General features: G+C 38.4%; 1 protein-coding gene across 1 annotated transcript; it reads right to left on the bottom strand.

Annotated features, from left to right (window-relative positions):
• Window positions 1-41570: 41570 nt before the first annotated feature.
• UBQLN2 (ubiquilin 2) lies at window positions 41571-44828 on the bottom strand. Its single transcript, XM_049767237.1, has one exon. It carries the CDS (start codon window positions 44543-44545, stop codon window positions 42668-42670), a length of 1878 nt encoding a protein of 625 aa, XP_049623194.1. The 5' UTR covers window positions 44546-44828; the 3' UTR covers window positions 41571-42667.
• Window positions 44829-64018: the final 19190 nt, after the last annotated feature.

Raw genomic sequence — 64018 nt, 5'->3', positions numbered from 1 at the left:
AAAGACGAAAGAAATAATCTATAACCTATAGGAATACAAAAAAGAAAGGAAAATGGGAAAGGGGAAGAACAAGTAATGAGGGAAATAATAGCAAAGAATTTTCCCACTGTCTGGAAAGAGGAACCTGTACAAATCCAAGAGGAAAAAAGAGTTCCAAATAAAATAGGCCCTAATAGAACAAAACCAAGACAATAATAATCCAAATGGCAAAATCAAAGAGAGAAATGAACTCTTTAATTCACTAGTGGGGAAAAAACCTCAAGTACAAAGGAAGGAACATAAGAGTCAAACCAGATCTCCCATTCGAAACAATTCAGGCAAGAAGACAGTGGAATGAAATATTTAAACTACTGAATGAAAGAAACTTCCAACCTAGAGTCCACTACCTGGCTAAACTCTCATTTACATAGGAGGGAGGACTAAAAACATTCTCAGACAAAAAAGAACTTGCAATATTTACGCTAACCAAACAAACTCTAAATGATCTACTTAAAGACAACCTACATAACCCAAACACTCAATAGTAATAACAACAACAATAAACAATATAACAGCACAACAACCCTCTCTGTCAATATTCTCCGTCAATGTCAACAGACTAAACTCTCCATAAAAAGACACATAGTAGAAGGTTGGATCAGAAAACAAAAACCGGATATCTACTGCCTTAAGGAAACACACTAAAAATTAGTATAGACACATGATTAGAATAAAAAGATGGAAATAAATTTTTCAAGCTACTGGAAAACAAAGTCTGGGAGAGCCATAATTATATCAGACCAAATTTCATTCAACCTTAAGAAAGTACTCATAGTCAAGGAAGATCACTATTTACTATTCAGGGGAACACTAGACCAAGAAGTACTGACTGATCAACATTTATGCACCAAATGTAGAGCCAGCAAATATGTGAAGTGCTTGCTCACAAACCTAGAGAAACACATGGACAAAAATGTGATAGTAGTGGGCGACTTTATCACACCAATATTATCACTAGACAGATCCACTAAGCAAAAAATTAGCACAGAAATTAGAGACCTAAATGAGAAACTAGAAAAACTATGACTAATAAACCTGTACAGGGACATACATCCTCAGAAAGCAGAATACATATTCTTCTTAAGTGCACATAGAACCTTCTCAAGAATAAGCCATGCCTTAGGATATAAATCTAGCTTGCATAAAGTCACAAATATAAGAATTATAAGAAAGATCAAAGAGGTAACCAGAAAAAAATGAACGATTTCTTGAGATAAATGACAATGGGGAAACAAACTGCCAAAATCTAGGGAACACAACAAAAGCAATAATTAGGGGGAAACTCATAGTAATACATTAAGAAAAAAGAAAAATGACAAAATCAACAGCTTAAATGATCTGGAAAAACAGCAGCAATGAAACCCAAACATAGGTTGAAGACCAGAAATAGTAGAAAACAAAGCAGAAATAAACAACATAGAAACAAAGAAAGAAATTTAAAGAATCAATGAGACCAGGAGCTGCTTTTTCTAAAGAATAAAAAAGGATATAAAAACCACTGGCAAGACTCACAAAGAAAAATAAATGAATACGCCTAAATAAATCAGGTCACAAATGAAAAGGAAGAGATTACAACAGAACCGCAAGAAATCCAAGACATCATATGGGCTTATTTTGAACAACTGTAATCAATCAATTAGAGAATCTAGAAGAAATTGACAGATTCCTGGAAAAACATCATCTCCTGAGACTTAAGAAGGAGGTAATAGAAAGCTTAAACAGGCCAATTAAAGCTGTGAAAATTGAAGTAGTAATTCAGAAACTCTCCATGAATAAAAGTCCAAAATGAGATAGTTTTACATGTGGATTCTATCAAACATTCAGAGAAGAATTACACCACTGATTCTTGGGCTCTTCAAAAACATTTAAAAGACCAGAATCCTCCCTAACTCCTTTCATGAGGCTAATATCATGCACAATAATCAAGCTGACAAGGATGCCACCAAGAAAGAAAACTGCAAGACCAATCTAATTTATGAAAATGAATGCAAAGATCCTCAAAAAAATCTTAGTAAACTGAATCCAATAATACATCAAGAAGATTATAAACCATGACCAAGTGGGTTTCATCCCAGTGATGCACGGATGGTCCAACATATGCAAATCAATGAACATCAAAACACCATATCAACAAAAAGGATAAAAACCACATGATCATATCAATCAATGCAGAGAAGGCATTCAACAAAATCAAAAATCCATTCATGATGAAAACACTCAGCAAAATAGGGCTGGAAGTAACCTTCCTCAAGATGGTTACAGTTATTTACAAAAGGATCATTTCTAACATTATCTTTAAAGGTGAAAATTTAAAAGGATTTCCACTAGTGTCAGGTACTAGGCAAGGCTGCCCACTGTCTACAATTTTCTTCAACATAGTTTTAGAAATTGTGGCAACAGCAATCAGATAAGAGAAAGGAATCAAAGAAATCCAAATAGGCAAAGAGGAAGTCAAACTATTTGCAGACAATAGGATGATAGAAAACATTAAAGAGTCCACAAAAAAGCTTCTAGAAACAATAAACCAGTATGGCAAATTGGCTGTCTACTAAGTCAATACACAAAAGACAGTAGCATTACTTTAATTAAATAATGAAGGAGACGAGAAAACGATAAAGAAGTCCATCCCATTAAAATAGTATCTAAAAATATCAATTACCTAGGAATCAACCTAAAGAGAAAGGTTAAAGTCCTATACATGAAAACTTCAAAAGTTTCAGAAAGTAATTGATGAGGACCTAAGGAATTGGAAGAATATCCTATGATCATGGGTAGGAAGAATCAACATCATCAAAATGACCATTTTATCTAAACTACTATATAGAGAAATGTGATCCCTATCCAAATTCAGACATCAATTTTAAGGAATTAGAACAATCAATTACAAAGTTTGTGTATAAAGAAAAAGATCTACGTTATCAAAATCCATATTAATGAACAAGAAACCTGAAGTTTTACTATAAAGCTATAGTGATCAAAACAGCTTGGTACTGGAAATAAAGACAGAATCTCAGACCAATGAATCAGAATGAACATCCAGTGACATATCCCAAAATATAAGGCCAACTAATATTTGACAAATAGCCAAGAAATTAAAATGGAACAAAGACAGTCTCTTCAACAAAATGGTGTTGGAACAACTGAATAACCACCTTTAAGAAGTTAAATATTGATCGATCCTTCACACCTTACACAAAAGTCAACTCAAAATGGGTTAAAGACCTTGAAATCAGATCTATAGCTATTAATTTCACTGAGAAAAACATAGGAAGAACACTCCAAGACTTATATCTCAAAGAAATCTTTGGTGATAAAATGCCAAGGGCAAGAGCTATAACATCAAACCTAAATAAATGGAACTACATCAAACGAAAAGGTTTCTGTATGTCAAGAGAAATATGGAATAAAACTAGAAGGCAGCAACTGGAATGAGAAAAAATTGCACTCAACGCATCAGATAAAGAACTCACTAATATCAGCTCCACAAAATGTAAAAAATAAAACATTAAAAATATGGGGAGAAGAAATGAACAGACACTTCTCTGAGGAAGATCAACAGATGGTCAATAGACACATGAAAATATGTTCACCATCACTCATTATTAGGGAAATTCAAATCAAAACAGCAGTGAGGCACAACTTTACACCATTATTGTGAGTGACACTCATAAAAAATAATGAGACCAATCTCTGTTTGTGGGGATGTGGTAAGAAAGGAACTCTCATCCACTGCTGGTGGGAATGCTGCCTGGTCCAATCCCTATGGAAAACAGTATGGAGGGTCCTCAGTAAACTCAGAATTGAGCTGCCACATGACCCAGCAATCAATCGTGCTTGTGGATGTCTGTCCCTAAGATAGAAGGACATTAATCCAAAAAATATGTATGTATACCACTATTCATTGCAGCCCTAAGCACCAATAGCCAAGATTTGGAACCAACCTAGATGTCCAATAACAGATGAATGGATCGTGAAATGTGATATATATATGTATGTATGTATGTATATATACATACATACAATGGAATACTACATAGCAGTAAGAAATAATACAATCATGCAATTTGAAGCAACATGGATGGAACTAGAAAATATTATGTTAAATGAAGTAAGCCAGAAGAAGGAGGATAAATACAGAATGATATCACTAATATGTGGCATCTAGAATAACCCCATAAAAAACACAATTGTCTAAATGGTAGGTACTCTGAACACCACAGATGCCAGGGTGTAATGAGGAGAAGTGATCAAATCAATCATAAGAGAAGAAAAACAAAGCTTTTATTCTTTTTTATACAAAAGAAACCTGCAACAACAGAAATAGCCTTTTAGAATAAACATGTACCCAATCAACTCCATACTACAAAGGCCTACCATAAAGTTCCAATAACTTTATTCACAGAATTATGAGCAAAACATGATTGGAAGCAACTCCTGCTGCAGTGTTTACTATTTTAAAGCCTTAATTTTACTATGAATTAAATAAATACGCAACTTCTTTATCCACAGAGGTTCTTGAATATATCAGATGGACACCCTAATTTTGAAATTCGGTGCTCTATTGTATTAGACTCCCTATACAGTGCTCATTATAACAATACCTTAAAAAACACTTTAATTTACCCAATTCATTGTGATTATGTCTTCTACTATGACCTGAAGCCTATGATCATTGAGACTACTGAAATGAAAACCTCACACTGGCCCCTGCTGCGTGATTAACAATTGGGAGAGACTGTGAGTGTCGCCTGTGTGTGTTGCTCTACTGTTCTGTGTCCGGAACCTCTCCTGAGTGGGCCGAGAAGGGTCCAGCAAAATCGCTCTCCTAGAGTTGTCCAAGCAGGCCAGAAGCCCAAGGAAGACTATGTCCTAGAGTGAAAACTGGCTATCAGTGGTAAATTTCAGAAAGGCAGGCCCTCTGTGACGTCACGCTAGAGCAGGGGTGGCAAACAGGATTTTTACCCTCATTCAAAATGGCAAAATGCAATATGTGTTTAATATATTATTGTTAAAATTATATGCTTTTGTGTGTGTTTGTCTGTTTTGGCAGGTCTCAGCATGGTGTGGCTCTCTGACTCTGTTTAACATTTTGGCTCTTTGTTCAAACTTGTTCGTCCTAATTGGGAGAGACTGTGAGTGTTGCCTCTGTTTGTTGCTCTACTGTCTTGTGTCCCGAACCTCTCTTGAGTGGGCTGAGAAGGGCCCAGCAAAATTGTTCTCCTAGAGACTCCAGAAGAGCATGGTCACTCCGATTCACTTCACAGCTGTGTGCTGTTTCTAATGAATGAACCCCACTGCAACATGCAGATAAAACACACTACAAGTTTGAAAATGGGGAAACCTCACAGGCAAACACCATGCACAGAGAATGAAGATAATAGCTCTGATGACATAAAAAATACCAACCATCTGATTAACGTCTCAGATAAGGAGTTTAGAATAGAAATATGGAGGATCCTCATGGAAGTCAAAGAAAACATAGCTCTCGCTGAACAGAACACAAAGACAGAAATCAGAAACTCCAAACTGAAATAACAAATCTGAAAAACACGGTATTCAACAGAAAAACTCACTGGACAGTTTCTCCAGCAAGGTAAAAAGAGTCGAGGACAGAACCAGTGAACTGGAAGATGAAATGCAGAACAACTCCATACAGCAGGAGAGACTAGAAAAGAACCTTAAGGCAAACGATCATACAATGGAAAAAGTACTCAAATAATGTGAACAGATGAAAATAGAAGACTTTGATTAATTCAACAGAAAAAAATATAACAATCATTGGAGTCTCAGAGACCCACAAAGGGGATCCACAGGAAGTATCAAGAGTTAAGACGCTTTTGCAAAAGCTGGCTCCCTGTGTGTGACACCAGGCGGGGAAAATCCGCGAAAGTACACCGGCCCAGTGGGGCTCAGCTGTGAAAAACTGTGAGTGTGACCTGTCTATGTCTGTCTACTGTCCTCTTGCGTGAAACTCTTGCGAGTGGGGCAAAAAGAGCCTCCAGAAACCTCGCTCGCCCAGACGCCATTTTCAGGGAGGGACTTCAGAGCATAAAAACCGGCTAACCTTTGCAAAAGCTGGCTCCCTGTGTGTGAGTGACACCAGGCGGGGAAAATCCGCAAAAGTACACCGGCCCAGTGGGGCTCAGCTGTGAAAGACTGTGAGTGTGACCTGTCTATGTCTGTCTACTGTCCTCTTGCGTGAAACTCTTGCGAGTGGGGCAAAAAGAGGCTCAGAGGAGCACGGCCGCTCCGCTTCGCTACGCGGCCGTGCACTCTTTCTAAGGAAAGAACTCCATTGCAACGAAGGAAAAATCACACTAAGAACGGCGCTATATCACAGAAGCAAACATTTCTCTCTGGACTGTCTTCTCTGTTGCATGCTCGGGCCTAAGATTTGACCCAGTGTGAGGCTTCATCCACGGAGGACTCCCCTCCCTTAGAGGCAAGTCAGCCCATCCAGAAAGGGAGGAGCCAGAGGAGTGTGCTGCCTACATCATATAGACAATGAATACCACTACAACACGTAGAAAAACCAACAATACAAGTGTGACAATGGGGAAACAACGCAGGCCAGCATCAGACATAGAGAATGAAGATGACAATTCTGAGGACCAGATAATGACTGAACAACTAATCAACCTCTCAGATAAGGACTTTAGACTAGCAATATGGAAGGTGCTCAACAGACTCCAAGAAACCATGGATCGAGTTGAACAGAACACTAATAAGAACCAAGAAAATATGAAGGCAGAAATGACAAAACTCCAAACTGAAATAACATGTCAACTAACAGGACTGAAAAAGTCAGTAAACGAAGTGAATGACAAAATGGATAAGCTCTGGGACAGGGTATCAGAAGCTGAGAATAGACTTGGTGCTGTGGAAGATGAGATACATAACAATTCCATACAGCAGGAGAGATTGGACAAAAAACTTAAAGCAAATGAGCAGACAATGGAAAAATTAGTCAAAGAATGGGAACAGATGAAAATAGAAGTCTATGATAAGATCAACAGAAACAACTTAAGAATCATTGGAGTCCCAGAGACCCAGGAAGAAAATTTCCAGGAAGAATCAATGGTCAAGAACATCATTAAAGAGAAACTCCCAGAGCTAAAGAATATATGTGATCAAATCCTGCATGCCCGAAGAGTACCAACCAAAAGAGACCCCAGAAAAACCACCCCAAGACACATCCTAGTCACAATGACAAATCCCACAGATAGAGACAGAATTCTGAAAACCGCAAGATCAAAAGGGGAAATCATGTTCAAGCAAGTTTCCCTGAGATTTACAGCAGACCTGTCACCAGAAACGCTCAATGCCAGAAAGCAGTGGTGGGATATTGTGACAAGACTGAATGAAATGAATGCTTCACCCAGAATACTATACCCAGCAAAACTCACTTTCCGGTTTGATGGAAGAATACATGGTTTCACAGACAAAAAACAGCTCAGAAACTTCACAGACACAAAACCAGTCTTAAGAGAAAAACTGAAAGACCTAATCTAAGACAAGACTACCCAAAAGACACACCAAATTTTTGAAATAAAGATGGCGTTAAATCCCAGGACAATTCTTTCTCTCAACGTCAATGGACTAAATGCACCAGTTAAGAGACACAGAGTGGCTAAATGGATCAAAAAACTCAATCCAACCTTCTGCTGCCTACAAGAAACGCACCTGAATAGTCAGAACAAACATAGACTCAAAATAAAAGGCTGGAGAAAAATTATCCAAGCAAACAACACCCATAAAAAAGCTGGAGTGGCCATACTAATATCAGATAATGCAAACTTTATACTCATGAAGGTTGTAAGGGACAAAGACGGACATTTTATATTAATCAAGGGGTACATAGAGCAGGAAGAATTCACTCTCCTAAACATATATGCACCGAATGAGGGGCCAGCAAAATATTTAATACAACTGTTGACAAATCTGAAAAATAATATCAACAACAACACAATAATTGTGGGGGACCTTAACACGGCTTTGTCAACACTGGACAGGTCAACCAGACTGAAACCCAACAAGAATATACTAGACCTGAGGAGAGAAATGGAAGAAAGAGGCCTAGTGGATATATATAGGACACTCCATCCCCAGAAACCTGGATACACATTCTTTTCCAATGTACATGGGACATTCTCCAGGATAGACTACATGCTGGCACATAAAACATACCTCCATAAGATCAAGAGGATAGAAATTTTGCAGACTACCTTCGCTGACCACAAGGCTCTGAAATTATTTGTGAACTCCAAAGGGACTCAGAAGAAACACTTTAACACCTGGAAGTTAAACAGCCTCATGCTCAATAACCAGTGGGTCCGAGATGAAATCAAGGAGGAAATAAAAAGGTTCCTGGAAACAAATGACAATAAAGACACAAACTATCAGAACTTATGGGACACAGCAAAAGCAGTACTGAGAGGAAAATTTATAGCTTTGCAAGCACACATCAGGAAGGAAGAAGGAGCTTACCTGAGTAGCTTAATGACACAGCTAATAGAACTAGAAAATGCTCAACAAAAGGACCCAAAAATAGGAAGACAGAAGGAAATAACAAAGCTGAGAGCAGAAATCAACGAAGTGGAAACTCAAAAAACAATCCGAAAGATCAACGAAAGCAGAAGTTGGTTCTTTGAAAAAATAAACAAGATTGATAGACCACTGGCAAACCTAACAAAGAGAGAGAGAGAAACTTGAGAACTCGTATCAGGAATGAAAAAGGAGAGATCACTACTGATATGACAGAGATTCAAAGGGTAATCAGAAACTACTTTGAAAAACTCTACGCCACTAAAAATGAGAACCTGGAAGAAATGGATAAATTCTTGGACTCTTATAATCTTCCACGGTTGAAGGAAGAGGATGTAGCATATCTAAACACCCCCATCACCATTGATGAAATTAAAACAGTAATCAAATGTCTGCCGAAAAACAAAAGCCCAGGTCCAGATGGATTCACTAATGAATTCTATCAAACTTTCCAAGAGGAACTACTGCCAATCTTGGCAAGACTCTTTCATGAAATTGAACAAACAGAAACACTTCCAAATAGCTTTATGAAGCCAACATCACCTTGATACCTAAACCAGACAGAGACGCTACCAAAAAAGAAAATTACAGACCAATATCACTGATGAATGCAGATGCAAAGATCCTCAACAAAATCCTGGCAAATAGGATTCAATGCCTCGTTAAGAAGATCATCCACTACGATCAAGTAGGTTTCATCCCAGGAATGCAAGGCTGGTTTAACATCCGTAAATCTATCAACATAATACACAACATCAATAACAAGAAAAATAAAAACCACATGATCATATCAATAGATGCAGAGAAAGCATTTGATAAGGTCCAACACCCATTCTTGATCAAAACTCTCAGCAAGATGGGAATGGAGGGAACCTTTCTCAATATAGTGAAGGCCATCTACCACAAGCCAGTGGCAAATATTATCCTCAATGGAGAAAAACTGAAAGCCTTCCCTCTAAATTCTGGCACAAGACAAGGCTGTCCTCTCTCACCACTCCTATTCAACATAGCACTGGAAGTACTTGCTATAGCGATTAGGCAAGAAAAGGATATCAAGGGAATCCAGATAGGAAAGGAAGAAGTCAAGGTCTCACTGTTTGCAGATGACATGATACTCTACTTAGAAAACCCTAAAGACTCTATCAAAAAGTTTCTAGAAACAATAGACTCATATAGCAAGGTGGCAGGCTACAAAATTAACACACAAAAATCAATGGCCTTTCTATATACCAATAGTAATAAGGATGAAATGGACATTAAGAAAACAACCCCATTCACAATAGTACCACACAAACTCAAATATCTTGGAATCAACTTGACTAAATATGTGAAGGACCTATACAAAGAAAACTATAAAACTCTGCTCCAAGAAATAAGAGAGGACACACGGAAATGGAAACACCCTGCTCATGGATTGGCAGGATTAACATAATCAAAATGGCAATACTCCCCAAGGCATTATACAGATTTAATGCCATCCCTCTAAAGATACCCATGACATTCTTCAAAGAAGTGGATCAGACACTTTTGAAATTCATTTGGAACAATAAACACCCTCGAATAGCTAAAGCAATCATTGGGAAAATGAATATGGGAGGAATTACTTTTCCCAACTTTAAACTGTACTACAAAGCAACAGTTATCAAAACAGCATGGTATTGGAATAAGGATAGGTCCTCAGATCAGTGGAATAGGCTTGAATACTCAGAAAATGTTCCCCAGAGATACAACCATCTAATTTTTGATAAAGGAGCAGGAAATCCTAAATGGAGCAGGGAAAGCCTCTTCAACAAGTGGTGTTGGCACAATTGGATAGCCACTTGCAAAAAATTAAACTTAGACCCCCAGCTAACATCATGTACAAAGGTAAAATCCAAATGGATTAAAGACCTCGATATCAGCCCCAAAACCATAAGATATATAGAACAGCACATAGGCAAAACACTACAGGACATTACAGGCATCTTCAAGGAGGAAACTGCACTCTCCAAGCAAGTGAAAGCAGAGATTAACAGATGGGAATATACTAAGCTGAGAAGCTTCTGCACCTCAAAGGAAATAGTGCCCAGGATACAAGAGCCACCCACTGAGTGGGAGAAACTATTCACCCAATACCCATCAGATAAGGGGCTAATCTCCAAAATATACAAGGCACTGACAGAACTTTACAAGAAAAAAACATCTAACCCCATCAAAAAATGGGGAGAAGAAATGAACAGACACTTTGACAAAGAAGAAATACACATGGCCAAAAGACACATGAAAAAATGTTCCACATCACTAATCATCAGGGAGATGCAAATCAAAACAACGATGAGATACCACCTCACACCCCAGAGAATGGCACACATCACAAAGAATGAGAATAAACAGTGTTGGCGGGGATGTGGAGAGAAAGGAACTCTTATCCACTGCTGGTGGGAATGCTGTCTAGTTCAACCTTTATGGAAAGCGATATGGAGATTCCTCCAAAAACTGGAAATCGAGCTCCCATACGATCCAGCTATACCACTCCTAGGAATATACCCTAGGAACACAAAAATACAATACAAAAACCCCTTCCTTACACCTATATTCATTGCAGCTCTATTTACCATAGCAAGACTCTGGAAACAACCAAGATGCCCTTCAGCAGACGAATGGCTAAAGAAACTGTGGTACATATACACAATGGAATATTATGCAGCTGTCAGGAGAGATGAAGTCATGAAATTTTCCTATACATGGATGTACATGGAATCTATTATGCTGAGTGAAATAAGTCAGAGAGAGAGAGAAAAACGCAGAATGGTCTCACTCATCTATGGGTTTTAAGAAAAATGAAAGACACCCTTGTAATAATAATTTTCAGACACAAAAGAGAAAAGAGCTGGAAGTTCCAGCTCACCTCAGGAAGCTCACCACAAAGAGTGATGAGTTTAGTTAGAGAAATAACTACATTTTGAACTGTCCTAATATTGAGAATGTATGAGGGAAATGTAGAGCCTGTTTAGGGTACAGGCGGGGGTTGGGTGGGGAGGAGGGAGATTTGGGACTTGGGTGATGGGAATGTTGCACTGGTGATGGGTGGTGTTCCTTTTACGACTGAAACCCAAACACAATCATGTATGTAATCAAGGTGTTTAAATAAAAAAAATTATGCATTAAAAAAAAAAAGTTAAGACATCATCACAGACAAACTCGTAGAGGTAAAGACTGCATGCAATCAAATCCTGCATGCCCAAAGAGTACCAGCTAAAAGAGACCAAAAGAAAAACACCCCAAGACACGTCCTAATCACAATGATGAATCTTACAGATAGAGATAGAATACTGAAAGCAGCAAGATCAAAAAGAAAAATTACATTTAAAGAACCATATATAAGATTTACAGCAGAGTAAGACATGGCTGACTGTGGGGATTGCCAGGTGGAGTGCTGATTGCTCTACCTGCGGAGTCTCCACCCTGCTGTGATACTTCTGAGGAAACAGAGGACCTCAAGGGAGCCCTGTCCTGTGCTTCTCTGTCTTTTCTGAATACTTGAAGCTCACCTCAGAGCCCTGGGAAGCGAACCCAAAAAACTGCATTCTGAAGCTGCCCAGCGAGTAAGTGAGTGAGTGAGTAAGAAATGGCTGACTATATAAGCCCAGAAAGGGGAAGCCGCTGAACTCTGCTGGAACTCAGATGACAGCACCCTTATCTGCCTGTCTTCTGTGCTGTGCACCATTTTTGGCCTGATTTCATCCTGTGTGTGGCTCATCTGCGAACGACTTGCCTTCCCTGGAGCCTTCCCTGGAGGTAAGCTTACATGCCCAGAAAGGGGAAGCCTCTGAACTCTGCTGGAACTCAGATGCCAGCACCCCTATCTGCCTTTCTTCTGGGCTGTGCTCCATTTTCAACCTGATTTCATCCTGTGTGTGGCTCATCTGCGAACGACTCGCCTTCCCTGGAGCCTTCCCTGGAGGTCAGATTACAAGACCAGAAATAATGGAGCCAGAGGAGCAAGGCCACTCCCCTTTGCTTCCTGGCCGTGCACATCATTTAGCCAATGAATACAACAACAATAAAAGTGTGACAATGGGGAAACAATGCAGGCCACCGCGAGACATAGAGAATGATGATGGCAACTCTGATGACTTGAACATGACCAACCAACTAGTCAGTCTCTCAGATAAGGAGTTTAGAGTCGCGCCAGACGCCATTTTCAGGGAGGGACTTCAGAGCATAAAAGCCGGCTATCCTTTGCAAAAGCTGGCTCCCTGTGTGTGACACCAGGCGGGGAAAATCCGCGAAAGTACACCGGCCCAGTGGGGCTCAGCTGTGAAAGACTGTGAGTGTGACCTGTCTATGTCTGTCTACTGTCCTCTTGCGTGAAACTCTTGCGAGTGGGGCAAAAAGAGCCTCCAGAAACCTCGCTCGCCCAGACGCCATTTTCAGGGAGGGACTTCAGAGCATAAAAACCGGCTATCCTTTGCAAAAGCTGGCTCCCTGTGTGTGACACCAGGCGGGGAAAATCCGCGAAAGTACACCGGCCCAGTGGGGCTCAGCTGTGAAAGACTGTGAGTGTGACCTGTCTATGTCTGTCTACTGTCCTCTTGTGTGAAACTCTTGCGAGTGGGGCAAAAAGAGCCTCCAGAAACCTCGCTCGCCCAGACGCCATTTTCAGGGAGGGACTTCAGAGCATAAAAACCGGCTATCCTTTGCAAAAGCTGGCTCCCTGTGTGTGACACCAGGCGGGGAAAATCCGCGAAAGTACACCGGCCCAGTGGGGCTCAGCTGTGAAAGACTGTGAGTGTGACCTGTCTATGTCTGTCTACTGTCCTCTTGCGTGAAACTCTTGCGAGTGGGGCAAAAAGAGGCTCAGAGGAGCACGGCCGCTCCGCTTCGCTACGCGGCCGTGCACTCTTTCTAAGGAAAGAACTCCATTGCAACGAAGGAAAAATCACACTAAGAACGGCGCTATATCACAGAAGCAAACATTTCTCTCTGGACTGTCTTCTCTGTTACATGCTCGGGCCTAAGATTTGACCCAGTGTGAGGCTTCATCCACGGAGGACTCCCCTCCCTTAGAGGCAAGTCAGCCCATCCAGAAAGGGAGGAGCCAGAGGAGTGTGCTGCCTACATCATATAGACAATGAATACCACTACAACACGTAGAAAAACCCACAATACAAATGTGACAATGGGGAAACAGCGCAGGCCAGCATCAGACATAGAGAATGAAGATGACAATTCTGAGGACCAGATAATGACTGAACAACTAATCAACCTCTCAGATAAGGACTTTAGACTAGCAATATGGAAGGTGCTCAACAGACTCCAAGAAACCATGGATCGAGTTGAACAGAACACTAATAAGAACCAAGAAAATATGAAGGCAGAAATGACAAAACTCCAAACTGAAATAACATGTCAACTAACAGGCCTGAAAAACTCAGTAAACGAAGTGAATGACAAAATGGATAAGCTCTGGGACAGGGTATCAGAAGCTGAGAATAGACTTGGTGCTGTGGAAGATGAGATACATAACAATTCCATACAGCAGGAGAGATTGGACAAAAAACTTAAAGCAAATGAGCAGACAATGGAAAAATTAGTCAAAGAATGGGAACAGACGAAAATAGAAGTCTATGATAAGATCAACAGAAACAACTTAAGAATCATTGGAGTCCCAGAGACCCAGGAAGAAAATTTCCAGGAAGAATCAATGGTCAAGAACATCATTAAAGAGAAACTTCCAGAGCTAAAGAATATATGTGATCAAATCCTGCATGCCCGAAGAGTACCAACCAAAAGAGACCCCAGAAAAACCACCCCAAGACACATCCTAGTCACAATGACAAATCCCACAGATAGAGACAGAATTCTGAAAACAGCAAGATCAAAAGGGGAAATCATGTTCAAGCAAGCTTCCCTGAGATTTACAGCAGACCTGTCACCAGAAACGCTCAATGCCAGAAAGCAGTGGTGGGATATTGTGACAAGACTGAATGAAATGAATGCTTCACCCAGAATACTATACCCAGCAAAACTCACTTTCCGGTTTGATGGAAGAATACATGGTTTCACAGACAAAAAACAGCTCAGAAACTTCACAGACACAAAACCAGTCTTAAGAGAAAAACTGAAAGACCTAATCTAAGACAAGACTACCCAAAAGACACACCAAATTTTGAAATAAAGATGGCGTTAAATCCCAGGACAATTCTTTCTCTCAACGTCAATGGACTAAATGCACCAGTTAAGAGACACAGAGTGGCTAAATGGATCAAAAAACTCAATCCAACCTTCTGCTGCCTACAAGGAGTTTAGAGTCGCAATATGGAAGATGCTCAAAGAACTCAAACAAAATATAGAAGAAAACAATAATAAGAATCAAGAGAATATGAAGATAGATATCAGAAAACTCTAAACTCAAATTTCAGGTCAAATAAAAGCTCTGAAAAACTCAGTAGATGTACTGAAGAAAAACATGGTTGAGCTTTCCCACAGGTTAACAACAGCTAAGGATAGAATTAGTACACTGGAAGAGGAGACGAATAACAACTCCATACAGCAGAAGAAATTGGAAAAAGGCCTTAAAGCAAATGATAAAACAATGGAAAAATTACTCAAAGAATGGGAACAGATGAAAATAGAAGTCTATGATAAGCTCAACAGAAACAACTTAAGAACAATTGGAATCCCAGAGACCCAGGAAAAAAATCTTCAGGAAGAATTAACAGTCAAGAGCATCATTAAAGAGAAACTACCAGAGCTAATGAATACATGCGATCAAATCCTGCATGCCAGAAGAGTAGCAACTAAAAGAGACCCCAGAAAAAAACACCCCAAGACACATCCTAGTCACAATGACGAATCCCACAGATAAAGACAGAATTCTGAAAGCAGCAAGATCGAAAAAAGAAATTACATTCAAGGGAACATACTTGAGATTTACTGCAGACCTGTCACCGGAAACACTCAAGGCCAGAAGGCAATGGTGGGACATAGTGACAAAACTCAATAAAATAAATGCTTCGCCTAGAATACTGCACCCAGCAAAACTCACTTTCAGGTTTGAAGGAGCAATACATGGTTTCACAGACAAACAACAGCTCAGAAACTTTACAGACTCAAAACCATTTTTAAAAGAAAAACTGAACAGTCTATTTTAAGACAAGACTGACCAACAGACACACCAAACTTCGATACATGGTATCTACATAGATGGCACTAACTCCCAGGACAATTCTTTCTCTCAATGTCAATGGAGTACATGCACCAGTTAAGAGACACAGAGTGGCTAAATGGATCAAAAACTCAATCCAACCTTCTGCTGCCTACAAGAAACGCACCTGAATAGTCAGAACATAGACTCAAAATAAAAGGCTGGAGGAAAATCATCCAAGCAAACAGTACCCATAAAAAAGCTGGAGTGGCCATACTAATATCAGATGATGCAAATTTTATACTTAGGAAAGTTGTAAGGGACAAAGATGGACATTTTGTGTTAATCAAGGGATACGTACAGCAGGAAGAAATCACTCTCCTAAACATATATGCCCTGAATGAGGGGCAAGCAAAATATTTAATACAATTGTTGACAAATCTGAAAAATAATATCAATAACAACACAATAATTGTGGGAGACCTCAACACGGCATTGTCAACACTTGACAGGTCAACCAGACTCAAACCCAACAAGAATATACTAGAGCTGAAAAGAGAAATGGAAGAAAGAGGCCTAGTAGATATATACAGGACAATCCACCCCCAGAAGCCTGTATACACATTCTTCTCTAATGTACATCAGACATTCTCCAGGATAGACTACATGCTAGCACACAAAGGATACCTCCATAATATCAAGAGGATAGAAATTTTGCAGGCTACCTTCGCTGAGCACAAGGCCCTGAAATTATATGTGGACTACAAAGGGACACAGAAGAAAAACTTTAATACCAGGAAATTAAACAGCCTAATATTGAAAAACCAATGGGTCCAATATGAAATGAAAGAGGAAATCAAAACCTTCCTAGAAACAAATGACAATGGAGACACAAACTATCAGAAACTATGGGATACAGCAAAAGCGGTACTGAGAGGAAAATTTATAGCTTTGCAAACACACATCAGAAAAGAAGAAACGGGCATACATGAATAGCTTAATGACGCAGCTCATAGAACTAGAAAGTACTCAACAAAAGGACCCAAAAATAGGGAGACAGAAGGAAATAACAAAGCTGAGAACAGAAATCAATGAAGTGGAAACCCGAAAAACTATTCAAAAGATCAATGAAAGCAGAAGTTGTTTCTTTGAGAAAAAAAAACCAAGATTGATAGACCACTGCCAAAACTAACAAAGAGAAAGAGAAACTTGATAACTTGTATTAGGAATAAAAAGGAGAGATCACTATTGATATGGTAGAGATCCAAAGGGTAACCAGAAACTACTTTGAGAAACTCTATGCCACTAAAAATGAAAACCTGGAAGAAATGGATAAATTCTTGGAATCTTATAATCTTCCACGGTTGAATGAAGAGGATGTAGCATATCTAAACACACCTATCACTATTGAGAAAATTAAGACAGTAATCAAATGTCTGCCAAAAAACATAAGTCCAGGCCCAGATGGATTTACTAATGAATTATTTAAAACTTTTCAAGAGGAACTACTAACAATCATGGCAAGACTCTTTTATGAAATTGAAAAAAACAGGAACACTTCCAAATAGCTTTTATGAAGCCAACATCACATTGATAACTAAACCAGACAGATATGCTACCAAAAAAAAATTACAGACCAATATTTCTGATGAATATAGATGCAAAGTTTCTCAACAAAATCCTGGCAAATAGGGTTCAATGCCTCATTAAGAAGATCATCCACTACGATCAAGTAGGTTGCATCCCAGGAATGCAAGGATGGTTAAAAATCCGTAAATCTATCAACGGTCAAGAAAATCATTAAAGAGAAACTTCCAAAGCTAAAGAATATATTTGATCAAATCCTGCATGCTCGAAGAGTACCAACCAAAAGAGACCCCAGAAAAACCACCCCAAGACACATCCTAGTCACAATGACGAATCCCACAGATAGATACAGAATTCTGAAAACAGCAAGATCAAAAGGGGAAATTACGTTCAAGCCAGCATCCTTGAGATTTACAGCAGACCTGTTACCAGAAACACTCAATTCCAGAAAGCAGTGGTGGGATATTGTGACAAAACTGAATGAAAGGAATGCTTCACCTAGAATACTGTACCCAGCAAAACTCACTTTCCGGTTTGACAGAAGAATACGTGGTTTCACAGACAAAAAACAGCTCAGAAACTTTACAGATTCAAAACCAGTCTTAAGAGAAAAACTGAAAGACCTAATGTAAGACAAGACTAACCAAAAGACACACCAAATTTCGATGTAAAGATGGAATTAAATCCCAGGACAATTCTTTCTCTCAATGTCAATGGACTACATGCACCAGTTAAGAGACACAGAGTGGCTAAATGGATCAAAAAACTCAACCTAACCGTCTGCTGCCTACATGAAATGCACCTGAATAGTCAGAACAAACATAGACTCAAAATAAAAGGCTGGAGAAAAATTATCCAAGGAAACAACACCCATAAAAAAGCTGGAGTGGCCATACTAATATCAGATAATGCAAACATTTTACTCAGGAAGGTTGTAAGGGACAAAGATGGACATTTTATATTAATCAAGGGGTATGTAGAGCGGGAAGAATTCACTCTCCTAAACATATATGCACCAAATGAGGGGCCAGCAAAATATTTACTACAACTGTTGGCAAATCTAAAAAATAATATCAATAACAACACAATAATTGTGGGGGACCTCATTACCGCTTTGTCAACACTGGATAGGTGAATCAGACTGAAACCCAACAAGAATATACTAGACCTGAGGAGAGAAATAGAAGAAAGAGGCCTAGTGGATATATATAGGACACTCCATCCCCAGAAACCTGGATACACATTCTTCTCCAATGTACATGGGACATTCTCCAGGATAGACTACATGCTGGCACATAAAACATACCTCCATAAGATCAAGAGGATAGAAATTTTGCAGACTCCCTTCGCTGACCAGAAGGCTCTAAAATTATTTGTGAATTCCAAAGGGACTCAGAAGAAAAACGTTAACACCTGGAAGTTAAACAGCCTCATACTGAACAACCAGTGGGTCCGAGATAAAATCAAGGAGGAAATCAAAAGGTTCCTGGAAACAAATGACAATAAAGATACAAACTATCAGAACTTATGGGACACAGCAAAAGCAGTACTGAGAGGAAAATTTATAGCTTTGCAAGCAGACATCAGGAAGAAAGAAGGAGCTTACCTGAGTAGCTTAATGACACAGCTAATAGAACTAGAAAGTGCCCAAAAATAGGGAGAAAGAAGGAAATAACAAAGCTGAGAACAGAAATCAATGAAGTGGAAACCCAAAAAACAATCCAAAAGATCAACGAAAGCAGAAGTTGGTTCTTTGAAAAAATAAACAAGATTGATAGACCACTGGCAAACCTAACAAAGAAAGAGAGAGAGAGAAACTTGATAACTCGTATTAGGAATGAAAAAGGAGAGATCACTATTGATATGGTAGAGATCCAAAGGGTAACCAGAAACTACTTTAATAAACTCTAGGCCACTAAAAATGAGAACCTTGAAGAAATGGATAAATTCTTGGAATCTTATAATCTTCCATGGTTGAAGGAACAGGATGTAGCATATCTAAACACCCCCATCACCATTGATGAAATTAAAACAGTAATCAAATGTCTGCCCAAAAACAAAAGCCAAGGCCCAGATGGATTCACTAATGAATTCTTTCAAACTTTCCAAGAGGAACTACTACCAATCCTGGCAAGACTCTCTCATGAAATTGAACAAACGGAAACACTTCCAAATAGCTTTTATGAAGCCAACATCACCTTGATACCTAAACCAGACAGAGATGCTACCAAAAAAGAAAATTACAGACCAATATAGCTGATGAATGCAGATGCAAAGATCCTTAACAAAATCCTGGCAAATAGGATTCAATGCCTCATTAAGAAGATCATCTACTATGATCAAGTAGGTTTCATCCCAGGAATGCAAGGATGGTTTAACATCCGTAAATCTATCAATATAATACACACATCAACAACAAGAAAAATAAAAACCACATGATCATATCAATAGATGCAGAGAAAGCATTTGATAAGGTCCAACACCCATTCTTGATCAAAAATCTCAGCAAGATGAGAATGGAAGGAACCTTTCTCAATATAGTTAAGGCCATCTACCACAAGCCAGTGGCAAATATTATCCTCAATGGAGAAAAATTAAAAGCCTTCCCTCTAAATTCTGGCACAAGACAAGGCTGTCCTCTCTCACCACTCCTATTAAACATAGCACTGGAAGTACTTGCTATAGTGATTAGGCAAGAAAAATATATCAAGTGAATCCAGATAGGAAAGGAAGAAGTCAAGCTCTCACTGTTTGCAGATGACATGATACTCTACTTAGAAAACCCTAAAGATTCTACCAAAAAGCTTTTAGAAACAATAGACTCATATAGCAAGGTGGAAGGCTACAAAATTAACACACAAAAATCAATGGCCTTTCTATAAACCAATGGTAAAAGGAAGAAAAGGACATTAAGAAAACAACCCCATTCACAATAGTGCCACACAAACTCAAATATCTTGGAATCAACTTGACTAAAAATATGAAGGACCTATACAAAGAAAACTATAAAACTCTGCTCCAAGAAATAAGAGAGGACACGCGGAAATGGAAACACATACCCTGCTCATGGATTGTCAGGATTAACATCATCAAAATGTCAATACTCCCCAAGGCATTATACAGATTTAATGCGATCCCTCTAAAGATACCCATGACATTCTTCAAAGAAGTGGATCAGGCACTTTTGAAATTCGTTTGGAACAATAAACACCCTAGAATAGCTAAAGCAATCATTGGGAAAAAGAATACGGGTGGAATTACTTTCCCCAACTTTAAACTTTACTACAAAGCAATAGTTATCAAAACAGCATGGTATTGGAATAAGGACAGACCCTCAGATCAGTGGAATAGGCTTGAATACTCAGAAAATGTTCCCCAGACATAAAATCACCTAATCATTGATAAAGGAGCATGAAATCCTAAATCGAGCAGGGAAAGCCTCTTCAACAAGTGGTGTTGGCACAACTGGATAGCCACTTTCAAAATATTGAACTTAGACCCCCAGCTAACATTATGCACGAAGGTAAAATCCAAATGGATTAAAGGCCTCGATATCAGACCCAAAACCATAAGATATATAGAACAACACATAGGGAATACACTCCAGTACATTGAGACTAAAGGCATCTTCAAGGAGGAAACTGCACTCTCCAAGGAAGTGAAAGCAGAGATTAACAGATGGGAATATATTAAGCTGAGAAGCTTCTGCACCTCAAAGGAAATAGTGCCCAGGATACAAGAGCCACCCACTGAGTGGGAGAAACTATTCACCCAATACCCATCAGATAAGGGGCTAATCTCCAAAATATACAAGGCTCTGACAGAAGTTTACAAGAAAAAACATATAATCCCATCAAAAAATGGGGAGAAGAAATGAACAGACACTTTGACAAAGAAGAAATACAAATGGCCAAAAGACACATGAAAAAGTGCTCCACATCACTAATCATCAGGGAGATGCAAATCAAAACAACGATGAGATACCACCTCACACCACAGAGAATGGCACACATCACAAAGAATGAGAATAAACAGTGTTGGTGGGGATGTGGAGAGAAAGGAACTCTTATCCACTGCTGGTGGGAATGCCGTCTAGTTCAACCTTTATGGAAAGCGATATGGAGATTCCTCCAAAAACTTGAAATCGAGCTCCCATATGATCCAGCTATACCACTCCTAGGAATATACCCTAAGAACACAAAAATACAGTACAAAAACCCCTTCCTTACACCCATATTCATTGCAGCACTATTTACCATAGCAAGACTCTGGAAACAACCAAGATGCCCTTCAACAGATGAATGGCTAAAGAAACTGTGGTACATATACACAATGGAATATTATGCAGCTGTCAGGAGAGATGAAGTCATGAAATTTTCCTATACATGGATGTACACGGAATCTATTATGCTGAGTGAAATAAGCCAGAGAGAGAGAGAAAAACACAGAATGGTCTCACTCATCTATGGGTTTTAAGAAAAATGAAAGACATTCTTGCAATAATAATTTTTAGACACAAAAGAGAAAAGAGCTGGAAGTTCCAGCTCACCACAGGAAGCTCACCACAAAGAGTGATGAGTTTAACTAGAGAAATAACTACATTCTGAACTTTCCTAATAATGAGAATGTATGAGGGAAATGGATAGCCTGTTTAAAGTACAGGCAGGGGTTAGGTGGGGAGGAGGGAGACTTGGGACATTGGTGGTGGGAATGTTGCACTGGTGATGGGTGGCGTTCTTTACATGACTGAAACCCAAACACAATCATGTATGTAATCAAGGTGTTTAAATAAAATTAAAAATAAATAAATAAAAAAAATTTAAAAAATCAAAAAAAAAAAAAGAAACTGTGGTACATATACACAATGGAATATTATGCAGCTGTGAGGACAGATGAAGTCACGAAATTTTCCTATGGATGTACATGGAATCTATTATGCTGAGTGAAATAATCAGAGAGAGAGAGAAAAACGCAGAATGGTCTCACTCATCTATGGGTTTTAAGAAAAATGAAAGACATTCTTGCAATAATAATTTTCAGACACAAAAGAGAAAAAAGCTGGAAGTTCCAGCTCACCTCAGGAAGCTCACCACAAAGATTGATGAGTTTAGTTAGAGAAATAACTACGTTTTGAACTGTCCTAATAATGAGAATGTATGAGGGAAATGGAGAGTCTGTTTAGAGTACAGGCGGGGGTCAGGTGGGGAGGAGGGAGACTTGGGACATTGGTGATGGGAATGTTGCACTTGTGATGGGTGGTGTTCTTTACATGACTGAAACCCAAACACAATCATGTATGTAATCAAGGTGTTTAAATAAAATAAAATAAAAGAAAGAAATAGCATAAACAAATAAAATAAAATGTGTTATGTGAGATGGAAGAAAATGTTTAACTCAATGCCCCAAAGAATAAATATCATATTGAAAACCAAAAAATAATAGTTTCCCATAACAACTGTTTTATTGGAGTCAACTTTACAAAAGACATGGGAGATCTATGCCATGATAACTTTAAATCACTTAATAAAGAGATGAATATCTTAAAAATGTAATAATATTGCATAGTCACGGATAGGGAAAAACCAATATTGTTAAAATGACTATCTACCTAAGCTATTAAATAGAGTCAATGTAATCCATATTCAAACTAAAATCTGATTCTTCAGGAACCTAGAAAAGTAAGTCATAAAGCTTGTGTAGAATTAGAAGAGACTGTGAATACTAAAAGCCATATTGATAACCAAGAAATGTGGAAGTATCTCATTACCTAATTTAAAAATTATAAAACTATAATGATTAAAACTGCACTGTACTTAAATAAAGATAGGTAGTCTGATCAGAAGACAAAAACCGAACACTCAATGAAAAAAAAACTAGATATATGGATAGTTAATTTTTGATAAAGGAGCTTAGAATATGAAATGGAGTAAAAATGGCCTCTTTTAGAAATGGTCTATGAAAACTCGATAACAATAACAATAACAAGAAATGAATGAAGTTATAGTTTATTAAAATCTTACATAAAAGTTCATTCAAAGTGATTCAAAGACCCAGAGATTCAACCAGAATCTGTAAAAATATATTGAGAAAAATATAGGCAGGATACTGCAAGATTTGGACCTCTAAGGTATCAGTCTATGGTCTGATACCATGGCAAAGGCAATAATAACAATAAATAAACCAATGGGTCTACATCAAATTAAGAAGTTTCTGCATAGCAAAAGAAACATAGGCTAAAAGTAGAACACAGTAAACTGAATGGGAACTAATATTTGCATGCAACACCTCAGAGAAGGGCTCAATATACAGTATATATAAAGTATTATCAAAGATCAACAGAAGCAAATTCAAACATACTATCAATATATGGAGAGGAAATGAATAGACACTATTCTGAAGAAGACAAGTTGATTGCCAATAGAAACATGAAAACTTGTTCAGCATCACTTATCATTATGGAAATTGAAATTAAGACAAAAATGAGCCATCACCTCACCAGCACATATCTAAAATAGTAGGAACAATCTGTGATAGTGAATATGTGTTGAAAAAGAAACTCTCGTCTACTGATGGTTGGAATTTTGTCTGGTTCAACCCCAGTGGAAAATGATATGGAAAGTCCCCAGTAAACTTAGAATTCAGCTGTCATATGACCCACAAATACCACTTTTGATTATCTACCCATAGGACTTAAAAACACTCATTCAATAGGATGTATGCATACCATTATTCATTGCTGCAATGAGTACTATAGCCAAGATATGGAATTAACTTAACTAATCACAGATAAATGAATTATGGAGATGTGGTACACACAATGAAATACTATCTAGCTGCAAGAATGATTTAAGCATGCAATTATGATTTAAGCATGCAATTTGCTGAAACCTGATTGGCTAGGGAATATATCATGTTGAGTAAAGTAAACCAGAAGTAAAAGATAAGCAAAAGCTGACTTTACTTATCTGTGGTATATAAAAGAATTATATTAGGAATTATAATATAATAAGGGGAATGCCTAGAACACCCTTGGCCCCAAAGACTAGAAAGGAAACAATAGAGAATAAATCAAGGCAGAAAGGAAGATGTGAAATCGATGTAATTGGAGAACAGGGGTCTGAATGTTCACTATATTGGAGAGCTGGGAGAGTGTATAGATATATGAAAAACACATACCTATACTGAAAACGAGATCTTAGCTGAAACCACTGAAATGTATGTGCCTGCCAAGGTGACAAGCAGGATAGAGGTTATTTGGGGCAAAAAGGATAATGGATTATGGGAGCACTAGTTATGAGATTTGACAGTGGTGGTGGGATTGGTGTTACAATATTATATGCTAGAACTCAACTATCAATAACTTTGTAAAAAACATTGTTCTTTAATTAAAAAATTAATAATAGCTACAAATGTTGGTACACTGATACAATGGGTTGTTATTCAGTCATTAGTGAAGCTTAAATGCAAATTGCTATGTGAAATATGGCACCAAAATGTTACATAATAGTCTATGATTTTAAATATCTGATTATAGAAATGATAAAATGTTCAGTGATGACCAGGGATTCAGATCATTTTTAAGTGAAATAGAAAATTTTAAGGCAGTCATGCTACATTTTACTATTAATTGATGTATATCAATGCAAGGGAAATATAAAATACTCACTTAAAAGATTCATCATTTTGAGATTTTTTATGTTATTTGAATTTGCACCCACATGTAGCATCAATAAATTTATCTAGATCTTATAAGTCAACAAACGTGTATAAATTCTATTAGTAATCAGGAAATTCAGAATTAAAATCTCCCAACATTCATGACTTCTTTTTAATTTGTTTTTGGGCTACACTCTGTGGTGCTCAGGGCTTATTTCTGGCTCTGTATTCAAAGATAAATTCTGGCAGGTTCAATTGAACTAAGGGGTGCAGTGGATCAAACTCAGGTCAGCTCTGTGCAAGGAAAATGCATGATCATCTGTACTGTTTGTTGCTCTGGCCCCTCCAACATGACTTCTCTCTGGAACAATTTTGATTCCAGACTTTGAAACTTCAGTAAGAAACTAAAAATTGTATTGGGAATACATTAGCTTTTGAAGGAATATTGGAGACATTTTAATTAAAAGTTTTTCTAAATTATAAAACCATTCATGGAGGCTGGAGAGATAGCACAGAAGCAGGGCATATGCTTTGTATGTGGCCGACCTAGGATGGACCTGGATTCGATTCCTGAATCCCATATGGTCCCCTAAGCCTGCCAGGGGCGATTTCTGAGCACAAAGCCAGGAGTAACCCCTGAGCACCACCGAATATGGTCCAAAAACCAAAGACCAAAAACCAAAAAGAGAAAAAGAAAAAAGAAAACCATTCATGAACATTTTTGTCAAGTGACCTTTGATTCAAGCAGTTCCAACAAAAAGGAAAACTACAAGTATTTGATAAAATTTATTAACTAATAGTATGACATATAACATCTTAAATGATTTGCCTTCTTTTATTTGACAATGTCTTCATTTATTTAAAGTAACTGATTACAACTTCATATTTAGACAGAAACATTAGACATATGCTCTATGTCTGATTGTAAACTGTCACCATTTTCCAGTTTGTCTGCATCTATTTGGATTAAGGAAATAATAGAAAGATTCTGTTCACTATTCATCTTATAAGTTAGCTCTTGTAAATTAGACATTTACCCCATTCTTGTTCATGGACTACATAATTTACTTACTTCCTGTGAGCAGTCAGTAGTAGAAATAGTCTGGTATGCTTCTTGTTTATTTTTGCAGTCATAGGATGAGAGACAGTTGAAAAATTTAACCAGAATTTAAATAATTCACAAGTCAGTCAGGAAACCAAACAAATAGGTCTTAGGAAAGAGGGGAAATCCAAAGCAGAAATCTCATTAGTCATTAACTACTTACCAGTGGGAAACAGTATTGTGTAAACAGCCTGACTACAAGGAACACCTTGAAACTAATGGTCGCTTTATGACCTTGTTTGAAGTACTGCACTTTGCAGATAAGGGAAACATGGTTGCAAAATCGGGTTGGACTTGGGGCTGGAGCAATAATACTGTAAGGCACTTGCCTTGCAATCTGTCAACTCAGGTTCAATCCTTGATATCCTCAAACGATTCCCTATGCACTGCTAGGAATAATTCCTGAGTGCAGACCCAGATGTAACCCCAAAGCATTTCCAGGTGTAAACCAAAAAGGAAAAGAAATGGATTGGTCTCTATAGTGTCTAGTTTGTTGACTTTTAATGCCAAATTGGAGACTAATTATCAAGTAAGCAAGTGGAAGTGGATCTGTAGTTGGTTTTCTACAGATAGCTTCAGGACTGACAAAGTGGAAGAGTGAGATAATATAGTGTGCTCTTCAATTTATTTTGAAATTTATTTGAAATGCTGAGAGGTTTCAAAGGCTTTAGATTAAGGTCCGAGTGCTTTGTGACAAAACCCGATTGAAATGTAAAACAATGAAACTCCTGAGAAAGTAAGGAAAGCAAAGAGGATATTATGATGACTGACAGTGAAACTGAAGAAATGCCCCATGCCACCTGACATTTATTGAAGGTATAGCATCAACAAATCCAATAAGCAAATCCAAAAGCCTCCAACTTAGGAAATGTTCATTATATACTTCTACTGATCCTTCTACTGTAGTTGCAATTTCTAGCAAAAGACCAAGTACTCAGGTATTAATGTGGGTGGGGAATATTGGCAACAATAATGTCTCTGTAGGCAGGAGGCAGAAAAAATTGGTATCATATACTTTACCTTTAGGTAGCATGACACTTAGTGGAAGGGTCAAGTTACTTATTCCCTCATAAATTGTATTATTTTATCTACTTTCAAACAAGGAAGTATATTCTAATGAAGTTCTTCTTGGGCATATAGAACACTGGAAATCTATTGAGTAAATACAAAAAATTCTTAAGAGAATTAGCAATTAAAAACAGATTGTCTATACTCCTGTTATTGAAAGATCTAATTGGGCCACATTACTGTAGAAATGGAAAGCAAGATAATCCCTAAGAAAGTTATATGAGTCATTCATGGTAAATTCATTTAAAGTACAAAATATTGGTGCCAGAGAGATAGCACAATGGTAGGGTGTTTGCCTTGCATGGAACCAACCCAGGACAGATGGTGGTTCAAATCCCAGCATTCCATATGGTCCCCTGAGCCTGCCAGGAGTGATTTCTGAGCACAGAACCAGGAGTAACCCTGAGCGCTGCTGGATGTGACCCAAAAACAAGCAAAAAAATCTTTATAATGTTGGGAAATCCATTGTTAGTGTGAAGCAAACTGAGGAATTCTAAGAGTGATATAGACTTCAAAAGAAAAACCCAGGAGAGAACTCAAAAGGTCAAATGATAAACAGAAAAACTGTAAAAGACCTGGCAAAAGTAATCTGAAAGGAAATGTAGGTTGAATTCACTGCTGCCCAGACACAATCAAATAGATAGGCCAATGTCATCACATGTGTTAGTCAGCTTGTAGAAGTCCTTAAGAGCAGAGCAAAGTTTCAGAACTGCCATCCCAGCTTCTTTCAGCGCTGATGCACTGTCTGCTTCAGTATATGCCTGAAGGATACATTCCATTCCAGTTAGGTGCCCCTCCCATTTTTGAGTGAGGGACTTTGAAGGTAACAGATTTCAGATTGAGATTCTTTCACTATTTCCCAATTTTATAAATTGGTAACAAACAAAAAATAGTGGATGGTTGATATTGCAGACAAATGTAATCTGGTACCTAGTTTCCTAAAATATACCTGAATGTGTGTGTCAATGGAGGGATGTTTTTCATTAAAAAAAATTGAAAACAGTAAAAGGCTTCTGAATACAAAAACAAAAAAAGTCCAAATACAAATGCCTAATGAAATTGAGGTGTTTCTGGTAGCACTCACTTATGTTACATTTTTTTTCTGTTGAAAAAAAATGTAGCATTCTACCCCACTAGATTATGAAATATTTATTTCTCCCAACTCCAAAGAACATGTTGGGCATGTTTTTTAAATTAATTCATTTAAAGATAATGTATCACATAGTTGTCATAACTGATCATAATACATTTGTTTCAGGATGACAGAAAGCAAAATTGTTTAAAAATAGAGAAGGGGCTGGAAAGATAGCATGGAGATAAGGCGTTTGCCGTGCATGCAGAAGGACGGTGGTTCAAATCCCGGCACCCCATATGTTCCCCTGAGCCTGCCTGGAGCGATTTCTGAGTGTAGAGCCAGCAGTAACCCCTGAGTGCTGCCGGGTGTTACCCAACCCTCCCCCCAAATAGAGAGAAAAAAAACTAAAACACAATGAATAATAATATGGAAAAAAGAAAGAAAAGTTCATTAGCAATTATATTCATGAAAATTATTGTATCTCCAGTAAAGCCATTATTACATTAGAAGAGAAGAAGGCTTAGTAAGCTGCCCCACCATTTTTTAAGCTAGGAGATACAATAATACGTTAAAAAAAGATGTGTGTGTGGCAGTTGTTGTTTGCATAGACACAGCAAAATATGGGAGAAATGGAAAAGAAAACCTTTGGCCTATGAACAGGGAGATCTTTCCCATGAAGCATTCTGGCATAAGACCGACTCCAGGCTCTAGGCATACTAGAGGTTGTTCAACCCCATAGTCATTGTTGATGGTCCCGGTAAGAACTCTTCAACATCATGGTTGTTGCTGTTAGGTTTCTGAACAGATCCTATGTAGAAGTCTAGTGACGTGTAGTGTCTTCTGGTTTTATCTCACCATTAGGTAGCAATGCAGAGAATCCTATCCTAAGAAGCAGACTGTTGCTATTACCAAGTCATCTGGGTGTCATAAGGACTGTCTTTGGAGTAAGTCAGTGCCATGGCAATAGTAGGGCCTTCCTTTGTAGCTTTATTTTATTCCTGGTGATACTGTAGAAAGCCATAATTGCTTCTGCAGACAGTGTCCAAGCCAAGTCACTATGCTAATTGTTCAAGGTGTAAGGCCGTACTGCAGTATAAAATTTGTGTTTTCCTATTACTATTAGATAAGAACTTGTTTGCATATGTAAACTTTCCCCCATTTTAATGTGCCTATGTAGAGAGGAGTAAAGCCACAAGATATTACTGGTGTATGTGGGGGTCGAAGTAACAAGCCCAACAAACCCCTTGACCAATTTCTGACATGAGCTCTAAACAGAGAGCTATCTACTAGAATTCTTTACTAGATACTGAGGGTAGGGAGAAATTGCGGTTACATAAGAAGATATTCAATTAATGTTATGCCTATTAAAGGAATACATCTAAAGAAATATTCAAAGGGGATGTACGTGTCCCCATTAAGTCTTTTGAATTAGTAGGGGAGGGGTAAAGTCTGGAGCACAGCTTCAATCTGTGGTTTGGCTTTGTGGTGTCTAAGGAAAATGGCTCCCTGTAGCCACCTATCAGGAAATGTTCTCAGGTGGGGGAATTCTGAGCAATCAAATATGGTAGCAAGCAAAAGTTCAGAGTGAAGGGAGGTGGAGGAGAAGGGGCTACTGAGAGCAAATCAGTAGCAGCAGAGTGTCGGTTTCTTCTCAGGCTAAGAATCCATCATTTCGCTTTGGGAGCTGGTTGGCAGCTGGCTAGGATGGGGGGCATGTTCTACTTTGAGAGCAGTTAAGAACTAAGGGTAAAAGGGGTTAACTGAGGGAAATAACATGTTGGGCTAAAAAGGGGTTTGTAAGGTGGTACACAAAAGGGGATAGAAGAGGTTATATATGATAGGGGAGAAAACAACATACAACATAGACATCACATCTATTACAGATGGGCATTAGACTGACATTGGTGTGACCACTTATACTCATGCGCATATATCTGCAGACACAGAATATCGACCCATGGGTTACATTTCAGAGCTGACCCAAGTGATATGAGACAAAACACTTAATCAGGGAAAAGAAAAAAAACAAAACAAAACAAACATATATATATTTATATATATATAAAGCTGGCAAGTCTGATATAATGGTTTTCCATTTGTTAGGTCAATCATGATTGGTGTTGGTGAGCTTTACTGGAGAAGGGATTCATGTATTAGATTGTGTACAGAGCATCCTAGAAAACTGCGTAATATGGTAGAGAGCACTGTATAGAGAGTATACACAGTGAATTATTATACAGCAGGTCCTGAGTATCCAGTCCCCCTTTCTGTCTGTTGGGAGGGGTTACCGACTAGAGTTCCCTACCCCCACACCCACTCAGGACCCACCTGTCTGGCCCCTAAGAGCTGAAGTGGAGAAGCAGCTCCATGACTCTATTGAAGCCTAGGATAAAGTCTTTCTTTACAGTTCTACAAGTTCTGTTCCATCACTGTTGTTTTAATTGGTCTCTGTAGTTGGTGGTCTTGGTTTTTGCACTGATCCTAGGAAGAAGCCTAGGATAGAGTCTCTCATTTTGTTTCCAGAATTTCTGCTTGATTGCAGTTGTCACAGTCAGACCTCTGGAATTAGAGATCTTGGTTGTTGTACAGATCGTAGGCCAAAGCCTAGACTAAGGCCATTTTTAATGGTCCCAGGATAAGTTCTGCCCAGTCATGGTTGTCACAGTCAGTCTTCTGTAGTTAGTGATCTTGGATTTTGCACAGATCAAAGGATGGCATGTCTTCTGATATCACCTTATTGTTAGGTGGTGAGGTAAGACAACCTGCTCTTAGATCAAGTTATTGCCATTTCCTCATTGTCAGGATGTCATATCAAAACTGGCATGTGTTGGTGTCAGAACAGAATTCAGAATGTCCCAGAGGGAGTTTGGTACCTGGAGCTGTTGTGGAGAACTGTATCGGTTCTATGTCTGAGATCTAGGTCTCTGAGTTATTGAAGGCCTTTGGTCTGGGGGCTGGTTGTCCCCCACCCCACCCCTGTCCCAGAAAAAGCTTTCCTGTTCTCAGATGAAAAAAGTCCCTGTTCCGTGTTGGGCATGTTTTAAACAAGGTCAAAATGTATAAATCTCAGTCAATTCTGTCTTCAAACTAAACAAAACAGTAATCAATATCAAATTAAGCCAGTGAGCCTACTACTCTCTTGAAGAATGCTAATAGGCAAACCAAATAAACTGCATAGGAAAATAGATGAGACTGCCTATTTCAGCAACCAGTATGGCCTATTAAACATCAAATTGTAGGGGCCAGCAAGGTGGCGCTAGAGGTAAGGTGTCTGCCTTGCAAGCGCTAGCCAAGGAAAGACCGCGGTTCGATCCCCTGGTGTCCCATATGGTCCCCCCAAGCCAGGGGCAATTTCTGAGCGCTTAGCCAGGAGTAATCTCTGAGCATCAGACAGGTGTGGCCTGAAAAACAAAAACAAAACAAAACAAAGCAAAAAACATCAAATTGTAGGGCCAGAGAGATAGTACAGGGTAAGATACTTGCCTTGCATGCAGTCCACCATTTGAATGCCAGCATATGGAACCCCAAACAGCAAGCACTACCAGGAGTAAGCCATGAACACTTCAGAATATGGCCCCCAAACAAACACATCAGTCATATGGTTAGTTGAAATGATGCTGAACTACTGAGAAATTAAAAAGGAAGTGAACCCTATACTGTGGTTGTGTCAATTATTATCATCATATAGAAACTCTGATCATGATTCTGGCCTCTATGTCTCAAGATCAATTTGTCTTCATGTGGGAAGGGCAGCAATTTATCTTTCAGCAATTTACCTTACCAGTGCTATCTGTACTACCCTACAAAAGGTCTTGGGATGGTAGTCCACAGTCACTCCCTGTCCCCCCTACCCAACTGCAGTACAACCAGTTCACTGGCAATAAAATTTAACATGTAAATACTTGCTTCAGAGAAATTGCAGTTTCTGCTGATAGAGAGAGGAAAGATATTAAACCTTAAAAAATTCAGGTTCTCTAGGATAGAACTGAAGGAGTCGAACAATGTCCAAAGAAGTAAGACAAATATTAGATAAACCCACTTACCTGTGGTATATAAAATAACAGGACAAGGGAGAGCAAGGCATCAAAGGAGGGATGGTTTGGAACTCATATTATAAAACTGAAGCTAGATAAAAAAGAAACTGAAGGGGGAAAGTGAGGAGAGAAAACAGAAAGTAATGGGGGGAAATCACAGACCACAGACAAGTTGGTGGTTAACTGCTATAATTTAACAATGTACCCAAAACAGAACCAACAATACTGTACACATGAGATCCAAATTACAGTAACTAAATATAAAATATGCTTGTTAAGGAAGTAGACTAGGAGGTGGGAGTGTAAATGGAAACTTATGGAGGTAAATTGACAGTAGTGATAGGATATGTGTTAGAAAACTGTATAACTAAAATCCAACTATGAATTACTGTGTAAGTCATAGTGTTCAAGTAAAAATACAAAAAAATTCAAGGCCTAGTCACTCTTTTCATATTATATGAAGATGTTTTGCAGAGTAACATATGTATTCTTAGAAGCTGTAATTGATATGTGGGGCTAAGTATTAGAACAGCAAATTTCTTTAAAAAGAAGGCAAAGTACTAGTGCAGCATATTAAGGCACTCGGTGTCTTCAAGCAGAGTTAATATTTAAATTAGATTTGTACATGGTCCTAGAAGATATTGGTCAAACACTGTGGCAGAGACAAGAGAACATCTGGATATTTCATCAAAGCTCTAGAAAATGTTAAAATCATGATATACTTCCATATCACATGTAATATACATGTAATTTTCAAGGTATAGCCTTTTATGAAAGAACAGTGTACTATGGTAAGAACTTCTTCGGAGAAGTAGCTAGGGTGCATGCAACTTGCACTCTACTCTAGGTACCACATTTCCCTCCTGAGCATTGCTACATGCAGTGCTGGGAGGCTTCCCACAGGCACCAAAAAGTGTGGTTCTGGAGGCCCTGAGCACCACTGGCTGGCCTTGGTGTCACACACATTGCAGGATATGAGCAGCAAGGCATTCTCAGATCCTTGCATTAAATCACTGAACCATTGGCAAGTTTGATGGAGTCTATGGAACTTATGAGTTCAGTTTATAGTATACTGCCCACAAATAAACCATATCTGACTATCAAGGACTAGATTGAGAATAAATTACTTTGAGCCACCTCTGCCACAGTTCAATTTCCAACTTTGACTGTGAAACACCTATTTATATTAGTCAGTTTACTCTCTACATGTCCTATAAGATATATAGAAACTTCAGAGACATAGAGATAATAAGCAGGCTTAAGGCACTTACTTTGCATGGTGCCAACACAAGACTGATCCTTGGCCTGCATAAAATCTCTAAGCACTAAGAGGAATGACAGAAGTCCTGATAATCACAGGATTTAGCTAAAAAACTGAAAAAATATTTAAATACAGAATACAGAACCTTCAATTGCCCCTACTATTTCTGTAGTAACCCCTGAATCCTGCAGAGGGTTAAGTGTAGGGGAATCCCCTCTGATGTCCAATCTACAGGTGAGTCTAATGAAGCAAACCTACTGACATGGATTGCAATCACTATTTTGTCCAATACATATACCATCTGGATGAAACCAGAGCAGCCACTGAGCTGAACTCGAGAATTTGACTGGTAACCCTAGCCATTAACCTTTTGCACTGACAGTTAAATTGTTCCAAAAACATTAACCCAATGACTTAGACAAGAGAATCCAAAATGATCAAAAATAAGTCATTGTAGGGGGACATGTATATAAATCTGGGTATGCCTCAAAGGCTGGCACATTGCATACCTTACTGTTTTCCACATCCTGGGTCATTATGCACTGCCATTCCTTGTCACAGAAAGCAATCATTGTCTCTACTTTCACTGTGTATCAATGTACTAGGATGCTGAGAAGACCAAGACTCATTATATTTGTTATATGTTACTGAAATGTGAAATGTATCTTCTACTGAAAAGGATACTTTGCATCCCTGAATAAGGGGGAATCACACAATTTCTATGTGGTACCTATGTCTTGCTGCAGTTTGGACCTGCTAAATAAAAAAATATATATAATGAATGAAATAAGCACCACTGACAGAGTAAAGAAGGTTAGAGTCATAATGAGTGATATCACAGCAGGTAGGACATTAGCCTTACACACAGCCTGGTAGGGTTGAATCCTCTGCATTCTATATGGTCCCCTAAGCCTGCCAGGAGTAAATTCTGAGTGCAGAGTCAGGACTAACCCTTAGTGCAGCCAGGTATAGCACAAAAACAGACCCAAAAGGTCAGTGCACTGGTCTGGATCCTCCCTAAACGTATCCAAATCCATCTCGTGCCTGAAAGAGTTGCCTCCTCTAGTCAATATGTAGAGTATATACAAGCAATTTAAGTTTCTAAAGGACCTCACTTCAAAACATGTTCTGTCTTCTACTAGGATAAGTTTTGGTCACCATCTTTGTTTCCTCCACTACACTGGAGCACATTTTAACATATATGAATGACTACTACGATCATCCAGAAAACCAGCACAATCTGTTTTTAGAAAACACTGAGAAATCTCTTTTTTTTTAAAAAAAAAAAAAAAAAAAAAAGCTGTCCTGGGGCCCGGAGAGATAGCACAGTGGCGTTTGCCTTGCAAGCAGCCGATCCAGGACCAAAGGTGGTTGGTTCGAATCCCGGTGTCCCATATGGTCCCCCATGCCTGTCAGGAGCTATTTCTGAGCAGACAGCCAGGAGTAACCCCTGAGCATCGCCGGGTGTGGCCCAAAAACAAAAAAAAATAAGCTGTCCTTCAAAACAGTATAGCTTTGGACATAACAGTATCACAAGGATCTATCCAAACACTAAGTTGTATACTTATACCTGTATATTTAACCTTTTATATTAACTCATCTAATGACACAAGTGAAAATCTTGAGTGATCCAGTCCTAAGCACAGAATACTTATAAATCAGTTGTTCAGATCAGGGCACCCCTGTAGAGAAAAAATGTGTAACTTTTTCTTTGGATATGTTAATACCTTTTTCTTTTGCATTTACCTATATTGTTGCTGTGTCACTTGCCTCCATTTCCTGATCACCACCAAGTGAGTTATACCATTATTAATTAAACTCATTGCTAACTTTTCAGTGAACATTATCAAAGCAGGGAACACTATTATGTAAGTATAATGCGCTAACCAATTGTGCCACTGTAGCCCCCGGAACATCATTTAAGAGGTAAAATGTTGGAAGAGGTCACTGAGGCTATTGTAACTGATTGACCTCACTCTGCATGTGGAATATATATTCTGCCTAGAATTTCCATGTTAGCAGCTGCGAATTCTGGTCTAGCCTTAAAGTGGTACTGAGACCACCTGGACTGAATATGTCACTAAACACAATTAAAGCTTCTAAGAAAACTTTTATGATTCTATAATATACAGATCTTCCCATCTTATAGCCACCCAGAGCAACTCTTGCTTATTAAATATCTTTTGTCTTTGACCTATCTTTCCCCTGTGTTTGTAGGTGAGTTTTAGATTTTACCTAGGAAAGCTCCTTCCTAAGGTTTTGAACTGATAAGCATTCTGAAAACCCAACTCTCCCTACATAAACTATACATACAAAACATTATGAAGGAATTCCTTCTTCTGGACATCATGAGTTTTTGGTTAAAATGACTGTGTTTGAAAAAAATAACTGTGTTTGTCCACGGTTGGCTCATATTAAACACACAGTCATCTTCACATATGCTATCTTAAAGCCACATAACCACTTACCTTTAGTAAATGACTTTTCTATACAAGAACTTCATATTTGATCCTACTGAATTTAATCCTGCTAAATTTAGCACTTCATGTGGTGCACAGGGCCTCACACATACAGAACTACTGTGTTACACTGAGATATATCCTCTGTCCTATATTTGTTTATATAGTTTTCCAATCTATTTTGTGAGCGAAACATACTGCTAACAATGTTTACTCTGCCCTTTAATTCTGATTTTGTGTTTTTATTATTTTCATTGTGTTGGGAAAGCTATTTTGGCCATTGAAAAATGACTTCACTAGACAGACATGTATTTGGAAAACTCTTACACACATTCATATATTGTTGGACACTACTGATTCAAATTACTAACCCATCTATTCTTGTCATCATCTAGCTCATGTTACTCATGTTACTCCATTTCATTCTCAAAGCCATCTTGATTTTTTTAAGTGGCAGTTTGGATTATATCCAGCAGTACTCAGGGCTTATTCCTGGCCCTGAATTCATGTATCACTCCTAGATGGCTTGGGGGAGGGAACATATAGGGTGCTGAGGTTAGAATCCACACAGGTCATGTGCATGGTAAGAATCTTACCACTGTACTATCATTCTGGTTTTTCTCAAGACATTCTGAAGAATTATTAAATAAGATATTAAAATAAATAATAATCCATTAGTAATCATTAAATAATTAATTAATCATTAAATTCTATTGCCTTTTGAGGTCTTTGGGATGGAGTTGAACTAAAAAGGTGAGGGAGTCTAGTAGTTAGGGCAGAAAAGGGAGCACAATGACATTGATAGATGAAAATGATCACTCTGGATAGGAACTGAGTGCTGAAAGGAAATAAAGTGATATTAATGATATCCCTTCAGTAAAATTATGGAAAACAATTGTCTAAAAGGAAAAAAATGAAAGGAAGAAAGGGAGGAAAAGAGTATGTTGGAGAGAAGGAGAGAGAGGAGAGAGGAGAGAGAGGGGAGAGAGAGAGAGAGAGAGAGAGGAGAGAGAGAGAGAGAAGAGAGAGAGAGAGAGAGAGAGAGAGAGAGAGAGAGAGAGAGAGAGAGAGAGAGAGAGAGAGAGAGAGAGAGAGAGATCTGTCCCAGAGGCAGGCAGGGGAGAAAGCAAGGGGGAAGCCAGGAGGGAAATTGGGGGTATTGGTGGCAGAAAATAATGTGCACTTACTGGTAAAGGGTACTGTATGTTGTATGACTGAAACTCAATCAGAAACAACTTTGTAACTGTGTATATCACAGTGATTCAATTCAAGAATTTATTTTTTTAAGAAAATGCAAGCATCTTCCAAAACAGCTGAAGCACAAATGGCCCATGTGATTGCCAATTTGGAGATATAATACATGTATTAGGCCACTGTTGATGGATGTACTGGAGTACAGTTTCACATCACAAAAAAATTACAAATATCAAAATCAGGTCTCAGAAATTAACTGCAATTTGGAAATTTTGTCTTTCTGACCATATTTGAAACAATAGAGGTAAATTCATTTAACTTTAGCTAATGTATGTCTTCAACAAACTCAGGAGACAATCTAGTTACTAGTATATGAGTTACTATAAAATATCTGTGCAAACAGAACAATACATTTTAATGGACTTGGGGGCAGGGGAAGAACAGTGAACTGGTTAAGTATATACTCTGGGATATCAGAACTAGGTTCAAATTTATACTGTCACCTAATAGTAGGGTAACTAAACTCTCATCTTATTTCCTTATTTGTAATCTGTAATATATAACAGTATTATCTAGTAGGGTTGTTATAAATATTGAACATAATTGTATACATTACTTTTGTTATCTCAAAGGAAAAATATTCTGTCAGGACAATCCTGTAAAATACATGCTTAGGTAAAGTAATCCCTTTTCTTTCATGTTTTTCAACATTTTAAAAACTTTACCCAGCAGTGTTCAGGGCATACTCCTAGATCTGCACCCAGAAATTATCCCTGGAGAGGACCATGTGTGGTACCAGGGATCAAAACCAGGTTAGGCCCATGCAAGGTTAAGAGCCTTTCTTAATTTATTGTCTCCCAGCCCTCACCAACCATTATTTTGATAATGTGTTAAAGAATATTTCATAATAAAATATAGAGTAAAATTATTAAGTATGTTGGATTGTAGTCATTTCTGCAAAGAGAATTTATCCATCATCTAAGTATTTAAAGCACTGGTAAACAGACATACCAACCATCAAAACTTTTCTTTGGGATGGCTTCAGTCTGATAATTACCAAATCATGTTTCTCTTTTGGATTTTTTTGAAAGTGCCATTTGGATAAGTCTTTTAACAGATTTCTTGGAAGATAGTAAAACTAAAACTGATCCTTAATTCTTTTTTCTTCCTTCCATGATGTAGCTAAACACACAGATTTTAACAGAGCACACATCCTGTTTTTCTCCATAGCAAAGCCTATGTCCTTTTACTCCCTTAAACATAGTAAATGTCCTGTTTTTCCTTTAAACAGATCACTTATACTGTTTTTCTCCTTTCCTGTTTTCTTTCTAACCTTACTGGCTGAGACACATTATAAGTACCCCATTCCCACCTAAATAGTTATTGGAGTTATGCCCCCCCCCAACTGGCTCGTGGATGGTTTTTGAATCTGTAAGTTCTCTACTTGCCCGAGATCCAACTTCACCAGCTTCATACAACTTCATACACATGGATCAACAGAAATGAGCACAGAAAAACAAAACAAGAGTAAAATCTATACACAGTATAAAGGCAACGAAATCTCAAAGAAGTTCTGTAAAATATGATCTTATGGGTGTTCTTACAACTTACTCTGTAACATCTTGACAAGAGAAGCCTGATTATCTTCCATTTTACGTAAGATTTCCTGTATTTAAAAAAAAAAGCCAAATCATGAATAGAAAATGAATCATTTAAAATGTTTGTATTTACAAAAGTAATCAGTATGATGAATATTTTACATTAGGTTTGTCTAACTCTGTAGAAATCCTTTTATTTGAGGAATAACCTAATGTAATATAATGCAAAAATTCTGACTATGAATTCCTTTGTGATTATGAGACAGGAAAAATGGCTGTTCTGAGAACCTAAACCCTAACTCTGGACTAGGCCTTATCAGGAATTTTTCCATGTGTTGCCATTTTGACACTACATATCAGAATTTATAACTAGCTGCACTTGCTGAAACATAAATTGTGTATCCTGAGAGTGGTTTCTTAATAAACATAATGGTCATAATTTAATACTACTGTTAAAGAGGAAAGTCTTCTTCAATGAATCAGCAGTACCTACTTATGTTATATTCAATTCTACGAATAAACAGAAGTTGTGTGTATATATATTATTACATTATTAATTATTATCTAATATATAATATGTTTGACCCCAAAACAACCCCATATAAAAACCATAATGTAAAATATAAAGGAAAAGTTCAGAGTACTAAGAGTAAAGTTGTAAAAATATAGTTTATAAAGACAAAATGAAAGAAATTTTTTCAGGAAAAAAATATAACAAACTTAAGTTAGAGTGTTGCTAAGACTAATTAATGACTTCTCCAATCCTCAAACGTTTGAAAGAAATCCACCTTCTAAATGTATCTGAACCATCTCAGATATCTCATACTGATGTGCCACTATTTCTATGCCACTAGCTTATTAGTATGTCCTTTACTACAAAATCCCCATGTCATTACACTTATACTTAAACACACTTAAATGTATTACAACAGACTTTGTGAATTTATCAAACACTAGAATTAAGCAGTGGAAAAATATATTATTTCACTAAAACACAACTATGAATAACTTTGTAAATCATGGTTTTAATAATAATGAATAAACTAATTAAATCAATTTCTCTTAACTGGTATACAATGAAATACTGATAGGCCAAATACTATTAGGTTTTAAAGTAAAATGAGTGGTCTTAACTCAAATAAATTTGATAAATGCTTCACTGAGTCAGTTATACAATTTTTTGTTTATTTTTGTTTGGGGGGAGGCCACACCCAGTGACACTCGGGTTATTCCTAGCTATGCACTCAGAAATCGCTCCTGGTTAGGGGGACCATATGGGACGCCAGGGATCAAAAAACCAGGTCCATCTTGGATCTGCTGCATGCAAGGCAAATGCCCCACTGCTGCGCTCTAGCCCCAGTCATAGTTTTTTAATCTTTTAAGTGAATGAATGTAACTCATTAAAAATATTCCCCAATATTTACTAAATAATCACCCACCTAGAGGACCTATGGTCATTCTAAAAGCATATACAACCAACTTCTAGAGGAATATTTATTTTCCAAAATGCAATTTTAAAATGCTGCAGCAGAGTAGAGAAGGTGTAATATGGAAAGGACATTCATGGCACCCTTTAATTTGCAGTAGTACAAACCACAATGTCACAAAAGAACAGAGAGGGGGAGAGAGAAAGAGAGCAAGGGAGAGAATGAGAGAGAGAATGAGAGAGAGAGAGAGAGAGAGAGAGAGAGAGAGAGAGAGAGAAAGAGAGAGAGAGAGAGAATTCCTGGCCGGAAAGGGTGGGTTGGAAGAAAGAGGGCATCTGGGAGGGTGACAGGGTTGACACTGGTGGCAGGAAATGAGTACTTGTGAAGGTTATTATACATTGTATGACTGTAACTCAATCATGAACTTTATCTGTGAAAAAAAAAACGTGTTATGAACAACTTTGCAACCATGGTGTTTAATAAAACTGCTGCAGCAAAATTTATTATGAGAAATAAGAATATCACTGCCTATTTTATTATATGGCATTCTTTAAGAAATATAGTCTAATGTTGTTATAAATTAAAAAAGAACCCATTATAATTTTCTATGATTGTTTACTAGAAAAAAATCCTAAGGGATCAGATATATCTGAAATACTTTAATAAATTTCAAATGTAAAAAGCTTTTATAAGATGAGGCACAAAGTTATGCTTTTAGAGATCACTGTCATTCTGTAGTACTCATGATCATATCAATTTAAGACAAAACGAAACAATACAGATTTATTTGGGAGTGATAATATATTAACTGTAAAGCCCATTTGATAAACATACCAAAATCATGAGAAAAATCTCAAAAATAAAAATAAGAAAGGTCAATAGGGGTCCAGGATGTGGTTCAAGTGGTATAGAATACCTTATATGGAATCAGTCAATCAGTCCTGGAATCAGTCCTTGGCACCAGATGGCCCCTTGCCTAGCACTGAAGAAGGTGAACACAAGACCTACCAAATGCAACCTCACAATAGTATTAATAAAACACTAAATAAGGAGGGCAAACCCCAACAGAGAAGAAAGCATACTGCTAACTAAATAACTGCTAGCCAGTGTACTAGGGCTCTGATAACAGTAGAACTAAAAAGAATTCGCACACAATACATATGGATAGATAGAATGTAACATTTCAAATGGAAGAGGGGAAATATAAAAAAAAACCAAATAATCAATAAAAATATTTAAAAAATAAAATATCAAAATAATTCCAAATAGAACAAAAAGCTATTTTAATAAAACCATTAAACATTTTAAAAGTAAAAGATAATACTGATGTAATCTTGGGGTGGGGCTCCCTTTATACACATGATTCTAGGGTCAGAAGGAAAAAAGAAAAAGATATATCCATTTTAAATTTTTTATTGTTTTAGTCACTTTAATGCATTTTTCCCTATGCACAAGAGAAATAACTGATAGTCAAAAGATACAGATTTTTTACATTGCAGTTAAAAGTAATACAAACATCACAAGACACTTTCAGTGAAAATTACATTTCCAATTACAAATCAAAATGTGTATTAGGGTCTCTTGAGAAGAAGCTAAGAAGGCAGGCTGAGGTAAAATGCACTTTCTTGGCATTACCACATGATCCTTCACACTTCACAAAGATTAAGGTCATATACAGTCAATCTGCAAATGCTGAATGTCACACTGTAGGTTTTCTGTACAATTAAATGTCTACTTAAGAGATACCAGGAGAAACAATTCTACTGTATTTTTAACTGAACCTGTCTAGCCAACATTTTCACTGATAAGTTTATCAAAGAAGCTGTAAGATTCTACAAAATTTCGAAACATACTTAACTCCAGAAATATTCCCTATATCCTTTCTCATTTTGGTTATACTATCCTGCTCAGAGATGTTCTGTTGTAATATTTCTAGATATACAATTCCAGTTGCTTTTACTGTACTGTGTACAAACATTGCCAAAAGGGATAAATGAATGGAATAAATCTTACAGCATTTTGCTAGCAAAAATACATGCCAAAGTCACAATAGCAATATTGTACCACAAATTAGAGCTTCCAATAATTTGTTTGTTTTTAATATTTTTCTTTCTACATTACTATAATAGCCTATTATTTAAAATGCAAGTAAACTGGACATCTGTAAGACAAAACTTGTTCACCCAAACGTGAAATTTGATTTTCCCCCCAAAAAACCCACAATAAATGCATAATAAAGAGAAAAGTACATGCAACACCTTTGAGTGAAACATCATTGATTTTCACCACAGAAAACAGAAGAAAACAGAAGGCAGGAGGGAGGAAGGGGGAGAAATGGAAAGATAAAAGACAGACTCCACCTTAAAATACATCATATTGAACTTATAACTAGACAGATTTAAAATAATCAAAATTAAAGCACAATTCTCTGTAGTTAAAGATTTAAGAGCCATTATCAAAAATAAGATGCTTTTTTTAAGGTACAGAAATGTAATTAGGATGGCTGAGAGCCTAGCAGCCTCTCAATGGCTGCATTGATGTCACCTCCTGTTGCTATTAGAGCCTGCAAGTTTGCTTCACGGTTTAAGAACCCCATTGCATTGAGCTGTTCCAGTTGTTGCTGAAATCTGACTTCTGGATTTGGCAGCTGTGGAGGATTTGCTCCAGCAAGAGCCTGAACCATTTGCTGAATAAATTGCTGGTTAGGTCCAGATTCTGATGTTGGACTCATAGTTTCACTGGGTGAAGAGCTGGACACAGTGGGCCCAGTGGGACCACCAGAGCCAGTGGTATCAGCAGAGCCAGTGGGTCCTATGGTCCCAATAGGCCCAATGGGGGTAAAGGGAACTATGGGCCCTATGGGCCCAAGGGGTGTAACAGGGCCTACAGGGCCTATAGCAGTTCCCAGCACCCCCACCCCCACTCCTGGAGTGAAGCTTGGAATGAGTCCAGGTGCTTCAGTAGCTAATGTCTGTAGTCCCTGCTGGATCTGCATTAAAGCCTGCATTGCTCTTGGATTTGACATGGCTGATATTGTGTCTGGATTCTGCATTTGCTGCAAGAAAGATGGGAGCTGTGGACGCATCTGCTCTTGCAACTGAGGATTTGCATTAAACACCGGGCTATTCAGCATCATCTGTGCAGCCAAATCTGGGTTTTGACTAAGTGACTGCATCATGCTTCTCATGTAGGGAGCAGACAGCATATTTTGGATCAGCTGGGGGTTTTCAGTTATCTGTTGCAGCAAGCTCTGCATTCCTGGGGTACTGAAGATGCTGGCAACATAATTGGCTGCAGCCATGGTGTTCCCAGTTGCATTGCTGGAGCTACTGATACTGCTGGTAGTTGTGCTGGAAGTCGCAGAACTCTGGGTAGCCGCTGGTGGCGCCCATGGATTGGGTAATGGATCTCTATTTTCGGTGCGGGAAGGCTGAGTACCTTCCCCCGAGGAGGAACTGCTCCCCACGGAGGCAAAGGGATTACCCCCAAACTGCTCTTGTGCAGCATTCAGCATAGGCTCTTGAATGTCAGTATACATGCGCCTCAGAGCATTGTAACCCCCTGGGATGCTCTCCAGATTGCTGAGGGCCAGGTCTTGATTTCTCATCATCTCTTGCATCATGGCCGGGTTTCTGGCGATTTCCAGGGTCTGCCTCATTATATCTGGGTTGTTAAGCAGGTGACTGATTTCTGGGTTTCGCTGAATCAATTGTTGCATCTGTGGATTGGCCATAATCAGCTGCCTCATTAGATCAGGATTCGACAGCATGCTCTGAACAAAGGGATTTTCCATGATCTGGATCATCATCTCGGGACTGGACAGGAGCTGCTGCTGCATCTGGTTCTGAAGCTCGGAGAAGTTGGTGGAGCTCAAGCCCAGGCTGCTGAGGCCTGCGAGTCCACCCAGGCTGCCCAACCCGAATGGGTTGCTATTTGTGGAAGTAGGTGTGGAGTTACTCCTGGGAGTCGAAGCCGAGGCCGAGGCCGAGGCCGGGGCCGCGGTCGAGTTATTTCCCACGGCACTGCTCGGCTGTGCAGACTGGCCCTGCGGTCGATTCTGACTTTTGATGACCAGGTGGACGGTCAGGCCGTCGTGGATGCCGTGCTGGATCAAGGTATCTTGATCTTTCAGGATTTTTCCCGCAAAGATCAGCACCAGCTGATCGGTTTGGGATTTGAAGCGTTTGGAGATCGCTTCCTTAAACTGCTGGACCGAACTGTTCTCGGGCACCGCGAACTCCTCTTTCTCTTTCGGGGTCTTCACGGTGACTTTGATGATTTTGGGCTCGGCCGGGGCCGAGGAAGGGCCCGGGGCGGCGGCAGGGCCGCGGGAGGGGCGCGGGGGGCCGCCGCTCTCGCCATTCTCAGCCATGGCGGCCGCGGTGACGCAGGCAAACAGGAAAGGCGCGGGCGGACGAGAGAGCTAGCTCGGGAAGGAAGAAAGGCGCTCCGCCGCAGCAGGCTGGGCCGGGCAGGAAGCGCGGAGCACAGTACCTCTATGATGAAGACGGCGGGTGCCTAGTCCTCGGGTGCAGAGAAGGCTCCGCGTAGGCCGCAGGCCGAAGTCGCCCGTTCCCCGGTCTCAGGGCCTCCGCCGCCGCCGAGTGATCCCACCGCGCGCTCTCACTCCCAGCAATTCCTGCAGCCGCTCCGCCCGCTCCTCTCCGCCCCTTCCCCTCCCCCATTTCCCAGCTCGCCTCCCGCCCCCCCGCCCCCCCCGGCTGCCGGCGCCGAGCCCCTGATTCGACTAGGTCAAATTAAAAACTTCTGGGCTGTGGGGGGTGCGAGGGAGGGAACATGGAGAGCCCCAGAAACAAAGACAGGAACGGAGGAGGAAAAATCCTCAGAGAAAAAGGAAAGTGGCTTTAGAAGAGGCCCGGCGGTGGCTACAAATTGCCCATGCGTGTGCGTACAATTGGCAGTCCAGAAAGCACTGGATGGAAGCCCCAGGGCCTGGAGCGAAGCGACTCCATATAGAGATGGAAAATGAATACAGATCATTGAAAAAGCAACAAAAAAGTGAAAGATTAACAAGCGCAATTAAGAGAAAGGGAGAGGATTCGGTACACAATTGCAAATGGCAATGGGAACGTGAAAACGACGCTTAAGTCATTATCATTTTAAACAATGATATTCTCCTCATGCTCTAGCCATTGCCAAAGAAGAAAAATAAAGATAGATTTGATTTGGTGACCGTTGAGAACATGCATTCTCATGCCAATTGAACTGCAAGTTGTAGTAATCAGTCGGCAATTTCATCATTGTAAAGGTTTCTATTTTAATTCCATTTTTCCTTTAAAGATTTCACCTATTAAATATTCGCTAAAGGTAAAAATATGGATGTGCAAAACATTGAAACTATTCCTATTTTTGGTAAAATTTTAGTGGTTCAACAGATATTTTCTCACCTACTGAACATGCCTTATTATGACCAAATGTATTTTAATCATCAATGCAATATACAAATTTTCTAACTTACAAATAAAAAGAGAAAAGGGTCATTGATCTTTAAGTTTTGTAATTAATAGGCCATTGACTATTGTCCAAAATGGTTACCTACTTGATCAAATTAGGGTTCCTAAAATGTAAATGATGCGCTTTCCTTCCCCTTTCTTTTAATTTATTTATTACCTTACAGTATTATAGAATTTCAGGGATATAGCTTATGTGGAAATTCTATGTGGAATTTACCACACCACCAAAATTCTGAGTTTATAGACAATTTATTTGTATATTTAAACACTTTAATCATATATATAATAATCTGGGCCATTATATATCAGTATCTTAATTATAGTTACGGAATGCTGATTTTATGAATAGTTATCATTTCTTAAAAAAATACAAAATCTATTTTGGCTTTTGCATTTAAACACTATATTGATCATTAGAATAATTAAAAGCTATTTAGGAGCAGATTATAGTAGCTAACCTTAAAATGTTTTCCTAATTTAGTTACAGATTCATGAAGAAATATAGATATTTCACTAGAATAACAAAACAAATTCAGATTTATTTATAAATTTATTTTCTTTCAGTTTTTGGGCAACATCTAGCTGTGCTCAAGGCTTATTCCTGGCTCTTTGCTCAGGATTTTCTCCCAATGATGATTGGAGGAGTATATTTGGTGCTAGGAGTTGAACTGAAGTTGGCCTCATGCAAGGTCCTGTACTATCTCTCTAGCCTCCAAATCATTTAAGCTACAAGAATGATCATAGTCCCATAAATTCCTAACTCTGGCTTATGCCATTCAAAAAATATTTCTCTCTCATACACACGATATTCAGCAAGTAATTAGCAGCATTGAAAAGCCATGCTTTATATTCTTTGGTTTTTGTTTTTGTTTTTTGGATCACACCCGGCAGTGCTCAGAGGTTACTCCTGGCTCTAGGCTCAGAAATCGCCCCTGGCAGGCACAGGGGACCATATGGGATGCCGGGATTCGAACCACCGTCTTTTTGCATGCAAGGCAAATGCCTTACCTCCATGCTATCTCTCTGGCCCCCATGCTTTATATTGTTTTAGGAATACAAAATAATTTTAAATATACTAGAATCTGGGCCGGAGAGATATCATGGAGGTAGTGTGTTTGCCTCGCATGCAGAAGGTCGGTGGTTCAAATTCCGGCATCCCATATGGTTCCCCGAGCCTGCTCAGGGAGTAATCCTTGAGCGCTGCCGAGTCTGACCCCCCAAAAAATTAAATATACTAGAATCATTAATACCAACATGACCTATGAGAAAGATGAAACAAAATAAGACAGAATTATTTAGAACATTAAATTAATAAAAGCTCATTTTGTATTTGAAATAAAATCAAATATATAATAAAATAGCATTCTTTCTGAGGTAGTTAAGTGGAAGCCTCATGCCCCAATCCTGAAGGAATTTGGGAAACATGGGTCTGGAAGCAATGCCAGCACAGCAAATAATCCACACAAAATTGAAGAGAATATAACAGGTTTAGGTAAAATTTACCACAAGCTCTCCACTCACTAGCAAAAGATACTAGCAGGAGGTTAGACTAGTTGTGTCAAACAAAACCACACCATCTTCTCCCTGAGACCTGAGGTCTTTATTGGGAAAAGAAAGATCACCCCTTGTGTGGAGAACAGGTAGGGTAAGTGACTGATACAGAGGTACTTCCAGTCCATGAGTGACAAGCACCAGCAAAGAATTATCCTGAATAGAATGAAAACTGGATACTCCAACAGTAGGCATATGAGTGTTAAGCTATTGCTGTAAATATATATATAGTTTTGGGCCACACCAGGTGATGCTCAGGGATTACTCCTGGCTGTGGTCTCAGAAATCACTCCTGGCTTGGGGGACCATATGGGACACTGGGAATCGAACCCAGGTTCATCCTGGGTCAGCCATGTACAAGGAAAACGCCCTACCACTGTGCTATCGCTTTGGCCCCAAACTGTAAATATTTTTCTATTTTAATTTTTCAGACATAAAATGTCTAAAGAAATTATTATCTTTTACATTTTATAAATAATCATTATATGAAACAAATGTGTAATATATTTTCACTTATTATCAGTAAAATGCAAATTAAAAATAGCAGTGAGCTCTCAACTCACACCAGTGAAAATGCTATGTAGTAAAAAGACTGGAAACAACCAGTATTGACAGGAATGTGGTAAAAAGTGAAGCCTCAATTAATGGTAGGACAGTTATCTGGTTCAGTCCCTATGGAAAACAGTATGGAGACACTTCAAAAACGTAATAATAGATCTTCCATGTGACCCAGTGACTCTAATTAGTGACATCTAACTTCTTTTCTTTTGTTTGTTTATTTTTTGTTTTTTGTTTTTTAGTATAATTTTTATTTTAATTATAGTGACTTACATATTGTTCACAGTAATATTCCAGGTACATATTTACATTGAATCAGGGATTTCCCACCACCGAATTGTCCTCCCACATCTGCTCCCATCCTGCCTCCCATATCCTCCACTTTCCCCCCAGGGGCTGCTAGAATGCGTGGTCCCTTCTGTGTCTAGTTTATTACTTAGTGGTCTTATAACTGTTTGGTCTTGGTGACTCTATTACTGCCCCCTCCAATTGGGAGGCGGGACTAGAAAGTTCAAGTTATGTGGTTTTGTTTGAGGAAGAGAAAAGTAATATAATGGGGTAAAAATAGACTACGCTGACTATGAGCAGAGTCATTAGAGGCTCTCATCCTTGGTTTGAGGGACGAAGGGGAAAAAAGAAGGTGAAACACCACAATAGTTCAAAAAGAGGAATCAAATAAGATATTCAGTGAGCACTGCACCCATAAAAATATGCACCACATAGTTGCCATGGTCATGAGATAGGAAATATGACAAGGCGCAAAAAGGAAGAAGAGAAAAGAAGAAAGAAAAAGTAAATATATAACTAAAAAATGGACAACTACTTCAATATCTACCCCATAACAAAGAAACCGACAAAAAATAGATAAAAATAATAAAAATATTAAAACTAAAAATTAAAAAAGAAGGATTATTTAGTGGTTTTATTTGTCTCTTTCCCCTCCCCCTGCATAGGCAAAGTAAATATTGGGATCATCCGAAACGGGAATCCCCTTGGCCTAAGAGATACAGGGTTTCTCTACCCTTGGAATATATTGTCATGGGATTATCTATAGACTCCTTTCACGTTCATTTACTCTCTCTTTGGTGTTTTTGTGCCATATGGAAGACTTCTGCTCCGATCTGGATGATAAAAACAGACCTCTAAATCTAGAGGTCTCAGTCTGTGCACAGGTCAAGGAGTGGAACTTATGATGAAGACTTTCTTTGTGATTTTAGAATTTCTGTTTCCTCGATGTCATTTTATCTGTCTTCTGTGATTAGTGGTCTTGGCCCTTGCGCTGAAACTCGGATGGAGCCTGGGATATCGTCTTTCATTATGTTTCCAGAAGACCAGTTCAGTTGCAATTGCCTCAGTCAGGACTCTGGAATTAGAGGTCATGATTGTTGTGCAGGACGTAGACCAAACCCTAGACTAAGGCTTTCTTGTTGGTCCCAGAATACATACTGCCCGGTCACTGTTCTATCAGCCAGTCATCTATAGATCACGTTCTTGGCTTTTGCACAGCCCATAGTGTGATAAGTCTTCTGATTTTGTTTTATCATTAGTTGGTGAGGTAGGATAACCTGTTCTTATGTCCATTTGTTCCCAATTTCCTTGTTGTCAGGATATCATATTAGAACTGGCACCTGTTGGAGTTCGAGTAGTATTCAGGATGTCCCAGATGGGCTTTGGTTCCTGTAGCTGTTGTGAAGAACTGTGTCAATTCTATGTCTGGGGTTCAGGATTCAAGTCTGGACGGTCGGAGTATAATCTTCTGGAGTCTAAGATGGGTCCACTTGACATATTTTCAAGGTGGGAGATTCCCCTGTATTGTAAATAAGTCTGAGTTCTTATCCCTAGTAGATAAGAGCTTGTTTATATACATGGGATTTCCCCTTTTTTAGTGTGCCTTTGCAGGAAGAAATGGTGCTTTATTATATTGCCGTTGCATTTGGGAGTGAAAAGAACAGAGAAACAAGTTGCACACCCAAAAACATAAAAATAGAAATAAGGGCCCGGAGAGATAGCACAGCGGCGTTTGCCTTGCAATCAGCTGATCCAGGACCAAAGGTGGTTGGTTCGGATCCCGGTGTCCCACACAGTCCCCTGTGCCTGCCAGGAACTATTTCTGAGCAATGCCGGGTGTGGCCCATAAACCAAAAAAAAAAAAAAGAAATAAAAATATATATATTTGCTCACATCTGTATAGTGGAAAAATGATTTTAAGTAAAATAAAATAAAAAATAAAGATGTAGTGTTATACAGGTCTTATATTTATGATGGAAGTATAGGTTTCCCTATTGCCTTTTGAGATTTTCTTGTGGGGTGTGGGTTCCCAGGTGCCTTTTCATCGCACACCCTGCCCTTCCTGAGATTGGTAAAAGATCTGAGGGGGGATCTTGTGTAAAGTTCTTGCATTGGGAGTCCTTTTAGGGCTAAGTCCGGTATCCAGCAACAGTCCACGTTAAAGTTGGTAGGGAGAGCCACACAGCATGAGTCAGTAGGGGTGTTGGTTGTCTTTTCCTTCCGGGGATGAGGTGTGGGTTTGAGTGGATGTTCCTTTGCTCACGTGTTGGGTACTGGTTCATTGGGGTAGGAGGTCAGTCTTGATGCCTAATAGATTAAGAACTGAGGGTGAAGAGTTTTAATAAGTTGAAAAATCTGGATGGGATTGAGGGGTGAAAGGGTAGTCGGATTCCTGGAAGGGGGAGAGGGGAGAGTATTTGGAAGGGGCAGAAAGGAAAAAGGGGGAAAATAAGATTAAATAGGTAAAAAGGAAGAAGGAATAGTGAGAAGAGAGGTGAAAAGAGTGGGGGCATGTCATTTTGTTTGAATATGTTCAATGAGTAGGCCCCGTAGTATAAGTCTGCAGGTCACAGTTGCTGCTTCGGTGGTCTGGCTGGTCACATGTGTCAGGTCCTAAAAGAAGGCATACCCTTAAAAAGTTTTATCCAGACAATTTTGTAACGCAACCTGGGTATGGTATCTCGTGTGGCTTAGATCCGAGATGCCATCTTAGGTTGTCCATCCTTTGTATCCAAGAACGCTTGTGGACAGAAAAGCTGAGAGGTTACTTGAAATATATTAAGTTTAAGGCATTAACACCTATTGTTTTGAAATACTTCCGTTGGAGTCAATGATTTCCCGTGGTATTCTTTACCTGTAAACTTGTATGAGATCCCTAAGAGATTATTATGAGCCTTTGCAGTAAGAGGCTGATTGCATACCTATTCTCTCTATGCTGCTGTTTCTGCAGTTGCTGGTTTCTTTATGGTTTAATGTGTGGTCGAGAGTTTATGATGTTCCTCTTTCATGTGTTTTGGGCACTTGTGCCCAGTATATGTGGATGTTACAGTGTTTGGAGTTTCTAACCTGTTAAGTCCTATTATTTGATCTTTGAATATTAGTTGTATATATGGTGTAGTTTTTAGGTGTTTCAGAATAGTGCTATCATCTGTGTTTATCTTTCATCTTCTGGCTTTGTTTAACATAATATGTTCTAGGTCCATCCATGTTGCTGCAAAGTCTGTGATTAAATCATTTCTTACTGCCATGTAGTATTTCATTGTGTATAGATACCACATCTTAATGATCCACTCCTCTGTTGTTGGGCATCGAGGTTGGTTCCAAGACTTGGCTATTATACTGAGTGCTGAGATAAATAGTGGGGTGCACACATATTTTGGGACGAATGTCCTTCCGACTTGGGGGTAGATACCCAGAAGAGCAATTGCTGGGTCAAATGGCAGCTCCATTCTGAGTTCCTTGAGAACTCTCCAGAATGTTCTCCATAGGGGTTGGACTAGGGGGCATTCCCACCAGCAGTGGATGAGAGTGCCTTTTATACCACAACCCCACCAACAGAGATTGTTTCCATTATTTTTGATGTGAGCCATCCTCACTGGTGTAAGGTGGTACCTCATTGTTGTCTTGATTTGGATTTCCCTAATGATGAGTGAAGGTGAACATGTTTTCATGTTTGTTGGCCATCTTTTGATCTTCTTCGGTGAAGTGTCTTTTTATTTCATCTCCCCATTTATCTATGGCTTTATTTGGTTTTGTGTAGCTCATCTTTCTGAGTGCTTTGTATATTCTGGATATCAGCCCTTTATCGGACATGTTGAGTGCAAAGATTTTTTCCCATTAAGTTGTCTGTCTTCTTGTGTTAATTATGGTTTCTTTTGCCATGCAGAAGCTTTTTAGTTTGGTGTAGTCCCATTTATTTATGTTTGATGCTAAAGTTCTTGCCATTGGCAATCTATCATCAAAGACTTTTTTGATATATAGGTCTTCGAGTGTTCTGCCTATTTTTTCTCAATAAACTTTATGGTTTTAGGTCTGATTTCGAGGTCTTTGATCCACTTTAAGTTGACTTTTGTATATGGGGTGAGGTATGGGTCAATTTTCAATTTCTTACAGGTGGTTTTCCAGTTGTACCAACACCATTTGTTGAAAAGACTTTTTTGTCCCATTTCAAGTTCTTGTCTCTTTTGTCAAATATCAGTTGACTATATGTCTGGGGGCTTAAGTGACATCTAACTTCTAAGTGCAAAAATGATAATTTGAAAAGATTTGTGCACACCTAGCTATTGCAGCAGTTTCAAGAGACAGGACATGGAAACAAACCAAATGTCTAACAATGGATGAATGGGTAAAGGAATTTAGTATATATACACAATTCAATACTATGACACATAAGAAAAGATTAAATTATTCAGTTGACTGCTTAAACAAGTCAGAGGGAGAAGGACAAATACCAGATAATCTCAGTCAGTCATGGTATACAGAAATGACATTGTTTGTAGGTTGGAGATGGAACATTGTATACCTAAAACTCTATTGTCAAAAACTTTTAAAATGACAGTACTTATTCACTGGTGGTGGGAGTGCCATCTAGTTCAGTGCTTGTGGATAACAATATGGTGATTCCTAAAAAAAACTGTAAATTGAGTTCCCATATGATCTAGCTATACCACTTTTAGGGATATACCCTAAAAACACAAAAATACAATACAAAAATCCCCTCCTCACACCTATATTCATTGCAGCGCTATTTACAATAGCCAGACTCTGGAAACAACCAAAATGCCCTTCTACAGATGAATGGCTAAAGAAACTGTGGTATATGTACACAATGGAATATTATGCAGCCATCAGGAGAGATGAAGTCATGAAATTTTCCTATACATGGATGTACATGGAATCTATTATATTGAGTGAAATAAGTCAGAGGGAGAGAGATAGACATAGAATAGTTTCACTCATCTGTGGGTTTTAAGAAAAATTAAAGATATTATTGAAATAATGCCCAGAGACAATAGAGATGAGGGCTGGAAGGAGTGGCTCATGATATGAAGCTTATCATATCACCACATATGACCACAAAGAGTGGTGAGTGCAGTTAGAGAAATAACTACACTGACGACTATGGTTGACAATATCAATGAGTGAGAGAAGTAGAATGCCTGTCTTGAATACAGGCGGGGGGAGAGCAATTGGGGATTTTGGTGATGGGGGTGATCTTTTTATGACTAAAACCCAACTACAATAATGTTCGTAATCAAGGTGATTAAATAAAGATAAAAAATGACAGTACCTAAACTAAATAATACTCATAATAAAGATTTACACTCCATTGTGAATCTCTGAAGACAACGTAAAAATATCAGTGCTTGCTTTGTAATTGTGGAGTCTCCAGCTTCAGTTTCGCACAAGAAATCAGTCATGGGAAAAAGTTCATTTTATCCAGGGGGTGTCGAGCATCTTCTTGACTATTTGAGCCAGCCAAGGTTCTCTCTGCTATTTTCCCTGTCATTTTTATTAGCCTGAGATTAACATAAATCACCTGAGGGTCAGAGTTGATGTAATTAAGGGTACTTGTGCTAATTAACTCATAAAAGTAGAAGGAAAAAGAAAAGTGATTTTACAGGTGTATAACAGAATCAATTCTACATAATCAAATTCTACATAATTCATTTCTATAATTGATCTCCATAAAATACCTTTAAGTTCATTGCAATTGACATTCCTCTTTTTACAAATTAAAATATCCTTTGGTGAAGCATCTAGTATTTTGCTATATTTCATTGCCTGTGACTATAAAAATCTTGAATCAACAAAAGAGAAACTTGAAATGTCTATTGTTGTCCATGTTGAGAAACTGAATTAATCTAATGACTGTAATGAAAAATTTATAAATCTATTTTGTTGTCTTAGACAGAATTGAAAAAGGACAAAATTTTAATTCAATGTATAGGTCATTAAACTAATTAATAAAGATGCATATTGCTGAAGCCATACCAAAGTGGGCAGAGCATTTGCATTGCATGAGGATTTCTGAGCCAGACCTTAGTGCCACCAGGTATGGCTTCAAAACCAAAAACAAACAAACAAACAAAAAACAACTAATGTGATGAATTTTCTTCAAATAAATAAATAAACAAAAAGGATGCATTAGTTATGCAATTTGAGGATATTTTGGAAAAAAATTTAAAGATGTGAGAAAATATCTATAACAAAGTCCTTCCATTCCCATATATTTATTTATTACGTATTGTAGTGTTCATATTTATAAAAAAACAATAGAAAATATTTGTTAGCTGTAAGTAATATTCATGTTTGGATAAAAAAAACTAATAAAGGGTCTCAAATAAAATTTTTTTTTTTTTTTGGTTTTTGGGCCACACCCTGTGACGCTCAGGGGTTACTCCTGGTTATGCGCTCAGAAGTTGCTCCTGGCTTCTTGGGGGACCATATGGGACGCCGGGGGATCGAACCGCGGTCCATCCTAGGCTAGCGCAGGCAAGGCAGGCACCTTACCTCCAGCGCCACCGCCCGGCCCCCTCAAATAAAATTTTAATTAAAATTTATCTTTCAGTTTAGTGAAACTATCATTTATATTATAAACCATAGTAAATCAGTAAAAGAGGGAGAAAACTTTATATTGACTCTTCGTATATTCTAAAGGTTGTACTGTGTACTATTTTGAAAAATGCATATTAATAATAATGATGATGATATTTAGAATAATTATTGACTTTTAAGATTAATTTGAATTTGCATATCTGTGAAAGGGAATTATGATACAGTCAGAGTATCAATAAGAGGCCTTTTTTTTCAAACTTATTTTGGGGCACACGGTGGTGCTCAGAAGTTACTCAGAAATTACCACTGGCAGGCTTAGGGGACTATATGGTATGCCAGGAATCAAACCACTGTCTCCTGGGTTGGCTGCATGCAAGGCAAGTGACCTACCACTGTGCTATCTCTCCGACCCCAATGAGAGGCCTTCTAACATAAAAATAAAATATAAAATCTAGCTAAAAATTCTGTGATAACTAACTGGAAGTATACAGAGAAATAATGTAAAAGTTTCAATCATTAGTCTTAATCTATATTAAAATGAATGTTGGTCAATTTCAGATTATTATAACATTTAGGTTATGTTGTATATATATAAATATAAATATAAAGCTCACCAGAGAGAGTGATGAATCCAGTTAGGGAAATAAATACACTAAAATTAGCATGACAATGTTAATGAGTGAGAGAAGTAGAATTCCTGTCTCAAATATAGATGGGGTGGGGGAGGTGGGAGGGACATTGGAGGTGGGAATATTTCACTGGTGAAGGGGGGTGTTCTGTTTATGAATGAAACCCAACTATAATCATGCATGTAACCATGGTGTTTAAATAAAGATTTTATTTACTTTTTGTTTTTTCGGGCCACACCCATTTGATCTCAGGGGTTACTCCTGGCTAAATGCTCAGAAATTGCCCCTGGCTTGGGGGGACCACATGGGATGCCGGGGGATCGAACCGCGGTCCTTCCTTGGCTAGCGCTTGCAAGGCAGACACCTTACCTCTAGCGCCACCTCACTAGCCCCAAAGATTTTATTTTAAAAAAGGGTTTGTAAAGTGGTAAGTAGGGCAATATACAGATATTAAGGGTAAGGACAATATACAACATAGACATTATATATATTACAGGCTGATATTAGATAAACATTGAGGTGGCCAAAACATACCCTTTTGCACACACATAGACACTAATCATTGATAAAGGAGCAAGAAATCCTAAATGGAGCAAAGAAAGCCTCTTCAACAAGTGGTGCTGGCACAACTGGCTAGCCACTTGCAATAAAGCGAACTTAGACCCCCAGCTAACATCATTTACAAAGGTAAAATCCAAATGGATTAAAAACCTCGATATCAGACCTGATACCATAAAGTATATAGAAAAACATGTAGGTAAAGCACTCCATGACATTGAGACTAAAGGCATCTTCAAGGAGGAAACTGCACTCTCCAAACAAGTGAAAGCAGAGCTTAACAGATGGGAATATATTAAGCTGAGAAGCTACTGTACCTCGAAGGAAATAGTGCCCCAGATACAAGAGCCACCCACTGAGTGGGAGAAACTATTCACCCAATACCCATTAGATAAGGGGCGGGCCCGGAGAGATAGCACAGCGGCGTTTGCCTTGCAAGCAGCCGGTCCAGGACCAAAGGTGGTTGGTTCGAATCCCGGTGTCCCATATGGTCCCCCGTGCCTGCCAGGAGCTATTTCTGAGCAGACAGCCAGGAGTAACCCCTGAGCACCGCCGGGTGTGACCCAAAAACTAAAAAAAAAAAATTAGATAAGGGGCTAATCTCCAAAATATATAAGGCACTGACAGAACTTTAGAAGAAACTTCTAATCCCATGAAAAAAAAATGGGGACAAGAAATGGACAGACACTTTGCTAAAGAATAAATACAAATGGCCAAAAGGCACATGAAAAATTGCTCCACATCACTAACCATCAGGGAGATGCAAATCAAAACAACTATGAGGTACCACCTCACACCACAGAGATTGGCACACATTGCAAAGAATGAGAACAATCAGTGTTGGAGGGGATATGGAGAGAAAGGAACTCATCCACTGCTGGTGAAATGCCATCTAATTCAACCTTTCTGGAAAGAGATATGGAGATTCCTCCAAAAACTGAAAATCGAGATCCCATACAATCCAGCTATACCACTCCTAGGAATATACCCTATGAACACAAAAATACAATACAAAAATCCCTTCCTTACACCTATATTTATTGCAGCGCTATTTACCATAGCAAGATCTGGAAACAACCAAGATGCCCTTCAACAGATGAATGGCTAAAGAAACTGTGGTACATATACACAATGGAATATTATGCAGCTGTCAGGAGAGATGAAGTCATGAAATTTTCCTATACATGGATGTACATGGAATCTATTATGCTGAGTGAAATAAGTCTGAGAGAGAGAGAGAAATGCAGAATGATCTCACTCATCTATGGGTTTTAAGAAAAATGAAAGACATTTTTGCAATAATTTTCATAGGCAAAAGAGAGGAGGGCTGGACGTTACAGTTCACTTCATGAACCTCACCACAAAGAGTGATGAGTTTAGTTAGAGAAATAACTACATTGCGAACTATCCTAACAATGAGAATGTATGAGGGAAATAGAAAGCCTGTCTAAAGTACAGGTGGGGCGGGGTGGGGAGGAGGGATATTTGGGACATTGGAGATAAGAATATTGCACTGGTGATGGGGTGTGTCCTCTTATATGACTGAAACCCAACCACAATCATGTTTGTAACCAAGGTATTTAAATAAAAAATATTATTAATAAAAATATATAAAGCCAGCAAGTAAGTCAGATGGAAAGGCTTTCCATTTTCTAGGTAAATCATCATTGGTGAGGGTTAACATTACTGAAGAAAACCTTCCCGGGTTAGATTCTGTATAAAGCATTATTAAAAATAATCATAATTTTCAAGTCTATAAAACTAAGTAACATGGTAAGAAATACTGTAAGATGAGACTACACCATGAAGTATCATGTAGCAGGTTCCTTTCCTAAAAGCAGATTGAAATAATGAGCATTATAATATAATGTTATATTACCTAAAATTGAAAAAAATTTCAATAACATACTCAATGAATGAGCACTGTAGCAAGAGCTTTTGGCCTGTAGTTGCATATTTAACTGTGTGTGAACATAAACATTAGCTCATATTAGCAGGCATAATCAAATGGAAAATGAATAGATTAATATTTTTGCAAGACATTATCTTAATGAGCACAGTCTTCTAAGTCTAATATAATATAACATTGCAATGCAAAACTAGGGCGACCAAGCCATATCTCCAAGTACCACTGTGGACAAAAATATCAAGGAGTTATTATAAGCAAATTAAAATTAAGACACTTCTTACAGAGAGCACTGTAGTGGGAGTCCCTGGCTACCAAACACATTCTGCATCTGTTTCTGTGATTAAAAATATTAGAACATTATTATAGAAATATATAAAGAGCAGTTGATTGGATACCTGCGCAATCTAAACAACCTTATTGTTGCTGAAGGTCTCTTTGAAGTATAGCAGAGAATATAACCTTTTGTGTTTCTCCTCTTCCACTCAGTTCCTTCTCTTCTCCTCGCTATACTCTGGGGTTAATGATATTCAAAACAACTACCATTTAGACCATTGTGTTGATACGTGCAGTTATTCTAAATACCGCATAAAAGTGATATCATTCTGTATTTATTGTTTTCTGGCTTATTCCTTTCAGCGTAATATCTTCCAGTTCCATCCATGTTGCTGCAAGTTGGATGATAGCATCATTCCTTACAGCTTTGTAGTATTTAATTTTATATATGTACAACATCTTCATGATCCACTCATCTGTTTTTGGGCATCAGATTGATTCCACATCTTAGCTATTATACTGAGTGCTGCAGTGAATAGCTGTGTGCATACATTCTTTTGGATGAATGTTTTTCTGACCTAGGGATAGATACCCAAAAGGGGGATTGTTGGGTCTTATGGAAGCTCAATTTTGATTTTAGTGAGAACCCTTCAAACTATTTTCCATAGGGGTTGGATCAGACTAGACCACAACTTCTTAATTCATTCATCTGTAATAAAGTATTTGGGTTGTTGAGGCTAGAGCAATAATACAGCAGGCCTAATATAGGATACTTGCCGTGCATATGGCTGACTTGGATTTAATTGTGGGACCCTGTATGGTCTCCTAAGCCTTTCACGAGGTGATCCCTGAGTGCAGATTAAGAAATAAGAGTTGTCTATTAATTAATAAGAAATACTGCCATATGTACCCCCACAATAAAACATACTTTCATTTTATTTGCTTTATTTGTAGGGAGGATTCAAGCCACATGCAGTTATGCTCAGGTAAGAATATGTGGTGACAGGGATCAAACCAGGGTCAATCATGTGCAAGCCCAGCACCTTAAACCCTGTATTATCTTTTCAGCCCCCTAAACAGGATTTTTGATTGAAGATTTCTTCCTAACAAGTCAGAGGAGGGATTCATTGCTCCGAGGCCTTTACATGTGTCTACTGTAAGAAATTCCTAGAGTAGCTGTAATGGGCAGAACTGTCATCATAGCAGGGTTATGAATCACATTAATTTCCACTAGACATACACCACCTGTAGTGCCATGTGCCACAGCAGACTCCAATTAAGTATGCTCAAATAAGTGGGCCATAAACATTTTTTAGAGATGAGTTCACTGTCTCCTCACAATGTACAGGAAGTTGTTGAATAGGTCTGTTATATACAAATCCACATAAAAGAAGAGATCAAAATTCTTGAACATAATTTCTATAATAATTCAACTGTGCCTCCTTTATGCTGAGGTCTCCTAAGCCATTATAATCATACTTTGTCTGTGAAAAATAATTCTGACCTCTATTTCTATTTCTTTTTTCTGTTAATTTTTTTTGTTCTTCAATCCACCCCTTCCCTTAACTGTTGTTGATAAAGTTGTATGTCAAAAATAGTACACATCCTTCATTGTTGTGCCCACACATTTTAAGGTACGGTGTTTATGAGGAGTTGAACACCACTTGGCTGCAATGTTCACATGTGTGCTTTAATGGGATTACAATTTTAGTCATGGCACACAAGTTTTGGTTACGGTGCTTTCTGGGAGTAGATATGGTGCTCACACGTGTTCATGATTCCTGGTTGTGGTTCTTGCACATACTTTCAGTTGTGATGTTTTGGAAACATCCTACTCAAACTGGGATAAACTATGACCACAAATTATGTGGAACTTGGATCATAGGCAGCAGAACAGAAAAGTTTCCAGGAAAACACTGAGTATAACACTAGGGATTTTAACTCATTACCTGCTGCTTGAAAAGTAGGCTCTTTAAAAATACTGCATATTCTTCTAGGTCCTAAATTTATATTTCCTGAAAGTCAAATAAATTTTGTATTTTTATCATATGAATGTGACTGTTTTTCCATTTTTAAAGATAAATGGAAAGCCAAATAAAAATCAAAACAAATAAATCAGACTTCAGTGATTGCCCTTTCAATGTAAATTATAAGCTGTATAAGGTGAACCAAGCAAAACAGGCAATACCAAAGGATGGATGATGGCTACAATAAGACGTTTGTGGATTTTTTGGCTTTTTTTATGGATTTTGGGTCACACCCAGCAGTGCTCAGGGGTTACTCCTGGCTCTACGCTCAGAAATCACTCCTGGCAGGCACGGGGGACCATATGGGATACAGGTATTAGAATCACCGTCCTTCTGCATCTAAGGCCTTACAGCCATCTTTCTGGCCTCAATAAGACTTTTTTTTAGTAAACAATGATTTGTAAAATCAGAAGCCAAAAGTTTAATGGCATAAATACAAACACATTGTATATTTATCTCCTAACAATAGTATTGCTCATAATATTAGATATATTAAAATACAATATTAATGACACCATAAGGCTTTTGGTACTGAAGTAGTTGCTTCAGTTTTCTTCTCCTTTCCCCTTTTCTTATGCCTTTCATGACTTACCAACATCCCCAGCATCTCACATTCACATTTCTTTCTCAAGATACTAATACAGATAACAGGTCATAGTACAATTATGCTTTGGGAGCTTAGGACTTATTCTATCTTGGTGATTTTTGTATCCTGTTATGGTTAATAATATGCAAATCTTACAATTTAATTACCAAAATATATCTAAGTAACTTTATGGTTATACTTCTTTTGGAAAGGCGTAGTGGAAAGGAATCTTTTTTCAGCACTGTCCATACTGCTCAGGAACAAAAACACCAAAGAAATAAGAAATTACAGCTTTTTTCTAGTTAAAATGAATATAAATTTGTAACACCTTATTAAAAGGAATGTTCATAGGATTGAGGTAGTGTTACAAAGAAACTGCCTAACTGCTGAATGGGTTCCTGAATTTTGTATGTAAAATTAGCATATAAAACTTATGCTTATGGAATTAAAGTTTATTTTTTGTTATTTTTTGTCTTGGGGCTACACCCAATGGTGCTTAGGGCTTACTCCTATCTCTGAGCTCAACGATCATTCCTGTTAGGCTTGAACACCAGAGATCTAAGCCGGGTAGGCTGTTTACAAGGCAGCCTATAAGCTGTACTTTAACTCTGGCTCTAAAGTTTCTTTATTGGGGTCAGAGTGATAGCACAGTGGTAGGGCATTTGTTCGCATGTGGCCAACATCAAACAGAGCCCAGTTCGATTACTGGCATCCCCAAGCCAGGAGCAATTTCTGAGCACTGCTGGATGTGACCAAAAAATTAAAAAAATAGTTTTTTATTGTACTGTTTTAGCAGATAATTCTAGGTCCATTCTCTCGCTCACTTTCTTTCTGTCTCTCTCTCACTTACACAATCTTACTCATCCTGTCGCAAGCTCACATTTCCAGAGCAATACACCACTTGTCCAGTCTCATGCAGCACTGAGATGCACTCTTAGCCTGAAGCCTACTGCTCTGTAGTGTATCTACATAAAAGAAATCATTTGTAATATTATTGGTAACAAACCTTTGTAGCATGTCATTTTGAAAGAGAAATCCCTTAACCAGTTTACAATATACACTTGCTTTTTTTGAATCTTTATTTTGACCACAGTGGATTACAAATCTTTCACAGTAATATTTTAGGTACATAGTGACATTGAATCAGGGGCATTCCCACCACCAATGTCCTCCCTCCACCCCAGTTCCCAGCATGCATCCCATATCCCCCTTCTTTGCCCCTCGAGCTGCTAGTATAAGTGGTCCCCTCTGTGTCTTGCTTGTTGTAGATTGTATCGATTCTGTTGTCATAGGCTTTGGATTTGGTGTTTTTCTGATTATTTTTTATTTCTACACAATGTTCATATGATTGTTTGGTCTTGGTACCTCCCATTATTTCCCCCTCAATTTGTGAGGCAGAACAAGATGGTTCAAGTTATGTGGTTCTGTTAGAAGGAGAGAAAAAAGGGGGGGGGCAAAAATCAAATAAGCAAAAATAGGAAGGAGTCCTTCTAGAGGCTATAAAATTAATTTAAGAGAAGAAAGGAAAAAATGAAGAAAAACATAACAACAATATAAAAAATCAAACAAACAGGGCCTGGAGAGATAGCACAGCAGCGTTTGCCTTGCAAGCAGCAGATCCAGGACCAAAGGTGGTTGGTTCGGATCCCGGTGTCCCATATGGTCCCCCGTGCCTGCCAGGAGCTATTTCTGAGCAGACAGCCAGGAGTAAACCCTGAGCACTGCCAGGTGTGGCCCAAAAACAAAAAAAAAATCAAACAAACAAAAAAAACCAAAAAACACCACAGCAATAAAGACAACAACCAAAATAAACCATGGTCCTGAAATAAAAACTAAACAAAGCACAATTAAAAAAAACAAGCAAAACAATAACAAAAATTAATTTGTGCTTCTTTTTTTTGTATAGGCACAGTAAACATTGGGGAGATTAGAAAGGGAATTCCCGGGGCCGGAGAGATAGCATGGAGGTAAGGCGTTTGCTTTTCATGCAGGAGGTCATCAGTTAGAATCCCGGCATCCCATATGATCCCCCGTGCCTGCCAGGAGCAATTTCTGAGCCTGGAGCCAGGAATAACCCCAGAGCACTGCCGGGTGTGACCCAAAAACTGAAAAAAAGAAAAAAGAAAAAGAAAGGGCATTCCCTTGACCTAAGAGATAAAGGGTTTCTCCACCCTTGAAGTATACTATCATAGGAATAACTACAGGCTCCATACATGCTCTTTTACTTTACACTAGGTTCTTTTGTGTTGTCTGGAAATTTTCTGTTCAGTCATGGATAATAAAGTCAAGCCTCTGTAACTAGAGATCTTGGTATTTGCACAGGTCATAGTATGGAGCCTAGGATGGAGTCTTACTTTACAGTTCTAGAAGTTCTGTTCTATCACTATTGTTTTAATCAGTCTTCTTATTTGTTGGTCTTGGTTTTTACACCAATCCTAGGATGAAGCCTAGGATAGACTTTTATGTTTCCAGAAATTCTGCTCAGTTGCAGTTGTCTCAGTCAGACCTCTGGAACTAGAGATCTTGGTTGTTGTACAGATCATAGGCCAAAGCCTAGACTAGGGTCTTTTTTATTGGTCCCAAAATAAGCTCTGCCTGGTCATGGTTGTCACAGTTAGTCTTCTGTAGTTAGCGATCTTGGCTTTTGCACAGATCAAAGGATGACATGTCTTCTGATATCATTTTATTGTTAGGTGGTGAGATAAGACAACAGGCTCTTAGATCAAGTTGTTGCCATTTCCTCATTGTCAGGATGTCATATTAAAACTGGCGTATGTTGGTGTCAGAGCAGTATTAAGAATGTCCCAGAGGGAGTTTGGTAACTGGCGCTGTTCTGGAGAACTGTATCGGTTCTATGTCTGAGATCTAGGATTTGGGTTTGAACGGTCGCTGTCTAATCATATGGAGTTTAAGTTGGTTGAGGCCAAATGACATATGTTCAATGTGGGAGTCACCCTTTTATTGTAAAATGTATGAGTTTTTATCCCTAGTAGATAAGAGCTTGTTTCTATACATAAAATTCCCCCATATTTAGTATGTCTTTGCAAAAATAAATGGTGCTATATTATATTGCTGGTGCATTTGGGGGTGAAAGTGTCAGGCTCCATCATCTCTCTGCCCTGGTTTTGAACTGAGCTTTAATTCCAGGCAAGACATTTTCTTGAAGGTTTTTGGACGAAGCAGAAACAAAACAGGTAAAGTTAGGTAAGAAAATAAAACAAAACAAAAAAAAAGACAATATATACACACATATGTTGTTTCTACCTACCCATGAGCATGGGATGTTCTTCCATTTTTTAGGTCCTCTTTAATTTCTTTATGAAGTGTTTTGAAGTTTTCATGGTATAGGTCCTTCACTTCTCTTGTAAGGTTGATTCCTATTTACTTGATATTTTTGGATACTATTTTAAATGGGATTGTCTCCTTAATCTCTT

This window comes from Suncus etruscus, chromosome X (assembly GCF_024139225.1).
Source record: "Suncus etruscus isolate mSunEtr1 chromosome X, mSunEtr1.pri.cur, whole genome shotgun sequence".
NCBI lineage: Eukaryota > Metazoa > Chordata > Mammalia > Eulipotyphla > Soricidae > Suncus > Suncus etruscus.
This window is presented reverse-complemented; position numbering and strand designations above follow the sequence as displayed.

Bases quoted from the DNA above. Each gene is read 5' to 3' on its own strand.
- UBQLN2 (XM_049767237.1), bottom strand. From the start codon at position 44,545: ATGGCTGAGAATGGCGAGAGCGGCGGCCCCCCGCGCCCCTCCCGCGGC.